Source organism: Leopardus geoffroyi, chromosome E2, assembly GCF_018350155.1.
Source record: "Leopardus geoffroyi isolate Oge1 chromosome E2, O.geoffroyi_Oge1_pat1.0, whole genome shotgun sequence".
In the NCBI taxonomy this organism is placed as follows: domain Eukaryota; kingdom Metazoa; phylum Chordata; class Mammalia; order Carnivora; family Felidae; genus Leopardus; species Leopardus geoffroyi.
This window is the reverse complement of record NC_059335.1, coordinates 5,702,130-5,773,799: the sequence shown is the minus strand read 5'-3', so window position 1 is coordinate 5,773,799 and position 71,670 is coordinate 5,702,130. Positions and strand designations below refer to the sequence as shown.

General features: G+C 43.4%; 5 protein-coding genes and 1 long non-coding RNA gene across 6 annotated transcripts in view; 1 reads left to right on the top strand and 5 right to left on the bottom strand.

Moving 5' to 3' along the window:
• The window catches only part of LOC123578478 (protein FAM90A27P-like), a 4,849-nt gene extending 997 nt beyond the window's left edge, over positions 1-3,852 (top strand). Inside the window, exons 3-6 of the mRNA XM_045441350.1 lie at positions 714-891; positions 1,341-1,443; positions 1,835-2,103; positions 2,995-3,852. Of these exons, the coding sequence (XP_045297306.1) occupies positions 714-891; positions 1,341-1,443; positions 1,835-2,103; positions 2,995-3,486 (1,042 nt within the window). The 3' untranslated portion in view covers positions 3,487-3,852. The remainder of the gene's footprint in view (positions 1-713; positions 892-1,340; positions 1,444-1,834; positions 2,104-2,994) is intronic.
• Positions 3,853-21,832: 17,980 nt separating this feature from the next.
• Positions 21,833-22,765, bottom strand: LOC123578477 (vomeronasal type-1 receptor 4-like). The gene has a single exon (XM_045441349.1). The coding sequence runs from the start codon at positions 22,763-22,765 to the stop codon at positions 21,833-21,835; it is 933 nt and encodes a 310-aa protein (XP_045297305.1).
• A 15,139-nt stretch (positions 22,766-37,904) lies between these two features.
• LOC123578476 (vomeronasal type-1 receptor 4-like) lies at positions 37,905-38,905 on the bottom strand. Its single transcript, XM_045441348.1, is given in 3 exon segments — positions 37,905-38,198; positions 38,200-38,781; positions 38,897-38,905. Coding segments are annotated over 3 exon segments (885 nt in total).
• Positions 38,906-41,414: 2,509 nt separating this feature from the next.
• LOC123577989 (endogenous retrovirus group K member 113 Env polyprotein) lies at positions 41,415-49,067 on the bottom strand. The gene is made up of 2 exons (XM_045440444.1): positions 49,020-49,067; positions 41,415-43,830 (listed from the first exon to the last, which is right to left on the bottom strand). Exon 2 carries the CDS (start codon positions 43,827-43,829, stop codon positions 41,841-41,843), a length of 1,989 nt encoding a protein of 662 aa, XP_045296400.1. The 5' UTR covers position 43,830; positions 49,020-49,067; the 3' UTR covers positions 41,415-41,840.
• Positions 47,150-48,976, bottom strand: LOC123578475 (endogenous retrovirus group K member 9 Gag polyprotein). The gene has a single exon (XM_045441347.1). It carries the CDS (start codon positions 48,974-48,976, stop codon positions 47,150-47,152), a length of 1,827 nt encoding a protein of 608 aa, XP_045297303.1.
• Positions 49,068-51,319: 2,252 nt separating the features above from the next.
• On the bottom strand, positions 51,320-59,181 carry LOC123578036. Its single transcript, XR_006702208.1, has 3 exons — positions 58,959-59,181; positions 58,630-58,710; positions 51,320-51,375 (listed from the first exon to the last, which is right to left on the bottom strand). It is a non-coding gene; the product is annotated as an uncharacterized LOC123578036 (long non-coding RNA).
• Positions 59,182-71,670: the final 12,489 nt, after the last annotated feature.

Genomic DNA, 71,670 nt, shown 5'->3' with positions numbered 1-71,670 from the left:
TGTGGGGGAGGGGCTTCTGACTTGTGTGTCCCTCACCGTCGCACAGGCTTTTCTCTGTGAGCTTGCACGTGGATGTGAGCTGGCACGGGCGTCCACAGGTTGCGTGTCCCCGTGTGACTTTGTGCACGCCTCTGTTGAGAACTGGCATGTGGTTACGGGGGTCACGTATGACATTTCACAGGTGTTCATTAGCGTCACATCAAATCTCTGCAAACCTTTGTCAGAGGAAATGGCAGGTTTTCTCAGGAAGATGTTGTTCTATGAAAATTGTGAGTTTTCTGGAAATGTGTAGGGGCAAAAACTCAATAGTGTTGGCCTGCTTATCGGTTTTGATAAATATGGGTAGATGCTTTAAGCTTGGAGGAAGCAGCTGGACAAAAACCCGGCACACAGGCCTGAGCGACACTGAGGTTTTCGGGGAGGACCTGTACAGACATTCGTGGCTGCCAATCTCATTTCACCATGTTCATTCCAAGTGGCCTTTTCTCAGGCAGTGTCCTATTCTGGGAGTACGTAATGATGGAAAACAGGTCACAAAATGGCACACAATGGGACCTCAGTTCATGAGAAGACCCCATCACTGGGGGGTCACTCAGTGATCAGCGAGTCCCCCACCCATTCCATGCAGAGAGGTAAAAGGCTACGAGGGACTTCTGTCTCCGTGTCTGCATCTTTTTTTTTTTTTTTTTTTTTTGTCCTTTGCTTGTGAATAGGAAATCCAACAATCAGGTCCTGAAGGAGAATGACCAGAGGCCCAAGGACATGGGGCAGATGGCACGTCATTACATACACCAGCGGCCCATAAGACTCCCCATGACTCCGAACCTGAAGAAGCTCCAGAAGGGACCGGTGGGGCAGAGGAATCCCCCACCACAAGAGGAGAATACCAGGGTAAGCGGAGGCGTGGCTGTTTCAAGAGCCAGAGGACCGGCATGGACCCCAAAGAGTGGGTTTCAACAGAAACCTGTGTGTCTCTGTCCTCAGGGATTCTTGCTTACCCAAGGCTGGCCGGGTTTGTGAGGGCCTCACCTGGCGGATGGGCCCATTCGGATCCTCGGAGGAGCAAACTGACTCCCTCTTCAGGGTCACGTTCAGCTTGGTGGCTGTGCCACACTCAAATCCAGTTCATAGTCATGACCTTTAGCCACGAAATTCCTTCCTCTCAGGTCACTTTCTGTGAAATGGGCCCGGGGCAGGACCATAGCCTCTCGGATTTCCTGGCCAGGGGCCCTGGGCCTATGTCCTTCCCCCCACTCAACTCCAAATGCCTGTCCTGTTAACCCTTCATTTCTGCCCTGATTTCCGCGGGCTCACCGAGGACCCTCTCCCTCCATCCACAGGTGAAGTGCGAGAACTGCGGAGCCTTTGGGCACCTGGCCAGCAGCAGAAGGTGCCCCATGAAGTGCTGGGGTGGGGCCCTTGCCCCCCAGCCCTTGGGCTCCAGTAAGAATCAAAACCCGGATCCCAGGAGGCCTCAGGACTGCCACCCCCCAGGGTCCTTCCACGCGACTGGCAGCGGGAAGGAACCAGGACAGAGGTGAGGACTCGCAGGGTCAGAATGATTGGGGCAACGGAGCCCCGAGGACGGGGAGCCCCTCCCCCTGCTGTCCCCGTGCAGCTGTGTCAGGCACGGACCGCAGAGAAGTAGGCAAGCGGTGCCCGGGGTTGACCTCAGGGCTCCCTCGAGTCCTCGGGATTTCCAAGGAGTCGGGCCGGGAATAACTATCTTGGGGTGTTGCACGCGGCAGAGGCGCAGGGAGTCTACGCGAGAGTATTTCATCCTGAAGCCACGGCGGGGAAGGGGATGCTTCCTGGAAGCGGGGGCTGCGCTGAGGTCCCGGAAGGAGCTGCCTTGGCAAAGTCCACAGGGGCTTCGGGGCCTCCGCCGCCCCTAAACCAGGCCGACGACTGGGCTCCGGGGTCTTCTTGGTTCCCAGTCAGTGGTGGCGACCGGGGTCGGGGGCATCCGACACTTCCCGTGATTTGTTCCGCAGGCAAGAAGAGCGGAAAGAGAAAGACCCGCCCCGGAAATTACCCGGGAGACCCCAGCGGAAGCCGCAGAGCGCCTGCAGGGAACCCGCGGACTCGGGCGCCCACCTGCGGGTGAGTCTTGCTCGCTCCTGCTTCTGAGCTCTGTCTCCATCTGTGACTTGCTGGGGGGTGCAGGGCCATGTTCACTTCCGGGCTGGACTGTAGGAGCCGCACAGGCGTCCTAGGAGTTTTCAAATCCCAGCTTCTTTATTTTCAAAATGTATTTTTTCCCGATTTTGTGCAAGTCAGCCAGCAAACGCTGGTGGGGGCGTTTCTGTGCACAGGTGAAGGGTTCTGTCGGATGCCTTCTGTGATCCTATGTCAGGACGAGGCCTCTTTTATTTATTCTTATCTTTTTCATAATTCAGACTTTTTAAAAAGTTATTGATTTATTTCCTTATTTATTTATTTTGAGACAAAGAGAGAGAGCAAACATGAGTGGGGAAGGGGCAAAGAGAGAGAGAGCGAGAGACAGAGAATCCCAAGCAGGTTCTGCACCACAAGTGCAGAGCCGAAGGCGGGGCTTGAACCCATGAACCGGGAGATCGTGACCTGAGCTGAAGTTGGCCGCTTGACCGACTGAGCCACCCAGGGGCCCAAGATGAGGCTTCTTGTAAACTTTTGTAAATACCCAAATTACCCTTGAAAAGGATGGTTGCCATTTATACTCTGCACATTGTGTGTTCCCTGGATCTTAACAACAAAGACAAGGGAAGTTTCAATTGTCATATCTGATAAGCAGCAAAAACCAGATGGGCCTTGTAATTGTTTCCCCCCACCACCTCTGAGGAGCGGATCTCTGCAAATGTGCAGTGACTACGAGCACGTCGTTTTCGGTGACACTTAGTGTTGCATGAGTTGTCTGTTTAAATTGGGTTGCTCCTTTTTTTCTCCCTGACGTAGAGAGAATCCCAACTTGTCCTGACTCCTGAGGTGTCTAATATGAGGTTCCTTCTCCCACAGCGCCCCACCAGGCCGTTGCCCGTCCAAACCAATACGAAGCCATCTGTCCTGGGCCCTGTCCCCACGTGTCAGCCACCTGCTAGGACAGCTGACATGCGGTCGTCCTGCCCTACACGGCCCCTCTATAAAGCCCCTGAAGTGCGTGCTTGTGAACCAGCCCGAAGATGCGGGGCGGACTTGCCCTGCGAAGATCCAAAGAGCTCCTGCCGGGACCAGGCTCTCATTTCCAAGTCGACAGCCGGCTGGCCTGAGGTTTCCTCCCGTGATGTTCCCCCGTCGGCCAGGAAGACACTGGCGCTGGGTCCTGTGTGTCACCGCCAGGCACAAGCCAAGCATCCTCCTGTGGACTCAAAGCCCCGCCCACAGCCTGCCACGGGAACACATGGCCAGAGCTCCAAAGTCAGCATCCAGGCACAGGGGAAGAGGTCTCCCCAGGTCCCCGTGCAGCCTTCCCAGAACCCTCCAAAGAAAGCAAGATTCAACTTCTTCTAACCCCCCTCCCAGGTGGGTCTCAGTGACCTGGTCTGGGGGTTGTCCCGGTCGCAGCTTCCCCCCAGTATCCAAACAGATACCTCAAGTGACCGGGAAGATACCAGTCCTAATGCCCAGTCTTGAACGCCAGGCTCCGCCTGACTCACCTGGTCTGAGCCCCGTTCAGACCTGTGCTGTCCCCTAACCCTGACCACCCAGGCATGTTCCAGGCCAGCAGGGGCGAGGATGGGACATGAGATGGGACAGGGCGTGGGCAGAGCTCCAGGTTTTCCACTGTTCCTGTCTCCCTCTGGAGAAGTCTCCACCCGCTGGTCAGAGCCCTCCCATCTCAGAGGCCTCGGAGAGACAGGTTCCCGGTGTTCCACTGAGAGGACCTTCTGGTCTCTTCCCCTGCTGAGAAGGACTGAGTGTGGCCAATGTCCCACCCCGGAAGTGGCTGGAAGGTGGGAAAAGAGGCAGGAACAGCTGTGTCCCGTGAGTCGGCATTTCTGCCGGTGGTGCCTGTGCACCTGCTGGGGCTCCAGGTGACACTGTGGGTCACCGGACAGACATCACCTTTACATTTTGTACATTTAAGTCATGGTGGGAATGGAGCGTATGAAATTGTCACGGGTAGTCCTTTGTAAATCAGATGTTATTTAAGAAACTAAGTCAACAAGGGGAAGCTATGTTGTACCCTAACATGAATAGGAAGCTATTAATTCATCGTGTGGGTGGATAAATGACTAGTATTTGGGTAACTGGGGAAAAGGCCTCTCTGTGATGGTGGAGAAGGCCTGAACCCTCCGGAAGAGTGCCCTCTCCTGGTTATCGAGATTTTGACTTTGAAGGAATTTCAGTGGAAATTCTCGTTGCCTTGGGGAAATGGGAATATTCTTTTAACCTTGCACATTTTGTTATTAAAAATGGTTGCAATGTTATGTTTGACTACTTTCTTCCAATATGAATAAAATTGTCTGAAATGGAACGTGTATTACAACTTTTGTCATTTTTCCTTACACCTCAGGTCAGTTTCTTTTTATTCATCCAATTTCACCTGAGTAATGAGGACCTTGGTGTGAACCCCATAGTGTCTCACAAGGGAGAAGTCAGGGACTTTTAAAGACAAAAGGGAATGCACAGTCTAATCCAAGGACCTGTAACTTGTAGCAAATACAAACTCTCAGGCACAAGCTAGCCCTGCTGAACCAGGATCTGGGGTTTCTCAGTAACAATCCCAGGCGTTCCAAATGCAGGTTGAAGAGTGAAAATGGAATGGTTCTGAATTGACACATCAGAATCACCTGGTAAGTTTTAACTACCATAATGACTGGTTCGCTCCTGGGGATATTCATTTGCTGGGTCGGATTTGAAATGTGGCATGAGATAATAGAAAAATATGTAGAGATGGCTCAGTGGTTAAGTGGCTGATTCTTGATTTCAGCTCAGGTCATGATCCCACGGTTGTGGGTTTGAGCCCCGCATTGGCCTGTGCAATGAGCCTAGAGCCTGTTTGGGATTCTCTCTCTCTCTCTCTCTCTCTCTCTCTCTCTTTCTGCCCCTTCCCCACTTGTGTGAGCATGATCTTTCAAGTAAATTAATAAACTTGGAAAATATGTGTATATATAGACTATACACATATATATACATACACAGACATATATATATATGGATATGGAACCTGCCCCAGGTTCCTGACACAGGGCTCCTAAAGTCCCTGTAATATCCTTGTGAGTGATAAGAGCATTATCACCAATAGGCGCTAATAGGTGACTCTGGGTGGGCTCCTGGATGGGGCTGGTCTCCAGAAAGAGCAAGCCGCCGCCTTCCTTCAGCCCCACCCCCACCTCCCTTCTCCCCCATAGGGCGGAGCTAGAAATGGAGTTAATGATCCATTTTGCTCACGTGAGGAAGCCTCCATAAAATCCTAAAGGTGGAGCATTTGGAGAGCTTCCAGGCTGGCGCACACACCCATACCAGGAAGGCGACGCATCCCAGCTCTTTAATAGAGTGATAAATGTAAGTGTTTCCCTAAGTTCTGTGAGCTGCTCTAGCAAATTAATCAAACTCAAGGAGGGGTTGTTGGAACCTCTGGTCTGTCGCCCATTGCTCTGAACCCCGGGTGATAACAGGCATTCGAAGTATGTATGTGTGTGTGGGGTGGCCTTTGGGGCTGAGCCCTCACCCTGGAACCTGCTGCTGTCTCCGGTAGATGGTGGCAGAATTGAGCTGAATTCTTGGACACCCAGCTGGTGTCGGAGGCTTGCTTGTTGGTCTCGGAAAACTGCCCACCTGTGGGGCCCAGAAATGTCACAAGTGAAGTGCTCTGTGTGGCCTTAGTGGAGATGGAGGAGATAGAAACTGTTTCCTTATCTGTGTGGATGTTGGGTGTTTGGGTGTTAAACCCACTGTGGTTATTTGTAACGCGCAACTAAGGCCAGGAAGCTGGAGGGAGAGGGCAAAGATAACACATCATTAACCTCTCTTCTCTTTTAATTCTGGGGAAAGCTCTGTCTTGAATCAACAACAGCAAATGGCTCTCATGACCTAAAATTGCCAGGAGGCAATAATTAAGCAAAAGCATTAATCTAGGATCAAAGAATTGCAATGCAGGGGATACAGACTTGGGTGGCAACCCCCATAGTGTCTCACAAGGAAGAAGTCAGGGACTTTTAAAGATAAAAGGGAACGCACGAATACATTGTTTACAAAGAATTTTGATTGGTATTGGCGGCAAAAATCCAATCCTGGTTGAACGTAACTGGTTGCTAAAGCTCTCGCTGAGCCAAAGTCAGTTACTGTAGGAACTCAAAGGCGTGTTCATCCACAGTCCTGGAGATATTTGCGGGTTGGCCTCACTCAAAGTTCCTGGTTCCACCTGGTGAGGACAGGCATAAGACCTGCCTCCTGAATGGCCTCCCAGCTCCACGTGAAAACCCCTGGACATAAGGGGCACCATGTCCATTCGACTTTCACATTTTCAGCAGAGTGGGATTTCACTGGGGGAGCAAACGCGATGTCCCCCTTTTCCCTGTGAGATTGTGTCTCAGGAGAGCTTCTCTGTCTTGCTAGGACTCTGTCCCTAACAGGCAATGTGATAGGACTGTCCAGGCAGCCCCCTGGTCGAGGGCCCCAAACCCGTGAAAAGACAGGGGGAGATCAAAAGACTCAGCATCAGCACCGGTTCTTCACCTTGGGGCTACCCAGGTTGCTGCAATGGGGTTTCTTGGAAACCGAAATCACACTCCCAGGATTCCCATCAGGGACTGCAGGATAACCACACGATACAGACATAAGCTTCCAAATCTCAGTGAGTCCCCAGGCTCGTCTGTCCCCGGGCCTGCTCAGCACGTTGGAGAAAGCTAAGAGCAGTTGGAAACGTGAGCCCTACTATCACCAGATGCTTTGATAAGTGGAAATTCAGGATCCTCAAAAGAAATTCTCACTGTTGATTCAGGAACCTGTGTTTCTTGTTAGTGTCCTGGGTGTGTTTGAGGCAGGTGATCTAGAGACAAGTACTAACAAACACAGGGAAATCTCGACTCAAAGACTCACCTGCTTTGCATTTGGTGTTCATGGTGTAATCTCCGGCATTAGATACTCTTTCCCTCTATTACCCAGCTGGTTGATTGGACCAACCCGGGAGTGAATACCTTTGAAAGGAGATATTTGTCCCCCATTTTTTTATTTAAAAGAATTTATTTGTACATGTAACTATCTTTTCCGTTTTATGAATTCTTTATCTTTTCTGCCAAAAACTTGTGGATCTTCCTAGATCCACACATGCTTAAACTTAAAAAAAAAAAAAATTTAGTGAAAATAAGTGGTTTCATTTTCCTTATTTTCTTTATTTACATTCAAGTCAGTTAACATACACCGTAGTCTTAACTTGAGGAGTAGAACCCAGTGATTCACCTTTAACATATGACGCCCATGGACCAACAGGAAATGTGTCTTCCTTATTGCCTGTTATCTATTTAATCCACTCCTCCACCCATCCCCCATCCAGCAACCCTGAGTTTGTTCTCTGTATTTAAGAGTCTCTTATGGTTTTGTCTCCCTCTCTGTTTTTGTCTTATTTTTCCTTCCTGTACCCTTTGTTCATCTGTTGAGTTTCTCAATTTCCACATAGGGCGTGAAATCACATGGTACCTGTCTTTGTCTGACTTTTTTTGCTTACCATAATATATTCTAGTTCATCCAGGTTGTTGCAAATGGCAAGTTTTCATTCTTTTTCATCACCAATTAGTATTCCAGTGTGTGTGTGTGTGTGTGTGTGTGTGTGTGTGTATGCATACATACATACATACCACATCTTTATTCATTCATCAGCTGATGGACGTTTGAGCTCTTTCCATACTTTGGCTAATGTTGACAGTGCTGCTATAAACATTGGAGTACATGTGCCCCTTTGAATCAGCATTTTTGTAGCCCTTTGGATGAATTCCTTGTGGTGCAATTTCTGGGTCGTAGGGTAGTTCTCTTTTTAATTTTTTGAGGAACTTCCATACTGCTTTCCAGACTGGCTGAACCAGTTTGCATTTCCACCAACAGTACCAAAGGGTTCCCCTTTTGTCACATCCTTGCTAACATGTTGTTTGCTGAGTTATTAATTTTAGCCATTGTGACATGGATGAGGTGGTATTTCATTGTGGTTTTGATTTGTATTTCCCTGATAATGATGGTGAGCATCTTTTCATGTGTCTGTTAGCCATCTGGATGTCTTTTTTTGGAAAAGTGTCTATTCACGTGTTCTGCCCATTTCTTCACTGGATCATTTGTTTTTTGGGTGTTGACTTTGGTAAGTTATTCATACATGTAACTATTTAAAACCTATACATTTGTGGGGCATCTGGGTGGCTCAGTAGGTTGAGTGTCCAACCTTAGCTCAGGTCATGATCTCGCAGTTCGTGGGTTCAAGCCCCTTGTCAGGCTTTGTGTTGACATCCCAGAACCCAGATCTTGCTTCAGACTCTATATCTCCATCTCTTTCTGTTCCTTCCCTGCTTGCACACATGTGCTCTTTCTCTGTTTATAAATAGGTAAATAATAAAAATTCAAACATACATTTGATACTGGATTTCTTTTCCATAGTATGCCTAAACACTGTATGAAGGACAGTAATATTTGTAATATGATGACAACATCCTTCTTGCTGCTAGCATTTGGTCCATGTTGGGAGCCGAACTAAGTGGTTTTTTATACACGTTAGGTCATTCTGTCTTCCTGACAGCCCTGATTCCTAGTGTAGACGTACAGGTGCCAATGGAAAGAGAGAGGATACACCAGGTGTTGGTTTGCCAACTTGAGAGCTTCCCAGGTAAGATCTAAAACCAGCCCCCTGCACAGAGGGCCAGGAGGGACCAAAGAAAGAGGCAGGTCACCCTAGATGGGTAGGTGGCCAGTGTAAGAGGCAACGCACACATATGTACCTACTGTACTGAGTGTTCTTGGTATCATACACACAACATGCCCTACTTTTCACATATGGGAGAAGTCGGGTTAGTGGAAAATGTACATTTCAAATTTTAATCTTCACAAGATTGTATTGGGATCTTGTTACAATGCTGAGTCTGTTTCAGGAAGTCTGGGGTGGGCCCTGAGATTCCACACTTTAACAAGTGACAAGGTCCAGTGATGTCAAAGTTTCGGGTCTATGGATCACCCCTTGAATGGCAAGGAGCTAGAACATTAAAAAAATATTCCTTGGATAACTTTCAACATCAAGAAATTGATGGTTTGTTCCTGGGTTTCATGCTACAAAAAAAAATTACACAAATAAAAAGGTCTCAAGTAATAATTTGACACTTACACATTAGATGTCATTTAACTGTTAATATTATGAACATTTTTTATATTACTAATTGTATTATCATTACACTAATGTATAAAACCACACATTCATGAGACACCTTAATTCCCATTTTATGAGAATATTGTATAAAATACCTAGTGAACTTTTGGGACTGAGTTTGAACCTAGTTTATTGAGCCTAGAATTTACTGGGAGAGGTTTAACAATTGAGAGAAACAGTAAAAATGAGATAAGGTAGCAACAGATAATAGTTTTAAAGTGTTTGGTATAAATTTGGTAACCATATACTATTGAAAAATTGATAGAATGGAAAACATTCATCACAGGAAATATTTAATTTCCTATGCTCAATATATATTTCCAATTTTGAATATTTTTAAAAGTCCTTGTAGAGCTGTTATTAACTCTTGGTTTTTGAAAATATCTCAGTAAAGCTATTGTTTTTTGGTGATCTAGATTTTAGCATTTGGGGACAATCAAGATGCCAGTATTCTGATTCTTACTGAAATGGATGAAGTAGTGATTCCTGCAGATGAGACAAAATGCTTTTAGGCAGAGAAAATAGAAAATTTCTGGGGTGGGGTATATTTACCATGATGGTGTAAAATGCTGAGGATATATCTTTGAGGTGTGTAAGTTTCTATTGCACATATTTAAAATCTGGGATTTCAGGAGTGCCTGGGTGGCTCGGTAGGTCAAGTATCCAACTTTGACTCGGGTCATGATCTCGCAGTTTGTGAGTTCGAGCCACATGTTAGGCTCTGTGCTGACAGCTCAGAGCCTGGAGCCTGTTTTGTATTCTGTGTCTCCTTCTCTCTCTGCCCCTCTCCTGCTCACACTCTCTGCCTCAAAAATAAATATTAAAAAAAGTAAAAATAATACACAATTTGGGATTTCAGATTTTTTTCAAATCCCCAAGACTTAAAACTCCAGACCTATGCGGGCGCCTGGATGGCTCAGTTGGTTAAGCGGCTGACTTCTGCCCGGGTCATGACCTCCCGGTCTGTGAATTTGAGCCCTGAGTTGGGCTCTGTGTTGACAGCTCAGAGCCTGGAGCTGCTTAGGATTCTGTGTCTCCCTCTCTCTCTGCCTCTCCTCTGCTTGCTCATGATCGCTCGCTCGCTCGCTCTCTCTCTCCCTCCATCTCCTAAATAAACATTCAAGTCCAGACCTATGTAAACTTATTTTGTATACTTTTTTTTTAAATTTTTTTTTCAATGTTTGTTTATTTTTTGGGGGACAGAGAGAGACAGAGCATGAACGGGGGAGGGGCAGAGAGAAAGGGAGACACAGAATCGGAAACAGGCTCCAGGCTCTGAGCCATCAGCCCAGAGCCTGTCGCGGGGCTCGAACTCACGGACCGCGAGATCGTGACCTGGCTGAAGTCGGACGCCCAACCGACTGCGCCACCCAGGCGCCCCTTATTTTGTATACTTTTGATGAGTGATACTTCTTTTTAGGACCAACCTAAAGAAAAAATTCCCTAGGGATCTTCATATATGAATAGCCGATCCATAATCTGGATGACCATTTTGGGGAACTCCTGGACCATTTCCTTTAGGACAACCTCAGTAATTCCTAGGGTGGGGTGAAATAATGAAGTCATGGGAAGACCGTTGATGTCGCTCGCCAGAACTGCCTGAGGTCTGTGATCGTAGCACTGCACGTACTTTTTAGGACCCAGCCTTCTCCTGGAGCCTAACAAGGCAGCCACCCAGGGGGTGGTGCTCCCTTCACTTATGAGCACGCAGCAAGTGAAACTAGTGGGTTTCTTAAAAAAAAAAAAAACATTTTAACCTGCAGTGTCCCCACCCTGTAACTTCAATGTTAAAGTCATCAAGGAAAATATTTTAACAAGAGCGATTGTAATCTCAACCACATTACAATACAAGCCCTCATCTCTCTATTCACCCTGTTTTCAATCCAACACCTGGTGGCTGGGAATGATTGCTGGTTTCCTTTCAGCTGAGCCCAATCTTGTGTCCCCCTTGCTTAAAGCTTGACTCTAAAATGGACTTTTCTGTGTCCTTTTATTTCTGAAGTTTTGGAGTTTTATACATATGTGACAAATGTGAATCTGCATCAGAAATGGCCGTTTACTTTTCTTCTTTAAATGGCCCGATAGTAAACATTTTCGTCTTTGTAAGCCGCGCTGTCTCTGTGCAACCGCTCCATCCTGACCCGGTTGGATCAGTTGCGTGTAGTCAAATGGCGTCACTGATGTCCATGAAACCAGCTGTCGTGGTCCTGGACAAGAGCCGGAAACAGCCCCTCTCGAACCTGCGTGACCTGGGTTGTCCTCGCACAGGCCCCCCATCTCTGTGATGTCCTGAGGATCCATTTCCTAGATCGGGAGGGGAAACCTCAAGATGTTTGACCACCTGACTAACCTCAGTGGGCTCGCTGGCCCCCAGGCTGGGCTGCGCAAGAATCACTTGGAAAGGCTCATGGTCAGGCACGACTTAGAGCCTCTGGAGCCCACAGACCTTTAGGGGCCCCTCTGGCATCCCCCAGGTGCCAGGACTCCTGCCCGAGCCTGAGCCTGCAGCCACGAGGCAGCTTTTTAGCCCGCCTGGAGCCCTCGCCCAAGCTGCGGACCAGATGGAAACAGTAAGGCTTTTTGCGGCAAACAAACACAAACAGAAAACAGATGGTGGAGCGATTGAACGAAACTCCAGGCCCCATCTGTCCACAAAGGCAGCTGAAGGGCCGGCAAGCATTGTCAGAGGCAACTTTTGCAGAATCTGCCTCAAATAAAAAATTACAACCGGGGGAAGACTTCCTGTAGGAAGAAGACGCTGCTTTGCCATAGGGGGGAGAGAGAGAGAGAGAGAGAGAGAGCACGCTGTGGGGCATGAAATTGCTTGCTGCTGTCCCCACAGCCCACTCGCGTCGTGGCCCAGAACTGCCAGCCCGCACCCCTATTCCTACTGCTGATGCCAGGACGAGTGATTAGAACGTCCTCTCGAGGAACTGTGTGTGATCTTTTGGGCCCATGTGCCTCAAGGGGCAGGGGAAGGGCTCCCCTTTGTTTGACGGGGATCCTGATGGGACGTGGGCAGCTTCCCCGGCTGGAGAGGATGCCGGGTGCCCCACCTGGCCCTGTGCATCTCTTCCGTCTGACTATTCCCGAGTTCTCTGCTCTAACAATGAACACCTAATCTAGTGTGTGAGCTATTTTCCTGAGCTCTGTCAGCAGCTCTAGCAAGTTCATCAAACCCGGGGGGTGGGGGGTGGCGTTTGGAACCTCGGATCCATGACCCGTTGGTCAGAAGCACAGTTAGGATTGTGGAGGAAGGAGCAGCTGGAACATGGTGACCGGATCCATAGGAGGTTTACCATCTCCTGTGATAGGATGTCTAGGGGCTGCCGTTCAGATGTGACAGGTGTTTAGGAAGTCGTCCGGGACCCAGCCACCTCCTCTCTGCACACTCTGCCCCATCACCACACAGCTCCCTGAGCGGCAGGACAGCTGTGGCGTTAAGTGCTGTGATGGGCAGTTTTATGTGTCAGCCTGCCCGGTGCATGGGGTGTCCCCATATTGAGTTAAACATCATTCTGTGTGTCTGTGAGGGTGTGTGATGAGATTGACATTTGAATCCATGTATTAAAGCCGATTCCCCTCTCCAATTCCTCGAGGGCCTGAACAGAACAAGTATGTTGAGTAAAGGAAACCTGTTCTCTGTGCCTTTGAGCCAGGACGCAGGTTTTCTCTTGCATTTGGACTTGGAGACGTAGCGTCTCCAGATTACCAACGACAAATTTGAGGATCTTTATTAAAAATTTTTTTAATGTTGGGGCACCTGGGTGGCTCAGTCGGTTAAGCATCTGACTTCAGCTCAGGTCATGGTCTCATGGTTCGTGGGTTCGAGCCCCGTGTCGGGCTCTGTGCTGACAGCTCAGAGCCTGGAGCCTGTTTCAGATTCTGTGTCTCCCTCTCTCTCTGCCCTTCCCCCGTTCATGCTCTCTCTCTGTCTCAGAAATAAAATTTTTTAATTTTTTTAACTATTTTCATTTAGTTTTGAGAGACTGCACAAGTGGGGGAGGTGCAGAGAGAGAGGGACAGAGGATCTGAAGCGAGCTCTGTGCTGACAGCAGCGAGAAAGTTGTGGGGCTCGAACTCACGAACTGCGAGATTATAACCTGACCTGAAGTCAGACACTCAACCGACTGAGCCACCCAGGCCCCCACATTTTGGAATTTCTCAGCCTCCATTAATCCCATGGGCCAATGCTTTAAAATATATCTCCCCTTCCCGTATAGAACCATATCATCAAGATACACAATTGATGGCATGTATGTGGTTTTATTAATGTGAATGGGAATGTGTGAGTTACAGAGGAAGATGTGAGGGTATATGCCTGTTTCCGAATACGTTTTTTGCATATACATGTGTTGTCATTTATGTAGAAATGTGTTTGTATTCGGGTGTGTGTGTGCGGTAAGGGTTGTCCACAGTTATGCCTCTAATCCCCAACTTGAATCTCAAGTCTAATCCCCGACTTGAATATGGGGAGTACTAGATAGTGGACATCAAATTGTATGTTTATTTTTTAGGAAAAAAACCCCAAAGAATTAATTTGAGTTCCTTTTATGTTTCTTAATTTAAAAAAGCGATCACAGGTGATTACTGCACATTCAGCAAAAAATAGGTGCAGAAAAATGTAACCACCCAATGCCATTAAAATGAGTAAGCAGCACGGGCTTATCCCAGACTTCTAGAATCTGCCCATTGACTCATCTGATCTGTGTGCTTTTATTTGTAGGAGATCGTTTTATATTTTTCTGATGGATGTTGTTCGGCCTTTGTATCCCTACTAGAGGTTGGGGGGAGAGATCAATGTTATAAATTATGCTAAAGAATTTCCAACTCCCCTACACTTCCAAATTAATAGTGAACAACAACCAAAAAACCAAAAACGTCCAGTGGTTTCTAATGCAAATTATTGTCATGGTGTTCTTCCTTTTACTTGTATCTCTTTGAAAATCCTTCCCAGGAACTTTGGCTAAATATCTCTATTCATAATTTAATGATGCTGCAGGCCAGGTGTCTGAAAATGGGGAACCCTTCTTTTTGGGGTAGAAAAATTTCTCGGGGGATCAGAAAATCGGATGAGATAGCAGAGTTTCATTCCCAGTCCCACAGGTATTTCCTGCTCCCTCCATGGGACATCCTGTCTGCCTCCAGGGAGAAAGGATGAGTTTTTCCTAAACACTGCAACAGTCTTTGGAAATAACTACAAACTTGTAATTGATTCTCAGTAATTAACAAGTGTGGGGGGGGGAAGTTTTCAAAAATATTCTCTGATCCTGATACCTGGACACAGAAAAAGTGAAGCAAAGGGCTTAACATTTGCTGAAAGGATTCTGTCTTTCAGGATAGAATCTGTGGTACGTGAGTCCCTTTCAGTATTTGGTTGTCCATTCCTGGAGGCCCTTTATGAGCTCCACATTCATTAGCTAAAAACCACCCAACTACAGGAGCACAAGTGAACAGATGATTAAAGATCCTTCAGAACCGCTGGTCTGCATCCCCTTCCTACTCCCCTCTCCTCCATTAGGTTTACCCACCATGGTCCACACTCAGGAAGGCGACTCCTTATCTATATTCACCAGTATTCAATCACTTATGTGAGTGAGTCCTGGGTGTTGCACACACATGTGGGATGCCAGTCACAGAGCCCTGTTCACAGTGCCCCTTGACTAACACACGTGTGAGCCCAGAGGAGATGCTCAGTAAGAACCACTCTGGTGAATAAATGCATGTTGTTCCCCCAACAAAGTGAGACTCCTAGTGGTGCTTCCTGCAAGTCACTGGTGGGGTTTGAAGTGTTGGGGTTTGGAGCCGCCAGCCCAGAAAAGGCTCTTGAGACGTCTTTGATACAAAAAGGTGGTTTTATTAAAGCACAGGGGCAGGACCTGTAGCAGGAATTGCTGCACTGGGGCTGTGAAGAGTGACTGGAGATATGCCTTCAGGTTGGGAGGGGGTTGGGGTCCTGGGGGTTTCCAGGACCTTGAGGGGCTAGCTACTGTTAGGAAAAGTCGTTTATTACTGTGTAGTAAAACCTGAGTCATGAGACCCCTCAAATGTGTAATACAGGGTCATAAGCTTGGAGTATGATTGCCAGCCTATATCTTTTGGGGGTAGAGCTAAGGGAAGTTTCCAAAGGAATTTTGATTAATTATAGGAGACTTATGGGATCCTGGGGGGGCCAGGCTAAGATTGCCTTTGCCCTTAGCAAAGTGTCCTCATGGAGGAGTTGAGTTCCCAGCAGAAGGTCACTCTGCCTGTCTCAAGGACTTGTTCATGGGTTGTAAGTTGTAAGGAAACTTTTCATTTGCCTTTGTTTCCCACATCATTAACTTCTCATCTTCCAAAAGGGCAGCAAAGAAAGTGCTCTTTCCAGGGAATGACAGGTGGTCTTCATGGAGAACCATCCATGAGTTTCTGTTTTGAGATATGATGTTGGATGTAAATGGCTGTCAGTTTGAAACTTTCTCGGGATCTTCCCTGGTGAAATCTGAAACAAGCCCTTGTACAGAGGGCAGGGAGAGTTGAAGAAAGGGGCAGACCACTCAGGGCGGTAGGTGGCAGTTTTAAGAAGCAAAGGGTGCTTTTATACCAGACTTGTCTTGAACAGCAACAAGACGAATGGATCCCCTCACCCCTGAAATTCAAGTCACTGTGTGTTCAGGAGGGAGGGTTGTTGTAATAGAAAGTTTCCACAAGACTCTCCTTCCTGTGCCTGAAGGGGGCATATCATTTACACCAAAGAGAGTTCTCTGTCAGTTGTTTTCGATATTACTGAGACGTTGTTGGGGCAGTCTGGTTTTGTTCTTGAATATTACGCTTCTATTTGCCAAGGATTTGGGCACCCTTTAAAGTTGTTAGTCATGGAGTTCAAGAGGGAATTTAAAGAGGGAATTTCAGTTTGGGGAGCCAAAGAGCCTCTCTAGTTCAGGCATCAGTTTTGGCAAAAGCTAAGTAGCAAGATAATTGACTTCCAAAGGCAGTGTAGCTAGTAGTATTGAGAGGGAGTCCATAAAACAAAGCCCCAAGGGGGGCCCTCAGGTGGAGGATGCCTCCCTTTGCCAGAGGTTCTGGATCATAAAATAATCAGTCCGGGGTGCTTGGGTGGCTCAGTTGATTAAGCATCTCACTTTGGCTCAGATCATGATCTCATTGCTAGTGAGTTAGAGCCCTGTGTTAGGCTCTATGCTGACAGGTGGGAGCCTGAAGCCTGCATCAGATTCTGTGTCTCCATCTTTCTCTCTCCCTCCCCCCGCCACTTGTGCTTCATCTCTCTTTCTCTCAAAAATAAATAAACATTAAGGGGAAAATTTTTAAAAAATGAGTCCACTATTTACAGTAATAGGTATTTACCCAAAGGATACAAAAATACAGATTTCAAGGGGCACATGTACCACGATGTTTATGGCAGCGCCATCAATGATAGCAAAATTATGGAAAGAGCCCAAATGTCTGTTGACTGATGAATGGATAAAAAAGGTGTGGTATATGTATGCAATAGAATATTATTTAGCCATCAAAAAGAATGAGATCTTGCCATTTGCAATGATGTGGATGGAAAGTAGAGTGTACTGTGCTAAGTGAAATAAGTCAGAGAAAGACAAATACCATATTATTTATTCATACGTGGAATTTAAGAAACAAAACAAATGAACATATTGGGGGGGAGGGGAAAATAAACCAAAAGAGAATTAAAAAAATTTTTTTTTAATGTTTATTCGTTTTTGAAAGACAGAGACAGAACACAAGCAGGGGTGTGGTGGAGAGAAAGAGGGGGACACAGAATCTGAAGCAAGCTCCAGGCTCTGTGCTGACAGCACAGAGGTGCTCGAACTCACGAACCATGAAATCATGACCTGAGCCAAAGTCGGGCGCTCAACCAACTGAGCCACCGAGACGCCCCCAAAAGAGACTCTTTTTTTTTTTTAATTTAATTTTATTTATTTTGGGGACACAGAGAGACACAGCATGAACGGGGGAGGGGCAGAGAGAGAGGGAGACACAGAATCGGAAACAGGCTCCAGGCTCTGAGCCATCAGCCCAGAGCCCGACGCGGGGCTCGAACTCACGGACCGCGAGATCGTGACCTGGCTGAAGTCGGACGCTTAACCGACTGCGCCACCCAGGCGCCCCAAAACAGACTCTTAATGATAGAGACCAAACTGAAGGTTGATGGAGGGTAAGTGGGTGGGGGATGGGCTAAATGGATGATGGGTCCTAAGGATGACATGTGTTTGGATGAGCACTGGGTATTGTATGTAAGTGATGAATCACTGAAACCCACTCCTGAAACCAATATTGCACTGTATGTTCACCAGAATTTAAATAAAAATGTGAAAAAAACAAACATTGGGAGAAAAAAAAAAAAAAAGAATCCGCCCACTTCCCCTAACTTCTGGAAGAGTAGGGCAGTATAAACTGACCTCATTGTTCCAAAAAGCCTTAAAGTGAAAACAGGACTCAGAGTTTCACCAGGGCTTTATTCACCACAGTCACGGACGGAAGACTCAATCCCTATCTGGGCTATTGGGACAGAAGCGCTTGGTGTTCACAACAAACACCCTCTCTCTACTGTGGAAAAGAGGACGTGGCATGTGAAGATGTTCACGATATGTTCTGACCCCCCCCAGGTGCCAAGATACAGTCGAGTTTTGGGGATCATCCCAGGCTGTATGGGGTGGGGAAGCAGAAGCATATACCATGTGCGCTTCTGCTGAAGAGTCTCTCGTATAAAGAGCTAGAAGATCTGGAGTAGCCCCATCAGCTCCACCCTAAGTTCATAGTGGCTTTCTTTTCCCTTCACTGTGAGTTCTGCCCTAATAGGACCAGCTTAGTTCACTTCGTTTATGGGGCTCCCCTGCCCCCGACATGAGCCAAGGGGTTTAAGTCTTGTGTGGGTCAGGGGTGGCAGCAAGATCATGTTCCCCACCAGGGCAGACAAGGGGACTGATGTAGTTGGATGGGGGTCTCCTTTTCACTCTGGGGCCTGGGCTGCCTGCTACCTCTTGTTTCTCTGAGCACCTAACAGCACACGGGATCAGAAGCTGCTTTCCCTCTGTCCCCACTCCTCTAGTTTTGCTTGACCTCTCAGACCTCCATGCTTTCTCTCCTGCACTTAGCACATCCTCCCTCTGGGTGCCGCTCAGGATGGTGACTTGGGCAACAGAACTACACAAGTTTGAGATCCTTTCCCTCCTCAGAATTCCCAAGCATCTCCAGCTTTTTCCTTAAGCTTGCAAAATTGGAGGGAGGGGTCTGGGGTTCCAAGGGACTGAGTGACCACCCTTGCCAGTAAGCGAGGCACTACCAGATGCGGCTCTTTTTTATTCCTCGTAGCCTGGGGGCTGCTTGCAGCTCAGCCACATGAAGTGATTGTGCAGCAAAACCTTGGATGCCAAGTAACTTGTTCTGTGAGTGTTCTGCTAGATAAGCAAACCTTTCTAATCCACTTCAACTTGATAAACAAGTGATGTCTTGCACACAAGTAGCTGGTGATGCTGGGTGTCACATGATCACAACTGAGCCAATAGTGCGCTCTCTCTCTCTCTCTCTCTCTGTGGGATTGTGGGTGATCATCTCCCTTGCCTGGATGCTTGGTCTCAGGCTGTGGTGTTTGGCAGAAGTCAGTGATTTTTCAGAATGTTGGAAGGTGCCCACGACTGGCACTAGTGTATTTTTTGTCACTCCAAAGCACTTAAGGACAGTCCTTTGCTTTTCTATACAAGATGAGCTTAGGAATGCTTTGCTGCATTCTAGGTCAGGCTGCCTGCAGATACAGACCCTTTCCTCTGATGCCTTATTGCCAGTTACATTAAATGCAGCATATGAAAAGCTTATTAATACTGTAGTGCAGTGAACATCTGTGCAAGTGTATACAATAGCCCCCCTGCAGAGAAAGATTCTATTGTGCTAATAGACAACCCTCCTCCCTCTTGTCTCCCTCACACCAGCCATGAAGGTTTGCAAGGGTAAGTGTAGGTTGATTTGTTTATTTTTCTTTATATTTTATGTTTATTTATTTTATTTTTTTTATTTTTTGTTTTATTTTTTTAACGTTTATTTATTTTTGAGACAGAGACAGAGCACGAATGGGGGAGGGGCAGAGAGAGAGGAAGACAGAATCGGAAGCAGGCTCCAGGCTCTGAGCCATCAGCCCAGAGCCCGACAAGGGGCTTGAACTCACGGACCGTGAGATCGTGACCTGAGCTGAAGTCGGAGGCTTAACCGACTGAGCCACCCAGGCGCCCCTGTTTTCTTTATTTTGTATTACAGTATTGTAATAATCATTAATATGAATATTTTTGGGTTGTGGAACCAATCATCTGAATTGTCATTATTTTTTATGGGGAAGTTCACTTGATATACAAATGCTTTGGATTACAAGCATGTTTCGGGAATGAATTATGCTCGCAAACCAAGGTTTTACTGTATTTTGATTCACTCCAAGTTTTACCTCAAGTTTGGGGGCTCCTTGGCCTTCCCTCCTGCCAGGTGGTAAATGGACAAACAAAGCTCTTACAGGCTGCTTGGTTCAGTCCTGCCGCTCACCCTCCAGCCTCATCACCGTGGAGGATGTGGAGACTCTTCTGCAACTTTACCCACAACGGTGAAGAGCGCTAGCTACCGGTTTCAGGAGACTTTCTCCCGTCCCCTAACCAGCCCCACAAAGGGCCTTGTCATTTTCTCTTCCAGAAAATCTCTCTCCCTCTACTGTCATTGCCCTTAGCAAAACTGTCAAGAAGCATGGAGAGTTTTCCATTTTATCCTATTTGCCAACCAACAAGTTACCTGTCAGTTTCATGGATGCTGGCAGAGGGCATGAGTCTCTGGGTAGGAGATACAAGGCTTATCATTGCAAAGAAATGTTAAAAAGCTGGGAAGATGTAAACATGTTAGTCTTGAAATGTCGTTATGTTTTCCAGGTAGAAGTTAAAGATACTAAATAACTTGGCACTTTGACTAGTTTTTAAGTCTGTTGTGGGGCACCTGGGTGGCTCAGTCAGTTAAGCATCCAACTCCTGGTTTTGGTTCAGGTCATGATCTTGTGGTTCATGGGTCTGAGACCCGCATCAGGGTCTGGGCTGATGGTGCGGAACCTGCTTGGGACTCTCTTTTCCTCTCTCTCTGCCTTTCCCGCATCTCTCTCTCAAAATAAATAAATAAACTTAGAAAAAAAACCCCTAAAAGTTTGTTGTAATATCCGGGTTAAAAACGAAGAGATCATGAATATTACAATCTCTAAAGAAAAAGGATAAATTGTACAATAATTTAAAAATTAACACAAAAGGGGCACCTGGTTGTGGCTCAGTTGGTTAAGCGTCCACATCTTGATTTCAGCTCAGGTCATGGTCTCATGAGATTGAGCCCCACATCAGGCTCTGAGTTGACAGAGCCTGTTTGGGATTCTCTCTCTCCCTCTCTCTCTGCTCCTCCCCCACTGTTTCTCACACACTCTCTCTCTCAAAACTAAATAAATGTAAAAAAAAAAAAATGAAAACACGAGAGAAGTAAGCTAGAATAAGAAAGTAAAACATGTCGTTGGGAGCCCACAACATATATGTAAAGCAAATCATAAAAATATGCATCATATCAAATTGTTCTTGTTAAAATCAAACATTGTTGTATATACAATTGGACATGTATTAAGAGATAGAGCTAAAACATAAGGAATATAGTAGAAAACCGAAAAGCATGCGACTTCACCCAATTAATCAACCAGCGTGGTGAGGTAAGTATCAGATTAAAAAGAATTTAAAGAAAAGGCAGTTTGCAGTTATTGGACTAAGAATTATTTTAATGTTCCTGAATGTGCAATTATCCAATATTATTTGATGGAGAAGATATTAATCTGGCAACATATATGTAGAAATATACCACAGTCTTCCCTTATCCACTCGGGATATGTTCCAGATTCCAGATCCAGTGGATGCTTGAAACTGCAGATAGTACTGAACCGTATACATACGATATTTTTTCCACACATACGTATCTCATATCTATGATGCAGTTTAACTTATGAGTCAGACGTGGTAAGAGATTAATAATGAGTAATAATAAAAATTATAACAATATACTGTAATAATACTGTGAATCTGGTCTCTCTCTCTCCCTCTCTCTCAAAATATTGTGCTGTCCTCACACTTCTTATGATGATGTGAGACAATAAAATGCCTACGTGATGAGATGAAGTGAGGGGAATGAGGTAGGCTTGTGATTTAGCACTAGGCTGCTATGGAGCTTCTGACCATAAATCAGAAGGAGGATTGTCTGCTCGTGGGCTGCCGTTGACCACATGGAACACAAACTGCAGAGGGTGAGACCTTGGATAAGGAGGTGCTACTGTATTTTAACTTGATAACTATACCACATTTCGTTTATAATTGCTCTGGATGTTGTTTATTTAGGAGAAGCTCAGTTTGTCTCGTTTACCCCTCTCTCATAATATGAATATTTCATAAATGTGCTTGCACATTGAAAGGGGTTAATAAATAACCACTGTGAATAGGCATATAACTTACATATTTATGGTAAGTTTAGGGAGTTTTGTTTCCTTATCCAGGCAGAGTAGAGGGTGGACACTCTGGGGTCATAGCTCATGAAAATGTAGGGGCTGAGAGTAGGAAAACACACAGTGAGTAGTGTAGAAGTGTTCCTCAGCCACAGACTGGAGTTGTTAAAAACTGACAAACAAATGTGGAAGATAGAGGACAGCATCCATAAAGAAAGGAAGAAGCACGCCAGCACAAGGATGCTTCGGGTGGCCCTGCTCTCAGGGGAGGATCTGGGGGAGAGATTGTTCCTATGAATGTATTGGACCCGCTGCTTGTGCCTGTGCAGGATGAAAACCATGGAGCCACTGGCCCAGAGCATGAGCCCCAAACAGAAACCATCATAGGATAATAGCAATGGCACATAGAATAACTCTGTGATTTTGTCGTCAGATACCGCATAACAGTAGTCCTGATCTATTTTCCTTGTGATGTTTATGTTATTCCTTTTGTCAGTTAGATGAAAAGGAACCACAATACTTCGCACTATATTCAAGACCCAGCAGAAGATGTTGGAGGTGCCCACGTACTTGGGAGCTTTTATTTTAAGCTGTGCCCACCTGGAGTCCCCAGGACTGATCATGATCACCTGGAAGACAGTCAAGAGGCAGGTGGTTCCAATGGCCACATCCCTGCCCACTCTGTGAACAAAGAAAACAAGTCTGCATCCAAAATCATCGAGAAAATGTGTCAACCCAAAAGATGCCATTGTTTGAGGGATTCCTTTAGAAAAAATAACTAAGAGGTTGGCTACAGTCAGATACTTAAGAATCAAGTCTGTGCACCTAAGCTTGTATCCTGTCAAATAAAGGAAGAGATAATAGTAAAAAACAGAGAAATTCCCCAGAAGTCCAACTGTAGTTTGTAAGAAAAAGATCATTGCCATCGTCAAATCCCTGGTGGTCATTCTGTAAAATCCCAGGGAGTGAAATTCTTCTTCTGAGCCAGGTTCCTGCATGGGAACAGGAGGTGTGAGGCACGTGTGTCACATTGGTTAAAATCCAATGTGCTCCACTTAACTTGAGTTCCCACTTAAAAATAATTATTTAGAATATTTACTTTTTAACAAGTTTCCAAGGGCTGAACTTAGAACACTAGAAGAGCTTTTTACGTAACATAGATCATTGCTATAAAGGCTGTGTATGTAGTACATTCTGTATTCTTCATACGTTGTTGAGAGTCAGTATTTTCATGGAAAAGATAAGGAGGCAGAGAAAGTTTGGTGATTTGTCGAATTCAAATGTTTTGACATTTGAATGGGAATGGGGAGATTAGAACCTGACTGGGCTGGTATGATGGCAGTGCCTTTAAACACAGTGCTGTTTTAACAAAGCTAATTAGATGTATTCTTCAAAATACAGGTGTATAGGGGCACCTGGGAGGCTTAGTCGCTTGAGCATCCAACTTTTGATTTTGGCTCAGGTTGTGATCTGAGGATACCTGCACTGAGTGTGGAACCTGCTTGGGATTCATTCTCATTCTCTCTCTCTCTCTCTCTTTCAATCTCTCATTGAATAAATATTTAAAAAAAAATACAGGTCTATAGGTATGCCTGGATGGCTCAGTTGTAAGAGCATGTGACTCTTGATCTGGGAGTTGTGAGTTAGAGCCCACATCAGGTGTACAGATTACTTAAATAAATAAACTTTAAAAAACATTCAAAATACAGGCATATATTCAGACATTCTCATACCTTGTGATCTTATTTTAGATAAGTAGTATTTTTTCTAACATTTTTTCATTTATGTTTAAAGATTTCTTGTGTTGACCACTAACAATAATGAATATTTAAATATCTCAATCAAATGTAGACTCACTGACTGTAGTATAATTCTAGGGACCTGCTCCATGACAAATTGTGTTTAAAGAAAAGAGTGTGTCGTTAGCTTTCTAGCATATTGGCAATTGATCCACTATTTTTCTTTTATGACACCTACCATAGAAATCATTGAATGCCATGTCATGCCCTAAATAGTGAGACTTGAAATGCCAATATGTGATAAGCTGGTATAGAATAGAAACTCAGTATTACTAATTTCAAATCTTAAGCTGCTCTGTTTACCACCACTTAAGAAAAGGTATTAGCAATAAGATAAGGTTTGTGAAAAATCAAAATGTAAGACTTACACAAGAGAATTTCTTAGCTTGAAAGTGTGTGTATTATATAAATTGAGATTGTAGAGTTTGGGGTTAATATAAGAATAGTTTTAAACCAGAGAATACATCACAAGATATTTCCCGGGTAATAGTTGCTGTCTGAAACCCATTTTGTAACGTTACTATTTCAATTGCTTCCCCCTTAATTTGAAGAGGGACAACAGTCTCACCAAACTCAATAGACCAAGGATATATTCAGTAGGAAACAATTCTTGTCTCCATAGCTCTTCATACACCCAGAATTAGAGAAATCATTCCTATATCAGAAATTGCCTTTTGGATGCACTGGTTTTACACTAGTTTAGAGGATTCCTGTAGATTTATTTTAATCCTTATTACAAGCATGCAGATGTTAGAGTCACACTGCTACAAATCCTGAAAATGTAGTCTATGATTCCTGTACACAGTCCTTAAGTACTTTAAAGTCTGTTTTCCTTATCACTTGGATTAAACACCAGTATTCACTGTCAGTTAGGATTACACTAAATCAGGTCAGGAGCCATCAGGTCTAGGAACCCATCTCCATTTACTAGCTCAGCTCATGCCTCAGAATTATTCCTCCTTCCTGTGCGCCCTTGGCACTCAACCAGAAGACTCTCTCTTTCTGAGACCGTCACTTTCCAAGACTCCTGGTACCCCACTGTGCTTGCAGACTCTGCCTCTCAGACTGATAAAGAAAATACTCACTTGACTCCCTCCAGCCGCCAGGATGGTGGGCTCAGTGTGCTGGTCACGACAATCAGGATTTGTGTGATAGGGAGGGAGGCAGCCAGACCGTAAGATATGGGTTTGCAGTTCTATGATCTCACCTCCCTGCAGAATTATCTTTTCACCTGTAGCCACAGTGAGAGGACAGGCTTGGGGAACTGAGAATATTTGTGACAGACTTTTTCCCCCAGTTGCTAATTGCTGAAAATAATGACAAGTTTCTAGTTATCAGCTCCTAAAAGACCTTTGCAAGTGTTAAGAGGGCTTTTTCTTTTCCTTAATGCCTGGAAGCAGACAGGGTCTCATAGGGAGGGAGCAGGAAATACTAAGGTCTGACAACACGTGTGGGACTGGCAGTAAGGCTGAGGTGTCTCATGGGCTTCTCTGCTCCCCTGAGTTGTTCATCCCAGAAGTGAGCCTTAACAATTTTCAGGCCAGTGTTCTGTTTCATCATTTAAATTACGAGAACATAAACCAGACAATGTACCTCAGAAGGATTTTTAAAGCAGTTAAAAAATGTGGTTAAAAAAAGAACATAATAATCATTTATATTAGAAAACATTGGACTCTTTTCCCCCCAGAAGTCAGTGTCAATTAATTTGGTAGTTTAGGTGATATGGGATTTTTTTTCTTCCATAGAAGAAGTCTATAAAAACTTCCAATAGGAAGTCTAAACAGAACAATATCCATGGAACGTTAGAGATTTATAGGTGTCTGTTAGAAGACAAGCACTAAAATCAGATGGTTATTCAGGCTGATTGTATAATTTTTAAACTATGAAATAAGTTGATACTACTTCAAGACCGCTAGTGGTGGAACTTCTACAATTAATCCATTGCTTTTTTTTTTTTTTTTTTTGCCTAAGAAACAAATCCAGTATTTAACACTATTACACTATCCAGTTTCCCCAATTTACAAATCAGGGATTAGAGACATAATGATGATAACCCCTACACACACATACACTTTTACAATTGTAAATTTACACACATACATATCAACACACTCAAATATACACTTCTTAAACACATTCACACTCGCATGTACTTTCGGTGACAAACTCATGATCAGCCACAGTCACATTCCTAATGTGACTATGACACACAGCCCTAATAATCCCCAATAAGTCTTAAAAAGGGGTTCACGTGTAGAACAGTGGTAGCTCCAGAACTCTAGATACCTGCAAAGGGGACATATCTTGCTCATTTTACATCCTTCCATCCCTGTGATGTTATTTACTAACTGTAACATTTCAAAGATGCTGTGATAAGGCCACTTCAGGTTGAGGCACACAGTGGTAAAGTTGGGGTGTTGGGGATGTGCTGCTCTGCGTGTGTGACAGAGAACGAGAATGTGGGATAGAGTGACCTACAACAAGGGCACAGGATGGGGGTATACATATGGTTTAGAGAGCATGGGGATGTGGGGAGACAGAAATTGAGGAGCAGAGGAAAGGGGTTTAAAAGATACAGCAGTGGTTGATTCATAGAGCAGTTAAAGTGTAGGTTTCGCTAAGTGAGGGGCAAATTGTGCGGAGAAGTTAAGGGTAGGAAGATACTGTGTGTGCTGGGTGAATAAGTGGTTTGGGGTCCCGGGAAAGAAGGGCTTAATGGGAATGGGCAGGTAATGGGAGAAGGTGGTTAAGGAGAGTGGGTAAAAGGGACTTTACATCTTTGAGAGGTTAAAGACTGATGGGTGAGAGGGTATTACAAGTAGGGCATGCAGGTCCTGGGGGTGGTTAATGAGCCTAAACAGTGGCGAAGAGTAGAAGGGGAGGTAGAGCTGTGGGCCATGGTAATGAAGAGTGAGGCAAAATGGCGGAAGAGTGATGAACGGAGATTGGGAGGATACTTCCACCATGTGCTAAACAGCCCAGGGAAAGGGGTGGGGATTTCATGGTTGAGATGGTGTGTGAGGCTGTTGGGTGAGAGAAGAAAGCTGGGTGATTGGGGCCCAGGGCTGCTAGGTTCCAGGAGCACCGAGTTCAGTGGAAACAGACTGGGATCTCTAGAACAGAGGACTGATTTATGTCTAGGGAAAGGCAGCAACTGGAGGGCTAACAGAAGAAGGGTGATGGCTGGTGAAGAAAGCTCGTCTGTGATATCTGGAATGCAGTAGGGCAGGAGGGGTGGAGATTTGAGTTCAGAGCACAATAGAGGAGTTTTGAAGGATCATATGGTGGTGAGGTCCTATGGAGTTTTAGGGGACGTTCAAGGTCAAGTGAGTGGGAGTGGGGAAAGCCAAAGGGTGGGGACAGATGCAGCCTGGAGTGATGGAGGTCACAGGGGAAGACTGGATATCGCTAATTCACTCACCACATTCATTAATTCCCTCATTTACATTTGACTCACAACTTAATCTTGGAAAGATTCTAGGTTTAATTCACAAGGCAAAAAAACTTAGGCATAAAATACCTGAAATCGAATATGTAGTGGAGAACTGCATGCAGGAATTGGGGTGTACTACAAGCCACAGCCATTTTGCTCTTTTTTTAAAATATGTTTTTTTTTTTTAATTTTTTTTTCAACGTTTATTTATTTTTGGGACAGAGAGAGACAGAGCATGAACGGGGGAGGGGCAGAGAGAGAGGGAGACACAGAATCGGAAACAGGCTCCAGGCTCTGAGCCATCAGCCCAGAGCCCGACGCGGGGCTCGAACTCACGGACCGTGAGATCGTGACCTGGCTGAAGTCGGACGCTTAACCGACTGCGCCACCCAGGCGCCCCTAAAATATGTTTTTTAAGTTTATTTATTTATTTAGAGAAAGGGGGGCATGGCAGAGAGGGAGAAAAAGAATCCCAGTCTTTGGAGACTGCACTGACAGTGCAGAGCCTGATGAAGCAGGGCTCAAGCTCATGAACCATGAGATCATGAACTGAGCCAAAATCAAGAGTCAGATGCTTAACTGACTGAGTCACCCAGATGCCCTCATTTTGCTCCTTTAAGATGTGAAGCAAAGAGTGTGACCATGGCAGGTTGGCCAGGAGCCACCTTTAACCAGTATCAGGTACTCAGTGATGGAAAGTGGTGTCAGAATGTCCCTTATCTGGCTTGACCTATGTCTTGAAGACCTTGAGTACCTCACAGTTAATGGTGAAAATCCCTTTGTCCCACTGTTGCTAGAATATAATATGTGCTTTATTAAAATATGAGACAGAGCAAGGTAAAACTTAAATTTCTAAGTATTCTTTTTCCTTTTATTTTTTCCCCTTATTGGAAACCATTTGAAGAGTTGTACTATTTTTGCAGATTTACTGAAATTTATTTTAAACCTATGTTTTCATTGAGAAAAATCACTGGTCTCATAATGTGGCCAATACATCTCCACCCACTGTTGTAACTGGGAGGTTTATGTCATGTCTCATTACAAGAGGGACTTTGCAGGGGCGCCTGGGTGGCTCAGTCGGTTAAGTGGCCGACTTAGGCTCAGGTCATGATCTCACGGTCCGTGAGTTCGAGCCCCACATCGGGCTCTGTGCTGACAGCTCAGAGCCTGGAGCCTGCTTCAGATTCTGTGTCTCCCTCTCTCTGACCCTCCCCTGTTCATGCTTTGTCTCTCTCTGTCTCAAAAATAAATAAACGTTAAAAAAAAATTTACAAGAGGGACTTTGCAGATGTCCTTAAGGTTCTGCGTGTAGGTGATAAAGTGACCACAAAAAGGGTTTATCGAATGGGCACAATGTAACCAGATGAAGTCTTAGACCAAGGAGTAAGTTAGAGATGAGAGGCCTGAGGGTTTCTTCCCATGCTGTGACTCTCTTTGGAGACAGGTGACTAGGGGCACATAGAAACCATGAGGAGGAAATAATTTCTGCCAATAACCAAAGGATCTTGGAACCCGAATTCTTCCCTAGTGTTACACAGAAGAGCCCATGTGGGTTGCCCTCTGGATTTTTGATTTTTGAGCTTCTAAGCAGCGTACCCAGCCAAGCCTACAGAACTTCTGATTTATGAACTGTGAGACCATAAGTGGGTGTTATATTAGCCACTAAGTATGTGGCAATTTGTTAGGTTGGAAATACAAAATACGCATACCTCATTTTGTTATTCTTCACTTTGTTTTGCTTCAGTTGAAACTTTCTGGTAACCCCGCCTCCAGCAAATCTATCAGAACCATTGTTCTAACAGAAAGTTGCTCACTTTGTGTCTCTGTCACGTTTTGGTAATTCCTGCAATAGTCCAAACTTTTCCATTAATATATTTGTGATGGTGATCTGTGATTGGTGATCTTTGAAGTTACTATTGTAATTGCTTTGGGGTGCCACAAACCACAGCCACGTAAGATGACAAACTTAATCGATAAATGTTGTGTGTGTTCGGAGTGCTCCACTGGCCAGCTATGTCCCCGTTTCTCTCTCTCTCTCTCTCTCCCCAGACCTCCTTATTCCCTGAGACACAACAGCATTGAGATCAGGCGACTTAATATAAATTTATTTATTCAGAGAAAGGGGGGAGGAGCAGAGAGAGAGGGAGTGGCTTCCAACTGTAAGGAAGAGTCACATGCCTCTCAGCTTAAATCAAAAGCTAGAAATGATTAAGCGTAGTGAGAAGGCATGTCGAAGGCCAAGACAGGCTGAAAGCTGGGTCTGTCGTACCAAACAGCCAAACTGTGAATGCAAAGGAAAAGTTCTTGAAGGAAGTTAAAAGTGCTAGTCCAGTGAACACACAAATAAGAAGGCAAAAGAGCCTACGCTGATATGGAGAAATCTGTCATGGTCTGCAGAGAAGATCAAAACAGCCACAACATTCCCTTAAGCCAAAGCCTAATCCAGTGCAAGGCCCTGACTCCCTTCAGTTCTGTGAAGGCCATGAAAGAGGCATGGAGGTGGCAGATGAGCAGTCTGAAGCTAGCGGAGGTGGTTCAGGAAGCTGAAGGAAAGAAGCCATCTCCGTAACATCACAAGGTGAAGCAGCAAGTGCTGATGTAGAAGCTGCAACAAGTTGTCCAGAGCTCACTAAGATCTTTTGTGAATGTGGCTACACCAAACAACAGATTTCCAGTGTAGACAAAACAACCTTCTACTGGAAGAAGATGTCATGTGCGACTTTCATTGCTAGAGAGGAGAAGTCAATGCCTGGCTTCAAAGCCTCTGAGGACAGGCTGGCTCCTTTTAGAGGCTAATGCAGCTTCTGACTTTTTTTTTTTCAACGTTTATTTATTTGTTTTGGGACAGAGAGAGACAGAGCATGAACGGGGGAGGGGCAGAGAGAGAGGGAGACACAGAATCGGAAACAGGCTCCAGGCTCTGAGCCATCAGCCCAGAGCCTGACGCGGGGCTCGAACTCACGGACCGCGAGATCATGACCTGGCCTAAGTCGGACGCTTAACCGACTGCGCCACCCAGGCGCCCCTAAGTGGAAACCAGTGCTCAGTGACCATTCTGAAAATTCTAGAGTCCTTAAGAATTATGCTATATCTACTCTGCCTGTGCTCTCTAAATGGAACAGCAAAGCCAGGATGACAGCACATCTGTTTACGACACAGTTACTGAATATTTTAAGCCCACTGTTGAGACCTACTGCTCAGGAAAAAAAAAAAAAAAAAAAAAAGATTTCTTTCAAAATGTGACCACTTATTGACAACGCACCTGGTCACCCAAGGGCTCTGATGGGGACACACAATGAGATTATTGTTCTTTGCATGCCTGCTAACACAACATCCATTCTGCAACCCATGGATTGAGAAGCCATTTTGACTTTCCAGTCTTATTATTTAAGAAAGCAATTTTGGGGCACCTGGGTGGCTCAGTCAGTTAAGGGGCTGACTTCAGCTCAGGTCATGATCTTGTGGTCCGTGAGTTTGAGACCTGCATTGGGCTCTGTGCTGACAGCTCAGAGCCTGGAACCTATTTCAGATTCTGTGCCTCCCTCTCTCTGACCCTCCCCTGTTCATGCTCTGTCTCTCCCTGTCTCAAAAATAAAAAAACGTTAAAAAATTTTTTTTTAAAAAAAGAAAGCAATTTCATAAGCCTTTGACTGCCATAGATTGTGATTCCTCTGGTGAATCTGGGCAAAGTGAACTGAAAACTTTCTGGAATGAATTCACCATTCTAGATGCCATTAAGAACATTTTTGACTCAGGTGCACCTGGGTGGCTCAGTAGGTTAAGCATCCGACTCTTGATTTTGGATAAGATCATGATCTCACAGTTCACAAGATCAAGCCACACATTGAGCTCTGTGCTTACAGCACAGAGCCTGCTTGGGATTCTCTCTCTGTCCCTTCCTGACTCTCTCTCTCTCTCTGTCAAAATAAATAAAACATTTTTTTAAAAAGAACATTTCTGATTCATGAGAAGAGCTCAAAATATCAATATGAGCAGGAGTTTGGAAGAAGTTGATTCCAACCCTCATGGATGAAGTTGAAGGGTTCAAGACTTCAGGGAGGAACCTACTGCAGATGTGGTGGAAACAGCAAGAGAACCTGAATTAGAAGTTTGGGGGCACCTGGGTGGCTCAGTCGGTTAAGCGTCTGGCTTCAGCTCAGGTCATGATCTTGTGGTTCATGAGTTTGAGCCCTGCGTCAGGGTCTGTTCTGACAGCTTGGAGCCTGGAGCCTGCTTTGGATTCTGTGTCTTCCTCTCTTTCTGCCCCTCCCCTGCTTGTGTGTGTGCGTGCATGCTCTCTTTTTGTCTCTCTCTCAAAAATAAATAAACGTTAAAAAAAAAAAGTGGAACTTGAAGATGGAACTGAATTGTTGCAATCACATGATAAAATTTTAATGGATGAAAAGTTGCTTTTTATGGATAAGCAATAAAAGTAGTTTCTTGAGTTGGGATCTACTCCTGGTGATGATGCTGTGGAAGATTGTTGAAATGACCACAAAATCTTTAGAATATTAAATAGACTTAGGAGATAAAGCAGCAGCAAGGCTTGGGTGGATGGACTCCAGTTTTGAAAGTAGTTCTGCTGGGTGAAATGATATGGAACAGCACCACGTGCTACAGAGAAATTGTTCGTGAAAAGAAGAGTCAATCCATGTGGCAAACTTCACTGTTCTCTTATTTTAAGAAATTGTCACAGCCACTCCTCTGCAATCACCACTCTGACAAGTCAGCAGCCAAATCAACATGGAGGCAAGACCCTGTCCACCAGCAAAAAGATCACAACTCAATGAAAGCTCAGATGATGGTTAGCACGTTGTAGCAATAAAGTATTTTAAAATTAAGGTATATATACTTTTGTTAGACATAATGCTATTGCATACTCAATAGACTACAGTGTCACGTAAACATTTATATGCACTAGGAAACCAAAACATTTACTTGACTTGCTTTATTGTGATACTCACTTTGTCAGGGTTGTCTAGAGCAAAACCCACAATATTTCTGGTATGCCTGTACATGTAGAAATAAATGTAATTATAAAATAGTTATAGAACGAAGTAAAAGAAATCCCATGTTAATTATCCCGCATCCAGTTTTAGCTGTTTGTCTTGTATCCTCCTTTTTTTTTTAATATATGAAATTTATTGTCAAATTGGTTTACATGCAACACCCAGTGCTCATCCCAAAAGATGCCCTCTTCAATACCCATCACCCACCCTCCCCTCCCTCCCACCCCCCATCAGCCCTCAGTTTGTTCTCAGTTTTTAAGAGTCTCTTATGCTTTGGCTCTCTCCCACTCTAACCTCTCTCTTTTTTTTTTTTTCCTTCCCCTCCCCCATGGGTCCCTGTTAAGTTTCTCAGGATCCACATAAGAGTGAAAACATATGGTATCTGTCTTTCTCTGTATGGCTTATTTCACTTAGCATAACACTCTCCAGTTCCATCCATGTTGCTACAAAGGGCCATATTTCATTCTTTCTCATTGCCAGGTAGTACTCCATTGTATATATAAACCATAATTTCTTTATCCATTCATCAGTTGATGGACATTTAGGCTCTTTCCATACTTTGGCTATTGTTGAGAGTGGTGCTATAAACATTGGGGTACAAGTGCCCCTATGCATCAGTACTCCTGTATCCCTTGGGTAAATTCCTAGCAGTGTTACTGCTGGGTCATAGGGTAGGTCTATTTTCGATTTTTTGAGGAACCTCCACACTGTTTTCCAGAGCGGCTGCACCAGTTTGCATTCCCACCAAGAGTGCAAGAGGGTTCCTGTTTCTCCACATCCTCTCCAGCATCTATAGTCTCCTGATTTGTTCATTTTGACCACTCTGACTGGCATGAGATGATATCTCGGTGTGGTTTTGATTTGTGTTTCCCTGATGAGGAGTGACGTTGAGCATCTTTTCATGTGCCTATTGGCCATCCGGATGTCTTCTTTAGAGAAGTGTCTATTCGTGTTTTCTGCCCATTTCTTCACTGGGTTATTTGTTTTTCAGGTGTGGAGTTTGGTGAGCTCTTTATAGATTTTGGATACTAGGCCTTTGTCCGATATGTCATTTGCAAATATCTTTTCCATTCTATTGGTTGCTTTTTAGTTTTGTTGATTATTTCCTTTGCTGTGAAGAAGATTTTTATCTCCATGAAGTCCCAATAGTTCATTTTTGCTTCTAATTCCCTTGCCTTTGGGGATGTGTCGAGTAAGAGATTGTTGTGGCTGAGGTCAGAGAGGTCTTTTCCTGTTTTCTCTTCTAGGGTTTTGATGGTTTCCTGTCTCTCAGGTCCTTTATCCATTTTGAGTTTATTTTTGTGAATGGTGTGAGAAAGTAGTCTAGTTTCAACCTTCTGCATGTTGCTGTCCAGTTCTCCCAGCACCATTTGTTAAAGAGACTGTCTTTTTTTCCATTGGATATTCTTTCCTGCTTTGTCAAAGATTAGTTGGCCCTACGTTTGTGGGTCTAGTTCTGGGGTTTCTATTCTATTCCATTGGTCTATGTGTCTGTTTTTGTGCCAATTGTATCCTCCTTCTTATGGAATTTTAGACTATGCCCCAAATTGTATGAAAAATATACACACACAGCATTAACATTCTTTTTTTCTTGGTTCAATATTTCCATAAATATTATCATATTACACTTATTCAATAATTTTTCCTTCCTCAATCAGTGACCTAGGAAGGAGATATTCTTATACCAAATCCTCTGAAATGCTACATCATATTCCATGTTGATTACCAATGAACCATCTTTTTGAAACACCTCCTATTTATACATGTCCAGGGCTAAATATGTCTGTCACCTGCTGTCATACACATTATGACAAATAGATCATTAATCATATTGATCTGTGCACATGTGGGTTATACATATGGTTCTGAGACATGGGATTCCTTCACCATCATGAGCACACTTTCACTATTGACGGGGAATTGCTAATAGGTCCTTGCACTTGGATATAAAACATAATGTCCCACCAACTGTGACTTCATATGCCACACCATATATTTTTTATTTCCTTTTCTGTTCTGGGGCTTCCTGTACCTCTTCCCCAGCGTGGCAGGGCCTCAGAAAGAGTGGAGGCTTCCCAGGAAAAAGGGACTGGAGAGAGGAATTCTTACATTGAAATGTGGGGATCTTCTACCCTGCAGACCCAGGTGTATATCCAGAGCAATGCTGTGATTCTGGCCCCTGGGTTCCCACTGAGTCCCAGGGACTTACTCCTCACATGCTAGTGCTCCAAGTAGTCCCCACCCAAATGCCACACATTAGATTATGTGTCCAAAAGACTCCCAGCACATCCCTGCTCCATACTGGCCACGAAAGCCAGTAGAGGAAGCTGGTCCCTCCAAAGACCTCAGCCTATGAACCACTTACCTAGAATGCACTTGGCCTCAAGAGCACAGGTCTGAGTCAGAGCCCAGACACTCCTAAGACCAGAATCTGTAGCACAAAACTGTTCTTTCCACCAACTCGATACCATCCCCTCCATGGGTGCTTCATTGTTCCTCCCCTATTTTAATTCTCTTCCTTCCCATGGATGTATGGGGAGATAGGTAAGATAAATCCATTTTTGGTGGGTGCCCAAAGACAGAGGTGCATACCTGAATCGAGTGCTTCCTGTAAATCACCTGCCTGAAATCTAACATCAAGGTCCTGGAACTGGACACCCAGAACCATCTTGCATGGTATAAATGAATAGGGCTCCCCATAGACCCTATTCTAAGTTGGCCCTTCACAGATGCCTCTAGATTACCTGGTACTTCTAGCATAACTGTTGGGTCACAAACTCATGAGCTTCTGGGTGAAATCTGAAACTGGCAGTCCACAGAGGGTAGACAGACACTGAAGAAAGAGGCAGGCCACTCAGTTTGGTAGGTGGCAGCTTCAATGAGCAAAGGAACTTAAGAGGCTTGTCTTGGGTGGCCACAAGATGAGTAGATCTTCATACCCATCTGCCAGAATCTTAGAAGTTTATGGAGTGGTTTTAGCAGGATTTAGTCACGTGCACTGCACAGATGGTCTCAACAACCTCTTACTCTCAAGGCTATGTCATTGGAACAGCTCCCACTAGGCACAGTGGGCAGAGTATACGTTCCAAGGGAAGGAGAGGGAATGAGGAGCCTGTTGCCTAGGGCAAGCTCTTAAGTCAAGCGGTGGTCACATCTTCTTGAGGACCTCTTCCACCAATAACACAAAGTTCAGCCCTAAACTCAAATTCCCTCAAATCTTTACCCAAGAATGAATGCTTCTGGCTGTCTAGGATCTGCAGGACATAACAGAAGAAGCATTTTAAAAACTTAAAAAAACATTTTTTAATGTTTTTATTTATTTTTGAGACAGAGGGAGACAGACCGTGAGCGGGGGAGGGGCAGAGAGAGAGGGAGTCACAGAATCTGAAGCAGGCTCCAGGCTCTGAGCTGTCAGCACAGAGTGAGACGTAGGGCTCGAACTCACAGACTATGAGATCATGACCTGAGCTGAAGTCCAATGCTTAACCGACTGAGCCATCCAGAAGCACCTAGTTATTTTAAATGTTTGTTTATTTTTGAGAGAGAAAAAAGAGAGAGAGAGAGAGAGAGCAGGGGAGGGGCAGAGAGCCAGGGACAGAGGATCTGAAGCAGGCTCTGTGCTGACAGCAGATAGCCTGATGTGGGGCTTGAACTCACTAACTGTGAGATCATGACCTGAGCTGAAGTCAGATGCTCAACCAACTGAGCCACTCAGGTGTCCCAAGTTACAGTTATTTTAAATACTTGATATGAAAAAATTAATTTAGAAAGAATAAGAAAATATAACAGGTATAATGAAGATTGGACACGAACTTGTTGAATCCATTCTTAAATATATGCACTTTTGTATTAGCCGTAAAGGCTACTTCTAAATAAGTAAAAAAAAAAAAATTAGTGTATTCATTTGGGTATTTTTCCAAGAGAGATACCTCAAATTTAAGGATTCATATAAAAAAAATGAAAAATGTGTTTCATGTAAATTTAAACAACTGATGTCTGTATACACATATCAAATAAAATAGAATTTAATGTTAAAGCAGTTTGCTATTATTTTTCATTAATTTATAATTTTCCAATGTTTTGGATGCAAAACAAACATAATTTGATCTTAAATGTATACTTGTGCATTTATAAACACAACAATCATGAATACACATATGTATATACATTCAAATACAAATACACAGATGGAAATACACACAAGCATATCGTTTAGTGTGTAATATGTTGTACATATCTTTAAGTGTACCGTGAGTTTAAGATATGTTTCTCATTTCTTTGATAGAAAATTTTATATATATATATATATATGCATATATATATATATATATATATATATATATCAGGCAAAACAAATTCTTTGTTTCTAATATTGAAAACTTCAGTTCCTCCTATTAGCTTTATGATATAAATATAGCAGAAACCAGTATTAAAATAATTTGTAAAATTGTAGAAATGTCTATTTTCTTCCTTTCAATAGCCACAGGCCAAAAATTACACATCAATAAAGTGGATTCATGGTTTACCCCTCCAAATGGCCATTCCCCCATCACTTCTTGAGTAATGGAAGACACTGCCCTAACCTTATTCTTTACCTCTGGGTCATGGGATTGCACCTTGGGAACGTATTTCTGCCAACATGCCCAACTGGCATCTTCACATCATAGAAAGAAACTACCTTATGCAGATTCCCAAATCCATAAAATTTTATCCCAAGTGGAACGCATTTTTAATAAGCAACACTTTGCACAATATTTTTAAAAAATCTGCAAAATTATATCTCATTTGTCTGACTTCAGTTTAAATGGCTACTTCCCCATGAAAATGTTTTAAATATACTCCTCTCCTTTCATAACGTCTTATTTCAAATGACTAGGGTCTCTGTGAAGATGTAATGTAAAATTCATTACTTATCCCTCAATGGCTGTACTATCTGAAATTGAATTTACCCACCAATTTCACTTACTGCTCTTCAGTTTTCAGTTTCTTGAATGACAATCTGTATTGGTGCTCCTGTTTTAGGGAACTTTTCCCACAATCTTATTAGCACTCAATGTCTGGAAAATTTGTGTCAGGTTGAAAGCTGTATCCTTTTTGTTTTTTTAAAAGTCTTATTTTGAGAGAGCACATGAGTGAGGGACAGGCAGAGAGAAAGAATCCCAAGTAGGCTCCCGAATGTCAGCACACAGCACAACACAAGGCTCGATCTCACAAACCATGAGATCATGATCTGAGCTGAAACCAAGAGTTGGATGCTTAACCAACTGAGTCATCCAGATGCCCTGAAAGTTGTATTCTTAATGACTTCTTTATAATCTCCAAATTGTTTCTGGAATAATCACTTTATAGAAGCTGAACTCCTCCACAGCAAACATTAATAAATTTCAATTACATAGGACCACCTGGGTTGCTCAGTCATTTAAGTGTCCGACTTTGGCTTAGGTCATGAACTCACAGTTCATGAGTTCAAGCCCCACATCGGGCTCTGTGCTGACAGCTCAGAGCCTGGAGCCTGCTTCGGATTCTGTGTCTCCCTCTCTCTCTCTCTGTTCCGCCCCCACTGGAGCTCTGCCTGTCTCTCTCTCTCTCTCTCAAAAATAAATAAAGATTAAAATTTCAAAAATAAATAAGTAAATAAATAAATAAATTTCAATTACATAAATATTAACATGATTATATTTCATTTACAGTTGCCATTCACATTATTTACTTAGGAGCAGAAGGTTGGTCATTCTTGTTTGCTACTCTTGTGACTATTTCATAGCTGTGTTTCTACACTGAAGGGGATTGTGAATAAACAAATAACCATTTGACTAAACATACAGTTTACATATTTGTGACAAGTTTAAGTGATTTGTGTTCCTTTATAAGGAAAGCAGAGGGTAGACACTCTGGGGTCATAACTCATGAGCATGCAGGGGCTGACCATAGGGAAACATGCAGCGATTAGTGTAGAAGTGTTTCTCAGCCACAGGCTGGGGTTGTTAAACACTACCACACAAATGTGCAAGAATGACAGTGCCCACAAGGACACAGAGGTGCTCACCAGGACAAGGATGCTTTGGGTGGCTCTCGTCTCAGGGGAGGATCTGGTGGAAAGATTGTTCCTAAGAATGTATTGGACCTGCTGCTTGTGCCTGCTTGCGCAGGATGAAGGCCATGGAGCCACTGGCCCAGATTGTGAGCCCCAAACAGAAACCATCATGGGATAATCCTGATGCTACATACAGTGACTGTACTATATAGCTACTACTTATGCAATAACAGTAGCCATAATCTCTTTTCCTTGTTATGTTTGTGTTGCTCCTTTTTCTGGTCATAAAGAAAAGAACCATAATATTTAGCATCATGTTCAGGACCCAGCAGAGGATGTTGGAGGTGCCCAGGTGCTTCAGAGCTTTCACTTTAAGCCCTGCCCACCTGGAGTCCACAGGACTGATCATGATCACCTGGAAAACAGTCAAGAGGCAGATGGTTCCAATGGCCACATTCCTGCCCACTTTGTGAACATAGAAAACAAGTTTGCATTCAAAATCGCTAAGGGAATGTTCCACGTCCAAACCTACCATGTTTGGGGGATTCCTTTGGAAAAAAATAACTAAGAGATTGGCCACAATCAGGTGCTTGAGAATCAGATCTGTGGACATTGCCCTGCATTCTCTCAAGTGAAGGAAAAGATAATGGCAAAGAAGAGAGAAATTCCCCAGAACCCCAACTATCGTCTGTAATAGATCAATCTCATTGCCAAATCCCTGTTGGCCTTTCTCCCAGTTCCCAGGGAGCAATAGTCATCTTCTGAGCCAGAGATTCCTGTGTGGGGACGTGAGGCATGATTACATGTGTCATGTCAGCTTGAATTCAATATTTTCTTCTTACTTTAGCTCCCACTTAGAAATAATTGTTTACAATTAACACATTTTAACAGGTTTTCATGTATTGACTGTTAATGTTAGGTACTTTCTACAGAGTATGATTAATACTAGAAAAGGTGTGTATGTACATCCTGGATTCTTCACAACTTCATGAGAGTGTCAGTATGAGCATTATCATGGACAAAATAAGGAGCACTGAGATGGAGAAAGGTTAGTGATTTGTCAAATTCAAAGTTTTTATGGGAATGGGGACATTTGAACCTGACTGGGCTGGTATAATGGCAGTGCCTTTAAGCACAATGCTGTTCTAACAAAGCTAGTTAGATGTATTCTTCAAAATACAGGTGTATATTTAGATGTTTTTGTAAATATAATTTTATACTTGGCATTTTTATATTTTTGTAACAAGTTTCCATTTATGTGTAAATTTTTATTATATAGGCTAAGACCTATTATGAATAAGGTTATAAATATCTTCATAAAATCTAGGTGCACTGATTGTAGTATAATTGTATACAGACCTGCTCCATAACAAGTTATATTGAAAGAATGCACTACTGGCTGTGTGGATTGGCCACAGAAACACTAATTTGCTTTTATATCAGCAATGAAATGACACCTATCACAAAAATCACTTAATGCTCTATTATGCTCTGAGCTATGGAACTTGAAACACCAATATGTGATAAAGTACTATAGAGTAGAAACTCAGTATCACTAATTTCAAGTTCCAAACCAATGTGTTTAGTAACATAGCTTAAGAAAACACATTGACGGGGCATATGGGTGGCTCAGTTGGTTAAGCATCCGACTCTTGATTTTGGCTCAGGTCATGATCCCAGGGTTGTGAGATTGAGCCCCACATCAGGCTCTGTGCTGACAATGTGGATCCTGCTTGAGATTCTCTCTCTGCCTCCCTTCCTCTGCCCCTCCTCTACTTATACACTCTCTCTCTCTCTCAAATAAATTAATTTTAAAAAAGAAAACACATTGGAAATAAGGCAAGCTTTGTTAAACATGTTTACCTATGACACATATATCAAATGAAATCTCTAAGATGTGAAAACTTGTACATTTTATAAATTGAAATTTCAGAGCTTGTGATTGATATGATAATATTTAAAAAAATTTTTTTTAATGTTTTTATTTTATTTTTGAGACAGAGAGAGACAGAGCATGAGCAGGGGAGGGGCAGAGAGAGAGAGGGAGACACAGAATCCGAAGCAGACTTCAGGCTCTGAGCTGTCAGCACAGAACTCAACACGGGGCTCGAACTCACAGACCATGAGATCATGACCCGAGCTGACGTCGGACGCTTAACCGACTGAGCCACCCAGGTGCCCCGATATGATAAAATTTTAAAATGGAGAATTGCTCACAAGATAGTTTTGTGTCTAATGGTCATCTGAAATCCATTTTGTAATATTGTCATTTCTTTAAGTGCTCCTCCCCTAATTCAAAGATGGAAAAATGGTCTTACTAACATCAACAGATCATGGATATTTTCAATAGGAAAAAATTAATGTCTCTACTAATCATGTCACACACCCTGAGTTAGAGAAACATTTCTCCTCCAGCCATTGTCATTCATATGCACTGCTTCTGCAAAGGATTTGATAATTCTGTAGATTTTTTTCTAGCGTTTATTAACCATGGGGGTGTTATAGGCACCTGTAGTAATCCTGACCCACACTAGTAAGGTAGCCTGACTGCAGATCTATTTTAGAACTACAGCCATGATTCACATTAAAAGTCACATTTCATTATCACTTGGATTAAACACCAACTGTCACTGTCAGGGTTATACTAAATCACATCAGGAACCATTAGGGATTGGTGAAAGTCTAGGACCCTGTCTCTCTTTACCAATTCAACTCAAGCATCAGAATTATTCCTCCTTCCTGTGTGGCTTTGGCACTGGACCAGGCTGAAACCCAGAAGCGTCATTTTGTTTCCTCAATATGATCACTTACCTAGACTCCTGATACCCCTCTTTGCTTGCAGACTCTGCCCCCTTAGACTGAAATAGAAATATTCACTGGAGTCTCTCTGGCTGCCAGGACAGGGGGGTTAACACGATGGTCACCACAGCTAGTATCATGTGAGAGAGAGGTTAAGCTGCCAGACCACTAGACACGGACTTGCGGTTCTGTGATGTTGCTTCCCTATGGAACTGCAATTTTCTCTTCACCTGTATCCACAGTGAGAGTACAGGTTTGGGGGTGACAAACTTTTTTTCCCAATTATTAATTGCTGAAAACAACAGCAGGTTTCTAGTTATCATCTCCAAAGAGACCTTTGCAAGTATTTGGAGGGCTCTTTCTTCTCCTTGATCCCTGGAGGCAGACAGGGTCTCATAGGGAGGAAGGAGGAAATACTGAAGTCTGACACGTGTGGGACTAGCCATGAAACACGTGTGTCTTGTCGCGACCGGCGCGACAAACACCGAGATCAGGGTCCTAAGGGTAGGGGAATGTAAGAAAGAAAAGAGAAGCCAGTTTGGGAACAGGAGGGTCCCCTGGGCTGATGGCCCAAGTGACGACTTTATTGTTGCGGTACACAATCTTTTATATCAAGACTCTTATGGGTCAGGCCATTCTAAGAATAAACAGGTTTCGCATGATCGCTGCCAACCAAAACATTTAGTTCCGTGTACATTGTGAACTTTCTAAACGGGTCACCGCAAGACCCTGTTGATAGATTGCTAGCGAAGCACAGTTCCCATGTTTGTTCCTATTTGACCCGGGGTAGAAAGGGGTAACCTTATTGCCAACACCCACAGACCACAGGCTTCAGGAATTAGATTTCTCAGCCTTGGCAAGGCTTTTGTATGCCTTTGTAAGTGGTGGAACGGGAAGGGGAACCACCGGGTTGGCTGAGTCAACAGGGAGCCGTTGCTCAACCCGGTCTTAGCCTGGCACCGGGGTCCAGCCTCCCGCATTTCCCCCTATTGTTTGTAATTGTAACATGTGCATCCTGGCTTGGTATGTGGTAAAGGCAGTGAGACCCCATCTCCAGAAACAACACAGCAAGACAAGTATAACAGATATTACGGAAACAATTCCAATAAAGATCCAAAAGGAATGCTGAAGAATATTAAATGGATTAAACCCATTAAGTTGGTGCAGTATGGTTCCAGCGAGACTTCCAGGGTCAGGGAAACTGAGTGAACTACTTGCAATAGCATTTATCTCTTCTTGTAGCTGTAAGAGGTCTAAGCTAGTGTTAGCGTCATGCCAAATCCCTTGCAAATGACGACGTACTTGTCCCCATGTCATATTGGTATATTCTAAAGGGGTAACACAGATATGCTTATATGCATCATGACAAATTAAAGAAAGTCTGGTATGCAAAACAGCAAACTGATCACCAAGATATATCAATGCTTCTTGTAGTGCCTCCAATTGGGCTTCCAATTTACGGTCTATTCGTTCTTGAGTGGCAAACACCTTGGATACATTATGAGCCAATTCATTTACATGGGATGCTGTTTGGGCACTTTCATGTAAGGATATTACAGATACAGTTGCAGAGGCAATTACAGTCACTGCTGCTATAAGTCCAGCAATCAAGAGTCCAAGAAACCGTCTGGTCCTGCGCAGCCGTTTACTGATTTCTAAGGCCAGTTGCATCCCATAATTAGGATACCAAGGTCCTGTAACATTTACTGGCAACATCCAATAGGGAGGTTGTAAGACCAAATAAACCTTCATTTCACTTCTAGAGGGCCCATCTACTGGTAAACAATTGGTCAAAACACAAGCAGGACACGTCAGCCGGTATAACTGATGACCATCTTCTTTCACTGGAGTAATGGTCCCATCTCCAACAATCAAATGGTAGGGAGGAGGAACACAGGCACGCAATTGTAGAGCTGGAGAAAGATAATATTCTGGAAAACTAAAGCTGTCATTAGTATATATTTTATCAAAGGCAGCATATAACTTCCAAAGATCAGAATGAATTCTTCCTTCAGGGGATTGCAAAATGGTTTGTGGGATAACCTTGTGGTATTCCTGTACCTCGTTAGGAGGTGGGCCCATATCTCTTAAAGGAGCCACTAAAGGTCTCCTTGTTTCCCTTTGTACTTCCAAAATAGCCATAGGTGTTTCTTGAAAGAATGAATGCCAGGCCTTTCGGGAATAATCTGTAATGGTATAGTTTATGCCTTTAGGAGTCATCCTTAATGAAGAGGATTGGGCACATTTACCCCAAGGTGAGTCCCCAGTAAGGCCTTGACCAACTGAGGGACATATAGGAAGATTCTGAGGGGGATCACGCGGTCCAAAAAACATCCATTCTCCTAATAATTCTCTCTTTTGCCAATAAGCGGCAACGGAGCGGGCCACCCATTCAGAATTATGCTCGCCATTTTGCCACATAGTATAAGTAATAGATCGCCCTACTGGTTTCGTACCCAAACGCCCATAAGCAAGTTTGTACGGCGTAGACTCCCTTTGCAGGCAGATGGGTACTCCTGCAGAGAGTGCCGTCCAATTTATAGAGGCCGACACAGTGGGCAGAAACCCTGTATCTTCCCCTCCCACAAAGGTGAGATTGGTGTATACTTTGGGTGTGGGGTCTCTCCATGTTACAGGTTGTACTGTAGGAGGACCTACCATGTATGCCCAATAGAGGGCAGACTCCCCGGCTGTAGTAAGAATGCACAGGCATGCCAAGAAGACATGTGTGGCTGTTACCTCTCTACCTGAGGCCATCACGACATCAGTGGCCTGGGTCACCAGGTTCTTTATCTGTCCCCAGGTGGGTGTACCCGCCTTATGACTCCGCCGTCGTCGCTTTTGGGGGGGTTCCGTCACTGTCAATTTGGCCATTTTTCGGCGCAACCGTAATATCTCTGAGGAGCTGAAGCGGGACCCAGCGCGGCGCTTCCTCATCCTGTGGAAAAACACAAGCATACCCTCGCCCTTTTCGAAGGACTGGGTCTGGGCCTCGCCAAATGCCTTCCGGCATATCTTTCCATCTAGCCATCAAGAGAGGTTCTTGATTCCTTCCCCAGCGACGCTCTGTGGCAGTCATCCCTGCCTCATTGACATTTAAAAAATTTAAAACATGCAGCACAAGAGTGAGGTGTACATGTGGGGAATACTTTATCTTTCCCTTTAATATTTCCCCCTCTTTAAGTTTTTGCAAATATTGTTTTAAGGTCAGGTGAGCTCGCTCAACAATGGCTTGTCCTGTGGAATTGTAAGCAATGCCAGTTGTATGCTCAGTTTGGAGTCGGTGGCAAAATTCTGTAAAAGATTTAGAAGTATAAGCACCACCATGGTCAGTTTTTATTTTATGAGGTTTGCGCATTGTTGCAAAGGCAGAAAATAGGTGATTTTGTACATCAACAAATGCTTCTCCCAAGTGGGCTGAAGCATGTATATAGCCTGAGCAAGTATCTACAGACACATGTAGACATTGCAATTTCCCAAAAGGTAAATATTGGGTGACGTCCATTTGCCACAAGTCATTGGGCCGAAGACCCCGAGGATTAATGGCATAGACCGGCTGCGGGAAGAATTGTGGACAGATGCCGCATTGTTTAACAATTTGTCTGGCCGCTTCACGAGATATTTTGAATTCTCGTCGAAGGGCTGCCGCGTTCTGATGAAAATTATCATGACTCCTTTTGGCTGTTTCCAAAGGAGTGGTAATGGGCAGAATTTGCAATAAATGGGTTGCTGCATCGGCTATCCGATTCCCAGCAACTAGGGGACCAGGTAGATCGGTGTGAGCTCGAATGTGAGAGATATAAATTGGATTGTGCCGTAGATTAAGAAGTTTTTGTATAGCATGAAATAGATGATAAAGTTCCTCATCCGCTGTCAGTATAAAGGCAGTGGGAAGTTGCAACACGGCTTTGACAATGTATTGACTGTCAGAATAGACATTTATAGATTCCAGGTAAGTTTTTAGGGCTACCTGTACAGCATAAAGCTCGGCCCTTTGGACAGATTTAGTCGTATAATTTAAAGTGATTAAATTTTTATGTTGGGAAGTGACATAATACACTGCAATCTTACCCTCTTTACTAGCATCCACAAAAATGGAGGCAGCATCTTCAATCGGCTGACAAACAATAGGATTATAGGGCAAAATATCTATAAGATTAAAACCTTGTATTAAAGAATCAGAAGGTAGATGAAATTTAATTTGGCCTGTAAAATTAGCCAAGGCAAGTTGCCATTCGATGGACTGGGCAAAAGCAGCGTCCACCAGCTTCTGTGTCAGAAAGGCACATGCAATAAATTCTGGATCGTGTCCAAAGAGCCGAACAGCTCGGGATCTTCCTCTAATGATGAGAAGACAAACCATAGATAGTAAAGGATTAATGACATGCAGAGAGTGTAAGGCTAAATGTAGCCATTCAAGTGGACCATGAGATTGCCACAGAATTGCAAAGGGGATGACCTGAGGCTTTAATATTATCAGATACAAAGGCTGAGAAGGGTCAATTCTAGTGACTTGGGCCTGCTGAATGGCCTGTTCTATATGTCTCATAGCTTCTTTAGCTTCTTGAGTGAGACTTCGAGGGGATGCTGGAGAACTATCTCCTTTTAGAATATTAAACAAAGGCAGTAATTGTTCTGTGGTGACCCCTAATGTATTTCTAATCCAATTTATATCTCCTAATAATTTCTGAAAATCATTTAGAGTAGTCAAATGTCCGGTTCTAATTGATACTTTCTGAGGTCGAACAGTTGATTTGGAGATGAGATACCCTAGGTATTCAAAAGGGGCTTCCTTTTGAACTTTCTCAGGGGCAACAATCAAATTATATGCTTTAAGGCATCTTTGAAGAGAAATAAAAGCCTCCTGTAATAATTCCTCAGTTTCAGCAGCCAAAAGTAAGTCGTCCATATAATGGATGCAATATACATGGGGGAAGCTCTGTCTAAAAGGAGCAATTGCTCTGGCCACAAATTCTTGACATAAAGTTGGACTGTTAGCCATGCCTTGTGGTAAGACCTTCCATTGATACCGCTTAGCAGGTTCCTGTAAGTTAGTGGAAGGCAGGGAGAATGCAAAATGTTCTCCGTCACCAGGGGCCAACGGAATAGTAAAAAAACAATCTTTTAAGTCCAAAACTAGTAATTGATATTGTAAAGGAATGGCCGATGGGGAAGGGAGGCCGGGTTGCAAAGTCCCCATGGGCTTCATGACAGCATTAATTGCTCTCAAATCCTGCAGCAACCTCCATTTATTTGACTTTTTTCTAATCACAAAGATTGGGGTGTTCCAGGGACTGGTGGAGAGAACTAAATGACCTAATTGTAGTTGTTCCTCTATGAGGTGAGCAGCAGCCTCCCTCTTAATGGTAGGTAAGGGCCATTGGTCAACCCACACTGGAGTGGAAGTCATCCAATGGAGAGGCATAGCTTGGGGAGTTTCCAATGGCCCTAAGAAAAACCCAGGCTGAAATGGTCTCTCTTAGGTTTGGGGATATATGGCTCAGGGTTCCCTTGCAACTCTTTCCCCAAGCCTTTCCTGTCAACATAGCCCATTTCCTTCATAAGGTGCATAACGAGATTAGTCTGTTTTTGAATCGGGACTGCCTTAGTCTCCAGAGTCAAATCCATTGCCGTTAATATGTCCCTGCCCCAAAGATTAAGATCTATATTCAAAACAAAAGGCTGAAAACTTCCGGTCATACCATCAGGCAGTCTCCAATGTAAGTAATCAGAGCTTTGCAACGGAGCAGAGGCGTAACCAACACCTTTAATTGGAATATTAGTCACTTGAGTAGGCCATGTGACAGGCCAATTTTTTTGAGCGATAACTGAGACATCTGCACCTGTATCCACTAGTCCCTCAAAAGGGACTCCTTGGATATGCAATGTAAGCATGGGCTTTTCTACAGAGATCACTTTAGCCCAAGAAAGATCTGTGGAGCCAAACCCCTGATTTCCTCGGTAAGGTTTAACAGCCTTATTGTTGGAGGATATCCGGGGTATCAAGATCAATTGTGCTATGGGAGTCTTGGGCTCAAGCACCAAAGTTCCCATAGTTAAGCTGGCCAAAATTTTTATTTCTCCAGTGTAGTCTTCATCAATAACTCCAGGATAGATCATCAATCCCTTAAGAGTCCAGCTAGATCTTCCCAATAATAACCCCCAAGTGTTCCTGGGCAGAGGTCCCCATATTCCTGTGGGGATGGCTTTAGGGGGCTGCCATCCTTCGAGGTAAATGGATTGAGCTGGAGAAAGATCTAGTCCTGCACTGGCGGGGGTACCGCGGTGTAGCTGGCTGATACCTGGGAGGTCTCCAGTGTTGAACACAATGGGTGAGAAGGTGCCTGTGGGAACATTGCCGCAATTGTTTGAGGGGCCTGCGGCTGGCCCCTCTTCCAGTCTCCCTGAAGAGGATTGCCATTACAATCAGTTTTAGAGCGGCATTCATTGACCCAGTGATACCCCCGTCTACATCTGGGACAAATAGTTGCCGGCTTATTATTAATGTTAGGGCCACTGGGCAAACTGGGGGTAGTTGGAATTATTTTTTTACTATGACATTGGGCCTTCATATGGCCCTTTTGGCCACATTTGAAACACACTATTCCACCCAACTTCCCTGGATTAGTTTTTACGTTTTTACCCTGAAGCTGGGCATGCACCTGTAAGGGGTCCATTCCCTTTAAGGCGGCTGCCAAGGTAATGCCCTGAATATAAGATGGTCCAATGTCAGCACATAGTCTAATATAATCCTCCAAGGTACCCTGATTTTTCCAAGGACGAATGGCTGCCTGACATGCAGAATTAGCATTTTCATAAGCCAATTGTTTTGCAATAATGGTACCTGCCTCCCCATCAGTAACTATACGACTGACTGCAGTCAAAAGGCGCCCAACGAAATCCTGGTACTTCTCATCTGGCCCTTGCCTAATTTTAGACAATTCCTCAGTTCTGCCACCTGTGGAGGGGAGTTTTTTCCAAGCTGCAATGGCACAGGTATTAATTTGATTATACGCGATTTCAGGGTAATCCAGTTGGAGGCCCACATCATAATATTGTCCTGTACCTGTGAGCATGTTGAAATCCACTGGTATGTTAGTTCTTTTATTATACATAGCCTGTTTTTCAGCATTCTCTGCAAATTCTGCTTTCCACAAGAGGTTATCTCCCACACTCAAACAAGCCTGAGCAATGACCTTCCAATCTCCTGGGCACAACGCCTCCCTGCTCAAATTATCAAGCATAGACAGGGTAAAGGGAGCTGTTGGACCATACTGGGCTGCAGAGGATTTCAAATCCTTCAGCAACTTAAAACTTAGGGCGGAGTACACTCTCTGTCCCCCCTGCTGAGTAACAGGGTAAGCGTGAAAGGCAGAGGTGTCTTCCCCATGCTGTTGCGCTTGGTACAGAGTCCGCTGCAAAGGAGTAGCTCCCATAACGGGGTAAGGTTCAGTGGACTGTTGATTCTGAGTAATAGGGAAAGCCAGCCGAGGTAAGCCTCTATCTTGTGCCTGAGAAGAAGGTCTTTTTAAAGGTACCTTCTGAACCAGAGGGGCCAAGAAGGCAGGCTTCCTCTGGTCTTCCAAATACGGCCCATCATCCCCCTGATCCCCAAAAGGGGAGTTGCCATCATTTTCTGGATCCTGTACAGATAACTGTTCTAGGAGGGGGAGAGGAGATAAAGGTGAAGGCACCCGTGACTGTCCCGAAAGAGCATTGAAAGTAGTTTTTGGAGGGAGAGGAGCATCTGAAGTCATTAGGGGTTGGGCTACTTCCGAGCTAAGAGAAATTATTTCAATAGAATCCTGAGGATCAAGGACCTCCTTAATACAGGTCCAAGTAGACCACAAAGTCCCTGGAACAGCAGCCCCACGAATCTTCATTTGATTCTTAAGTTCCTGACCAACTCGCTGCCAATCCTTTAAATCAACTGTACCCCCGTCTGGAAACCATGGGCAATAATCGCGCACCATGTCAAAAAATTCCCTAAGGGCTGACTGAGAAACCTTAATTCCCTTCTCCTTCATAAGAGCCTGTAAGGCAGTTACAAAATATCCATGCTCCGCAGACTGTTTCTGTCCCATAGTTTTACTCCCGACGTCTGTGCTGCTAGCACAGTTCCCCTACCTGAATTAGGCGCCGCGCGATCTGCTTTCGCTTTCCTTCTTGTTGTCTCAGGTCCCCGTTCGGGCGCCACTTGTCGCAACCGGCGCGACAAGCACCCAGATCAGGGTCCTAAGGGTAGGGGAATGTAAGAAAGAAAAGAGAAGCCAGTTTGGGAACAGGAGGGTCCCCTGGGCTGATGGCCCAAGTGACGACTTTACTGTTGCGGTACACAATCTTTTATATCAAGACTCTTATGGGTCAGGCCATTCTAAGAATAAACAGGTTTCGCATGATCGCTGCCAACCAAAACATTTAGTTCCGTGTACATTGTGAACTTTCTAAACGGGTCACCGCAAGACCCTGTTGATAGATTGCTAGCGAAGCACAGTTCCCATGTTTGTTCCTATTTGACCCGGGGTAGAAAGGGGTAACCTTATTGCCAACACCCACAGACCACAGGCTTCAGGAATTAGATTTCTCAGCCTTGGCAAGGCTTTTGTATGCCTTTGTAAGTGGTGGAACGGGAAGGGGAACCACCGGGTTGGCTGAGTCAACAGGGAGCCGTTGCTCAACCCGGTCTTAGCGTGGCACCGGGGTCCGGCCTCCCACAGTGTCTCACTGAATTCTCTGTTCCCTTGAAAAGTTTTTCGTCCCCAAATAAATTATTTCTAGTCTTCGGGCCAGATATATTGCAAAATATAGTGTACCAATATTCACCATGTCTCCCACCCATGTAATATAGGAAATCTAAACAGAGTAATAACTGTAGAGGGGCACCTGGGAGGCTCAGTTGGTTAAGCGTCCCACCCTTGATCTCAGGGTCCTGAGTTCAAGCCCTGCATTGAGCTCCATGATGGGTGTGAAGCCTACTTATTTTAATAATAATAATAATGATAATAATAATAATAATAATAATAATAATAACAACAACAACAACCATAGAAACACACAAGTTCATGAGCCTCTCACCAATGAAAGCATGCTTTTTTTTAGACAGGATTAGATAATTAAAATTTATTTAACATTTATTTATTTTTGAAAAACAGAGAGAGATAGAGCACTACTGGGGGAGGGGCAGAGAGAGAGACACACACAGAATCCGAAGCAGGCTCCAGGCTGCAAGGTGTCAGCACAGAGCCCGACGCAGGGCTCGAACTCATGAACCGTGAGATCATTACCTGAGATGAAGCTGGATGCTTAACCAACTGAACCACCCAGGCGCCCCTGGGATCAGATAATTTAAAGAGATAATTTTACAATCCTTTAATTAGCATATAAGCAAATATTATTTCCTTAATCCAAGAGCATTGAATGGTTACGTTGGTCCTCAAGCTTTATTATCTTTTTAATTTTTTAAATATTTATTTATTTTTGAGAGACAGAAAGACAGAGCATGAATGGGAGTAGGACAGTGAGAATAAGACACAGAATCTGAAGCAGGCTCCAGGCTCTGAGCTGTCAGCACAGAGCCAGACGCAGGGCTGAAATTCATGAACCATGAGATCATGACCTGGGCTGAAGTCGGATGCAAAACTGAGCCACGCAGGCGCCCCTCAAATCTTATTTATTTATTTTATTTACTTATTTTTTAACGTTTTATTTATTTATTTATTTATTTATTTATTTATTTATTTATTTATTGAGAGACAGAGCATGAACGGGGGAGGGGAGAGAGAGAGGGAGACGCAGAATCCGAAGCAGGCTCCAGGCTTTGAGCTGTCAGCACAGAGCCCAAGGCGGGGCTCAGACCCACAAACCGCGAGATCATGACCTGAGCTGAACCGACTGAGCCGCCCAGGTGCCCCTATTTTTTTTTAATGTTTTTTGCTGAATGTTTACTAATGAGCCTAATTGCTTTCATAATTGATTTTAAAAATATGAGTCCAAATTAATCCTTTTGTTTTTCCTTCAAACAAATCCACAATATGATCTAGTTCCTCTATCTAAAGCCCCTACTTTCCAAGTGTGGGATTAGAACCCTGATGGTGCTCAGTTTCTCTCGTCTACATGTGCTTTCCAGCCTTCCACACAGATGCAAACGCACACATGTGTTCACACACAGACAAATGCAGTCGCATGCGCTCACTTCCTTGAACACATATACACTCACACTTTCTGTAACAAACTCTCACTCATCCCAAACTCACTATATATAAACACACACACTGTATATACACATATGCACAGTGTGTCATACACACTATGACACACACAAGCTCACACAGCTCACTCATATTCATAAAGTAACAGTCACACCATCAACACAGATATTCGTATCTCAGAAAGGTATTCACATGTGAAAGAATCATGATATGTTCCGACCTTCTGGAGGTACAGGAAGGGAGGCCATGTTTTACTCTTTCCATCTCTGAACAACCTACAAAGATATTCAGAATGTGCAACATTAGAAATTGCTGTGAGCATTACTACTTCATGTCAAGGTGCATAGCAGGAAAGGTGAAATGTTGGGGGAGTGGCTCTGTGTGTGTGTGTGTGTGTGTGTGTGTGTGTGTGTGTGTGTGTGAAAGAGAGAGCACACACAGGTATTTTAATTTTTTTTAATGTTTATTCATTTTTGAGAGAGAGAAAGAGAGCATGAGCAGGGGAGGGGCAGAGAGAGAGACACACACAGAATCCGAAGCAGGCTCCAGGCTCCAAGCTGTCAGCACAGAGCCCCAAGTGGGGTTCGAACTCATGAACCATGAGATCATGACTGGAGCTGAAGTCAGATGCTTAACTGACTGAGCCACCCAGGCGCCCCAAGAGTGCATACAAGGTAAAATGAAGACGCAGGGAAAAGGCATACAGGTAGGGTGCAGACAGTATGGGGAGTGAAGAGAGGGAGAGCTCAGGGGTGCCGGGAAATATCATCAAAAAAGTGAAATGTGATCACTGATTGCCCCATGAGCTGGCCCCCAGGCACTCAGAGGCTCCTCACCTGCTCCCCCGTCCTTGGAATGTGGGTTCCACTTGCCTTTCCCACTCCCAGAGGCTGCTCCAAGGACATAGCCTTGAGATGGTGACATGGTGTGGAGAACACCTATATGGTGTGCATGAGCCCAGTTAAGTCTTCTCTCTCTATCAACTTTAAGACTGGACAGGCAGGTATAGAGATCTGCTCACTGTGCCATTGCCCAAGACAAGCCTCCTATGTAAGTTCCCTTTACTTATTAAACTGCCACCTACCAATGTGGAGTGGCCTGCCTCTTTTCTTCCTCTCTCCCTGACCTCCATGTATAGAGGCCAGTTTCTAAGAACATCTGGGAAGCTGCAGAGAAGGGTACAAACCAACCATAGGGAGAGAGAGGAAAGAGGGGTAAAAGGAACAAGTGGGTTCAAGTAACTGAGAAGCTAAACAGAGGGATTTATTGGTACAAGGGGTCTAGAGTGAAAGGAAGTTAAGCGTACTAGAGAACTTGTGGACTTGGTGGATGGATGATGGAGAAGGTCATGGGGATGAAGGGGCTACTAAGGATGGAATAATAATGGCGGAAGGTGGTTAAAATGCAGGAGTAGGTAAAAGGTACGTTATAGTTATTGTCTGTGAGAAGTCAAATAATATGACAAATGAAGGGGTATATCCATTGGGGCCTTCAGTTCATAGGAGTAGTTGATGAAAGTAGAGACGCAGGGTGGAGGGAGAGATGGAACTTGAGGGTTGGGAGTGGGTACAGAGAGGCAAAATGGGAGCAGAGTGCTGCTGGAAGCTGGGAAGGATGGTGGGAATCTTGAGCTAAAGGGCCCAGGAGAAGTGGGTAGGGATTGTAGGGCAGGCACAATGCATGGAAGTCATGGGGAAAATGAGGCAATCCAATGGTTAAGGGCTGAGGAGGCCTAGGGCCACAGGGGACATGGGAAATGGTCTGAGATCATTGGAACAGGAGGGTAAATTTAGGGACAGGAAGAAGGAGGGAATGGAGGCTGGTGCATTCAAGGGGGATGGAAAGTAAAGAGCATTTGTGTGTGGTTGTTGAAACGTGGGGATAGAACTTTTGAAGATTTTGAGGTTATAAAGCTCACAAGATGGAGATAGGAGTTAGTTGTAAACAATCTAGGAGTGTTGGAATGGTGGGGGTGTCTATGGTAGTTTTAGGGGAGGGCTGCAGTTCATGAGGGTGGAGGTCACTGAGGAAGAGCTAGGTGCAAAATGCAGGCTGTCATAATGAAAGTCACAAGGGCAATTTGGAAGTCAACAATTCAGTGCCATTCATTATTTCCCTCGTAGAGGACTGAGTCACAACTTAATCATAAATAGATTCTAATTTCAGCTCATGAGGCCAAAAAAGTGCCTATATAAAATACCCCTAAAATACTTTTTAAGATTTTATTTTTATTTTTAGGCAATCTTTACACCGAGTGTGGGGCTCAAACTCACAACCCCGAGATCAAGAGTTGCATGCTCTACTGATAGAGCCAGCCAGGTGCCCCCTACCCCCAAACCACCAAAATACTTTAAATTGAACATAGAGTAGATGTCTGCATGTGGGACTTGGGGTGCACAATGGCCCAGCCATCTTGTTCTTCTTTCAGAATAACAAGTATATGGGATGTGAGCTACGTGGCAGGAGGGGCTGTTAACTGGTACTGGGTGTTCAGTGAAAGAAAGAGGTGCCTGGATATCCTCCACCCAACTTGGCCTAGGTCTTGAGGTTTTGTGCTGAAATAGGGCATAATGAAAACCTCTTTAATGTTTCCAAAGTATAATACATATCTTATTCACAAAGTCAGACATAGTGAGAGAGATCTTTTTTTTTTTTTTTTTCAACGTTTATTTATTTTTGGGACAGAGAGAGACAGAGCATGAATGGGGGAGGGGCAGAGAGAGAGGGAGACACAGAATCGGAAACAGGCTCCAGGCTCTGAGCCATCAGCCCAGAGCCTGACGCGGGGCTCGAACTCCCGGACCGCGAGATCGTGACCTGGCTGAAGTCGGACGCTTAACCAACTGCGCCACCCAGGCGCCCCAGTGAGAGAGATCTTAAATAAATTATTTCTCTCCAGTTTTATTGAGGTCTCACAAACCAAAATGTTTATATTTTGAGTGGACAACATAATGTTTTGGTAGATGTATACACTGTGAAGTGATTAATGAAATAAAATTAATTAACAAATCAATCACCACACACAGTTACCTTTTGTGTGTGTGTGTGTGTGTGTGTGTGTGTGTAGGGAGAACACTAAAGATCTACTCTCTTAGCAGAGTTTAAATATAAATATATATTTAAATATATCGAGTTTAACTCTTTAGGGTTCCACAAATAAGGGATATCATGCAGTGCTTCTCTTTGTGTATCTGCCTTATTTTACTGAGCATAATGTTCTACAGGTTCATCCATGTTGTTTCTGGATTTAACATCAAAAGGAACAAAAGCAAAAATAAATACTTTTACTTCAAAGTAAAAAGCTCCTTCACAGCAGAGGAAACCATCAACAAAATGAAAAGGCGACCTACTGAATGGAAGAAAATATTTGCAAACTGTATATCTGATAAGAGATTAGTATCAAAAAAATATAAGGAACACATATAACTCAATAGCAAAAAACAACAACTACTACAACAAACACCAACAAGAACAACAAAAAGAAACAAACAAGCAATCTGATTTAAAAAGAGACAGAGGATCTGAATAGATATTTTTCCAAAGAAGACATACAGATGGGCAACAGGTACACGAAAGGTGCTCAGGATTATAAATCATCAGGAAAATGCAAATTAAAACCACAATGAGATATCACCTCCCACCCATTAGAATGGCTATTAGTAAAAAGATGAAAAATAACAAGTGTTGATGAGGATGCACAGAAAAGGAAACCCTTGTGCACTGTTGGTGGGAATGTAAACTGGTGCAGCCACTATGGTATGGTGGTTCCTCAAAAAATTAAAACTGAAGCTACCATATCCTGCAGTTCCACCTCTGGGTATTTATCCAAAGGAAACAAAAATACTAACTCAAGAAGATATATGCACTCCTGTGTTCCCTGCAGCATTATTTACACTAGCAAAGACATGTAAACAACCTAAGGGTCCATCAATGAATGAATGGATAAAGAAGATGTAGTATATTTGTGAATATTATTTGGCCATAAAAAAGAAAGAAACCTTGCCATTTGTGACAAAATGGATGGACCTTGAGGGAATTATGCTAAGTGAAATAAGTCAGACAAAGACAAACACCATATAATCTCATTTATATCTGGAATCTAAAACAAACATACTAACTAACAAACAAAACCTGAACTCATAAATCCAGAGAATAGATCAGTGATTGCCAGAGACAAGGGTGAAATGGGAGAAGGTGGTTGAAAGGTACAGACTTCCATCTATAAAATAAATAAGTCCCAAAGATATCATATAGAGCATATAAACAAAAACAAATTGAGTGAAAGTTAATCTAGTGTTGGATTGCCATCATATTGTCCAGGTAGAGACAGATGTATTAAATAACTACATTCTGACTAGTTTTTTTAAATGTTTATTTATTTTTGAGAGAGAGAGAGAGAGCACAAGTTGGGGAGGGGCAGAGAGAGAGAAAATGACAGAAGTTCTAAAGCAGGCTCTGACTAGTTTTTTAAAGTACACTATAATTTCTAGGTTAAAAACTAAGAAATACTGAATGTATGACTTCCAAGATAAGAGAGGTACAATGTAGAATTATTTAAAATTAATGCAGAAGAAGTTAGAACTGGCAAACTAAGAATGGACTATAGTCATAATGAAGAACATAGTATAAATCGATAAATGCAATCTGAAATATATTTAATATGATACTGAACATAAGAGACTAATCTCATTCAAGTCAAACACATTTTACTATATACAGCTGAGTATTTTTCAAGAGATAAAGTTAAATATAAGGATTAAAATAGAAAAAAGAAAAACATACTCTATATAATTTTCCCAGTAATTACACATACTCCAGAAAAGGGGGGACAAAATATAGAGTTATTTTAAAAAATGGATACAGGGGCACCTGGGTGGCTCAGTTGGTTGAGCATCTGACTCTAGTTTTTGGCTTAGGTCATGATCTCAGTTGTGGGATGGAGCCCCACCTCCAGCTCCACACCGAGCTTGGAGCCTGCTTAAGATTCTCTGTCTCCCTCTCCCTCCACCCCTCTCCCTCACTCACGCACTCACTCTCTCTCTCTAAAATAATGTTTAAAACATGATACAGAATAAGTTAATGGAGGAAGGATAAGAAAATAGAACAGGTGTAATAAGCATATAAAAAGTTGATAAATCCAATTCTGGATATATGCACTCTTATACTAACCATAAAAGGCTAATTACAACTAATAAAGTCAAACATTTTCTTACTATATTCAATTGGTTTCATTTTCCAGAGATATAGGTAAGACATAAGGATTAAAATAGAAAAATTAAAAATGTATTCTATATAACTTCTACCAATTAAACCACTAGGATGGAGAGATCAGATAATACACAATTTACAGCTAAAACATATTATTATAATGAGTATTATATTTATTCCTCAATTTAGTTTTCCAATATTACTGACAGAAAAAATGACTTATATGAGCATATATGTGCATACATACACATATACAAACTCATACACATATATATATACACACAAATATAAACATAGATATGTTGTATCTATCCGTCTACATACTGCTTGTGGTTCTAATGTATGGTAAATATTTCTGTGTTTCACATGAGCTAAAAAAGTATGCATTTCTCTATTTTTTGTGGCAAAGAGGTCAATATATATCCATTAGATCAAACTAATTCTTCTGTTTTTCAAATTATGAATCATTAATATTTACATCAACTTTATAAGTACAGAGACAGCTACATTAAAATATTTCCTAAAGTTAAGGAAATGTCCATTTTCATCTTTTGACAACCTCACTCAAAAACCCCAAATAAGCAAAATGGATTCATGACTTATTCTTCCAATGGCTACTCCCCCACTACTCAAGTTCAGTGAAAGTCCCCTAAATAAAGTTATTTCCTTACCCAAGAAAGTGCACCATGGAGACTGTTTCTTGCCAACATGCCTTCATGGCATCTTTGCATAATAGATCAAGATCAAACCTCCACAGACCCCCAAATCTATGCATTTTTATCCCAGACAACATGTGTTTTTTTAAGAGTCAACACTCAGTTGAATATTTTTTTAAAAACCAGCAAACCTTATTTTGTGTTTTCCTTGTCCTAGACCAGGTCAGTGTGGCCCTTCTATAAGAAAATGCTTAAGTCTCCCTTCTAAACATCAGACTTCCAATGATTAACACCTCTAGAAGAGTGTGACATACCAAACTCATACTTGGCCTGTGATGCCTCCATTCTCTGAAAACGAATTTACTCTTCAGCTTAACTCCGGGTTATCCATTATTCTGTGGAAGTTTTTGTTGTCTTCAGTATATTAAATGACCATGTCAAGTGGTGTCCCTAGTTTAGGGAATTTGTCATAGAATCCCATGACTAGTTAATTTTGCAGAAAATTTATTATGTCACATTGAAAGTTACATGCTCAATGACTTCATAATCTCCAGATTGTTTCAGGAACTGCTGTTTTTTGTTTTTTTTTTTTTTTTGTTTAATTTTTTTTTTCAACGTTTATTTATTTTTGGGACAGAGAGAGACAGAGCATGAACGGGGGAGGGGCAGAGAGAGAGGGAGACACAGAATCGGAAACAGGCTCCGGGCTCTGAGCCATCAGCCCAGAGCCTGACGCGGGGCTCGAACTCACGGACCGCGAGATCGTGACCTGGCTGAAGTCGGACGCTTAACCGACTGCGCCACCCAGGCGCCCCAGGAACTGCTGTTTTAATAGTACATGGGTTTCAAACTCCCTCACTTCAAATATTAAGACATTTATATTATATAGTATTTATATGATAATCATATAATAGTTCATTTATAATTGCATTTCACTTATTCATTTCACAGCAGAAGCCTAGTCTGTGTTGTTTATCACCCTCTTGTAATATGACGGTTTCAGGATTGTGGTTAAACCATCAAATGAATTAATGAATAAAAAAACTAATTGTTGTGGATATGCATATTATTTACACATTTATGATAAATTTAAGCAATTTTGTATTTCTTTTCTTGACAAAGCAGAACTGGGACAATCTAGAGTCATGGCTCATGAGGATGTAGGGACTTACAGTTGGAAAACATGCGGTGATTAGTGTAGTGGTGTTCATCAGCCACCAACTGGGATTGTCAAAAATCACTGAACAATTGTGAAAGATGAAGGAGAGAATGCACAAAAATACGAAGGTGATGACGAGGATAAGGATGCTTTGGGTGGCTGTAGACTCAGGGGAGGATCTGGTGGAAAGATTGTTGCTGTGAATGTATTGGACTTGCTGTTTGTGCCTGTGCAGGATTAAGACCATGGAGCCGTTGGCCCAGATCATGAGCCCCAAACAGAAACCATCATGGAATAATACTGATGCTAAATGCAGTAACTGTGCTATGTAGTCAGGACCTCTAGAATAACAATAGTCATAACTCTTTGCCTTTGTGACATTTTGGTGGCTCCACTTGCCAGTTATATACATAGGAATGATAATACTAAACATAATGTTCAGGATCCAACAGAGGATGTTGGAGCTGCCCAGGTACTTGGAAGCTTTCACTTTTAGCCCTCCCCACCTGGAATCCCTGGGACTGATGATGATCATCTGGAAGAGGCTCAAGAGGCAGACAGTGCCAATGGACACATTCCTGCACACTCTGTGAACACAGAAAACAAATTTGCATCTAATATCATTGAGGAATTCTTTTAGTCCCCAAACTGCCATCATGTGGGGGACTCCTTTAGAGAGAATGACCAAGGAGTTGGCTATAGTCAAGTGCTTGAGAATCAAATCTGTGGACCTGAACCCCCATCCCGTTAGATAAAGTAAGAGATAATGGTAAAGAAGATAAAAATTCCCCAGAAGTCCAACTATAGTTTGTAATAAGAAGATCATTACCATTACCAAATCAATGGTGGTCATTCTTCAAAATCCCAAGGAGTGAAATTCTTCTTCTGAGCCAGGTTCCTGCATGGGAACAGGAGGTGTGAGGCACATGTCATGTTGGCTGGAATTCAATGTTCTCCACTAATTTTAGTTCATACTTAGAAATAACTACTCAATGTTTCTTATTACACATTTTTAAGAGTTGAATACATCACCTTTGAAAAGCTCTCACAAAATACAAGTCACTCCAATGAGGCCATACCTATAATAAATTCTGTTTATTATCATATTAATATTATCATATTAATATTATCATAACTCCATGAGACAGGCAATAGCGTTATTTCTATTGGAAAAATAGGGAGGGCTTGGACAGATAAAGTTTAATGATTTCTCTAAATGTAAGCCATATTATGGGCAAAGGGTGGACTTGGCTTGGCTGGTAAAAAGACAATGCGTTAAAAGAATTTTTTAATGTTTATTTTTGAGAGAGAGAGAGAGCGAGTGGGGGAGAGGCAGAGAGAGAGGGAGACACAGAATCTGAAACAGGCTCCAGGCTCCAAACCATCAGCACAGAGCCTGACCCGGGGCTCAAACCCATGAGCCATGAGATCATGACCTGAGACCAAGTAGGACGCTTAACCAACTGAGCCACCCAGGCCCCCAAAAACAGTGCATTTAAACACTAAACTATTCTGGGGCACCTGGGTGGCTCAGTTGGTTGAACGTCAGACTTCAGCTGAGTTCAGGACCTTCAGGTTCAGGAGTTCCAGCTCTGCGTTGTTGGCTTCACTGCTGTCAGCACACAGCCTGCTTCTGATCCTCTGTCCACCACTCTCTGACCCTCCCAACCACCCCCAGGTCTCTTTTTCTCTCAAAAATAAACATTTAAAATAACCCACTAAACTATTCTAACATGACTACTTAGCTGTGTTCCTGAAGAATACAGATGTTTATTCATTTTCATACTTTGTCTTCTTATTTTAGATTGGTTTTACTTTGTTTTACAATTTTGTGTGACAAGTTTCCGTTTATGTGTATAGGCCGTTACAAAATACAAATATAGATTTAGATTTCATAATAAAATATTGGTACATTAATTATAGTATAATTCTGTCAGGGACTGCATTATGACAAATTATCTTTTTTTTTTTTTAAGATTTTTTTTTTCCCAACGTTTATTTATTTTTGGGACAGAGAGAGACAGAGCATGAACGGGGGAGGGGCAGAGAGAGAGGGAGACACAGAATCGGAAACAGGCTCCAGGCTCTGAGCTGTCAGCACAGAGCCCGACGCGGGGCTTGAACTCACGGACCGCGAGATCGTGACCTGGCTGAAGTCGGACGCTTAACCGACTGCGCCACCCAGGCGCCCCGACAAATTATCTTTAAAGAAGGTACAATTGGCTCTATTCTGGGATGGCAACAGAAACACTAATATGCTTTTATGCTGGGTGCAATATGGCACCTATCACAGGAATCATTTAACACGATGTCAGTCCCTGAACTGTGGGACATGAACCACAGTATGTGATAAAATCATGTAAGGTAGAAACTAAACATTAGCATTTTCAAATCATAAACTAACCTGTTTATTAATACATGGGTAAAGTAAAAAGTGCTAACAATAAAGCAAGATTTATGAACTATTAAAATATAGACTCATTTCAAAACAGAATCTCAAGAATGTGATGTATATTTTATAAATTGAAATTAAAAAGTTTAAAATTCATGAGATAACTTTTTTTTTATTTGAGAGACAGAGTGTGTAAGCAGGGTAGGGACAGAGGGAGGAAGAGAATCTTAAGCGGGCTCCATGCTCAGCTCAGGAAGCTCAATCCCACAACCCATGATCTGATCTGAAATCAAGAGTCAGACACTCAAACTACTGAGCCACCCAGGTGCCATGCAATTTTAAATCAGATAGTACATCAACAGACACATTGGGCCTAAAGCCACTATCTGAAACCAATTGTTATTCTGTTACCATTTTATTTACTGCTGTTTCTCACTAAAATGAACATATCCTGGATATTCTCAATAGGAAACTATCACTGTCTCCATTAAACACTTAACACAGTCAGAGAAAGCCTTTCTACTCTTGCATTTATCATTTGGAAAGACCCTTTTTGCACAAGGTTAGAGGATTCCTGTGGTTTCATCCCACTTTTTTTTTTTTTTTTTTAACAATGCAGAAGTGTTACAGGCACCTCTGGCAATCCTGAGAATTTAGTCTATGATTCCTGTAACATAGCGGGAACAACAGATTGATTTTGGTAGTTCAGTCCTAAACACTAGGAACCAGGTTTCCTTATCACTTGATTAAATACCAATAGTCACTTTCAGTGAGGATTACACTAAACACATCAGGAGCCATCAGAGATTGGTAAATGTCTACAACCCCTTCTCTCTTTACTAGTTCAATTCAAGCCTCAGAGTTATGCTTCCTTCCCTTGTGTCTTTGGCTCTGGACCAGGTTGAAACACAGAAGAATCTTTTTTCCCAAGATGATCGCTTACCAGACTCCTGATACCATTCCTTGGTTGCAGACTCTACCTCTCAGACCAAAATAGAAAATACTCACCTGACTTCCTCTGGCTGTCAGCATGGAGGTCAGAGTGACAGTTGCAACAGCCAGCATATGGAATAGGGAGGCAGCCAGACCACTAGATATGTGTTTGTGGTTCTGTGACAACGCCTCCCTGTGGAACTGCATTGTCTCTTCACCTGTAGCTGCAGTGAGAAAACAGCCTTGGCGAACTGAGAATATTTGTGACAAACTTTTTTTTCATCAGTTGCCAATTACCAAAAAAGCAATTACAAGTTTGTAGGTATTATCTCCAAAGAGATCATTATGGAGTTTGGAAGAAGCTCTTCCTTTTATCCCTGGAGACAGACAGGGTTTCGGATGGAAGGAGCAAGAAATTCTGAGGTCTGACATGTGAGAAGCTGGCAGGGGAAGCTCATGTGTCTCACTGGATTCTCTGCTCTCCAGAAAAGTCTCCCCCCCCCACCCCCCACCGCCAAAAGTGAGTTCTGTCTTGATCTTCAAACCACTAAGCCACACCATCATTTAATTAACGGGAGAGTAGTGGAAACAGATGACATACTTGAGAAGGATTTTGAAACTGATAGATGTCAAGGAAGCACAGATGACAATTTTCACTGGAAATCTCTGGACAAGAAACAGCCCAATGACAACTGATTTGGAAGTCTAGGTGATGTGGAAAACTTATAACAATATGTACTCTCCCCATATTCACTCTTCCCTATCACTCCCAGTAGGGATATGAATTATAAATAGAACAAAATCCATTGAAAGATAGAGGTTTATGAACTTGCTAATAAAGCATGGCTTTATAGGCAGGATCAGATGATTTGTACAAATAATTCTTACAATTCCTTCAGCTATGAGATAAGCCAATGTCACTTCCTCAATTCTAGAACACTGAATGATTACCAGTCTCATGCCCTTATTTATTTTTTTTTCCTGAATTTTCATAAGGAGCCTTGTTTTCTTCTGTAATTAACAACAACAACAACAACAACAAACCTATGAGTTCTAATTAGTCCATTGCTTTTTCCTACAAACAAATGCCCACTATGATCCACATTCAGTATTTAATGCACCCCCAATTTCAAAGTCAGGGATTAATACCATAATGGTGGACAAGCTCTAGTACACACACGCACACACACACACACACACACACACACACACTCTAATTTATACCCTTACACACATATGCAAACACACATGTGCATGTACACCCACACAAATACAGTCACACACCCTCACATACTTAACCACACACACACTTACATAGACTTTGCTTTATATACTCAGACTCCTCCATGGCTCAACACATATCAATACATATTTGCATTTGTACACCCTATGACACGCAGTTGCACAAAGTCACACACCATCATCGCATGTGTATCTGTATAAGATGTTCAAAAATGGAAAATAGTTTCATCACACCACTAGATGCCCCAAAAAGGGCGTTTTTCACCTTTGTTACTCCTTCCATCCCTCCAATAACCTGTAAAGAGGGTATTTACGAAGCACAACATTTCAATTGTGCTGTGAGCACTGTCATTTCCATTCAAGGCACATAGCTGCAGAGCTGTGATATCAGGAGAGTGACCATGCATGTGTGCATGTGAGGGGATGGGAAGGGGAAGTGGGGAGAGAGGGGTAAAGTGAGAGCAAGGGAAGGGGTGTATAGGTAATGGTGCAGACAGCCCAGGACATGGAAGGAGAGGAAAGAGGTTACAAGACACAAGAAGGTAAAGTCACAGAGTTTTGAAGGGCAGGATTTAAGAGCACAAGGGGCAAATTGTGCCAGAAAGTTCAGGGAGCTGGAGATGCATGCTGGGTGGATGGCTTACAAATATGATGGAAATAAGTGGGTTAAAAGGGAAAAGATCATGAGAAAAAAGTGGTTATGATTCCAAACCAAAGACCCACCCAAAAGGGAGAACTACAGACCAATTTCCCTGATGAACATGGATGCAAAATCTTCCAGATACTAGCCAACCGGATGCAACAATACATTAAAAGAATTATTCAACACAAAAATTAAAAGAATTTTTTAATGTTTTTGAGAGAGAGAGAGAGCGAGTGGGGGAGAGGCAGAGAGAGAGGGAGACACAGAATCTGAAACAGGCTCCAGGCTCCAAACCATCAGCACAGAGCCTGACCCGGGGCTCAAACCCATGAGCCACAAGATCATGACCTGAGAATCAACATTATAAGTTAATGTGATTGAACTGCACGCAGCCTGTAGCCCACTAGAAACCAAAAGGCAATGTGCCTTGCTAGCGCCTTGCTTACAGCACGGGGTCACTCTCTCCCTCTGGACCTCCTGATGTGTCTCTCAGCCTATCACCTCAGTCTCTCTCAGACTTCAACAGCTTGAGCAGCAAGCTGAATATGCTTGAGGGAGGGAAGGAACTCAAAATTGTATAGCTGTGTTAGATCAGGTGCCACGCCTCATCTTACTAGATGGGAGGGAAGGCTAAGTGACAAGGACTATAGGGTCAACTATGGTTGCAAATAGGCAGGAATAAAGAAACCTCTAAACCAGGCCACCCTTCAGTTTCTGGGATGTGCAAGGAGGAAGCCAGATCAGACCTTAAGGTGAAAAGCATTAAAGAATGAAAAGTAGGGGTACCCCCCCCCCCACTGCCCTGGCCATCCCCACCCTCCATGTTAGCTTTTTCTTGCCCCTTGCATTTCCAAGCTCCTGTTCAGGGAATAACATAATCTTACTACAGCCTCTGACTCACACAGGTGTTAAATGTCCTCATCCGTGTTCACACAGGGAAAAAAAGGACCCAAACTCAACTGATAAGGTGTGGGTAAGGTCCACATGACAGAATGAAGCTACAATGATGATGCAGGTGCTAATTCCACATCCTCTTGCTGTGTCTACATCAGAATCTATAATAGGGATTGAGGCAGTATGTCCTTGTACTTTCTGGTCCCGTAGTGTGAGAGGCGATTATTGCCATCTGCTGAGAAGTTGAAACCGTGCCCCATAGGGTTAATGAGGTTGAAACTGGCAAAAAATTTTAAATCTTGTTTTTCAGGAAACAAGATTGTGCCTTTTCAGACCCAACTAACAAACCCACTAGCTGTCTCTACAGAAGCCTGGGCTCAAGGTCAACTGATATGGTTCCAGCCCATGAACAAGCAAGGTCCTGCATTGCTTACCTGAGATAATGAGCCCAAGACCCCATTCAGTTTGTACCAGCTCTCAGAGCATACCCATAGCCCTTCTCCTTGTCCTAAGATAACCTCCTGATGTCAGGGACTGAATTTTGCCCTATTCTGATGTTAAGTCTCCACCCCAAAGTGAACACAGAATGCATATGTTACATATATTTGTTCAGTGTGCACGCTTCATCTTTCCTCATGAATAGTCATACCTTTTCTGGCCCTTCTCATCAATATGTATGTAATCTCAACCCCTATGATTATATATACATTAAAAAAAAAAAAACACCTAATTTTTTCCACCTTGGAGGAAGGGTATTTGAGGCTTGCCCTCCTGTCTCCTTGTCTGGCTGCCTCTCAAACCCTTTCCTTGCTGAAAGCCTGGTGTCTCAGTGATTGGCTTTGCTGTGCATTGGGCAGATGGACTTGGGTTTGGTCTCAAAGTATTCAGGAGCTAAGCATGGAGCCTGCTGAAGATTCTCATTCTCTCTCTCTCTCTCTCTCTCTAGCTTGGTGCCTAGTTAAGCGTCCAACTCTTGGTTTCAGCTCAGGTCATGATCTCACAGTTCATGAGTTCGAGCCCTGTGTGGAGCCTGCTTGGGATTCCCTCCCCCCCCCCACTAAATAAATAAATAAATTAATTAATTAATTAATTAATTAATAATCTCCCCCTCCCTCTGCCTCTCTCCCCTGTTCACATTGTCTCTCTCTCAAATAATTTTTAGGGACGCCTTGGTGGCTCAGTCAGTTAAGCGTCCGACTTCGGCTCAGGTCATGATCTCACAGCTTGTGAGTTCAAGCCCCATATGGGACTCTGTGCTGACAGCTCAGAGCCTGGAGTCTGCTTTGGATTCTGTGTCTCCCTCTTTCTCTGCCCCTTCCCTGCTCATGCTCTCTCTCTCTCTTTCTCTCAAAAACAAATAAACGTTAAAAAAATATTTAAAAATAATAAAAAATAAAATAATTTTTAAATTTTTTTTTTCAACGTTTATTTATTTTTGGGACAGAGAGAGACAGAGCATGAACGGGGAGGGGCAGAGAGAGAGGGAGACACAGAATCGAAAACAGGCTCCAGGCTCTGAGCCATCAGCCCAGAGCCCGACGCGGGGCTCGAACTCCCGGACCGCGAGATCGTGACCTGGCTGAAGTCGGACGCTTAACCGACTGCGCCACCCAGGCGCCCCAATAATTTTTAAAAGTAAACAAAAACAAAGTGTTCAAGAGACACACTCCACTGTCATTTGCCCCCTGTGGGTAGGTCAGAATCTAGCATGATGTCTCTATCATCTGGTATCCAAATGCTCACCCTATAGATGGTCTTTTTGTTGGAAAGTAATAAGTCTCAGTATCAATAGCACTTAGTTGTCTGTATTACATCTCTGACACTAGGGAAGGCTGATAAAACCTGAAAATAATCAGAGTCCTGTCATCCAGTTAAAGTTTGTTGGAACTATATGGGCAGACTTATGACACTCGATTCTTCCAGTGACCAAAGAAAACTTGGTAATTTCGTCATTTGAAGCCTCTGGCAAAGGGAGACAGCCTCCATCTGAGGGCACCCCTTGGGGTCTTGGACTCAGAGCTGCCCTGTCACAACTAATAGTGATGTGGATTCCAAAAGAGGCTACTTGGTTGCTACAGATCTCTGATTAAAACTGAAGCCTGACCCGTAGAGAATGGACCTTCCTAGCCCAATATTTTCATTTTGGGGTTGATGAACTTAGTAGGCAGAGAATACCCAAGACTTTGCTTGCCAAATAGATATAGGGTGTGTGTGTGTGTGTGTGTGTGTGTGTGTGTGTGTGTGTGTATTTTTGGTGTGGTTTACAATTATAATTTACTCACACAATAGGATAATTCTCTAGTAATAAAAATGAATAAAATTCATTTGTACTCAACAACATGGATGAATCCCATAAACTTAACATTGAGTGAAAGAAGCCAGACACATGGAAATACATACTATTTAGGTATGGATCCTTAAGAAGGGGTCTGAGCACCAAATTCCACCATGGGGTATGGCAGTGGTGGGGGTGTGTTTGTGTGTGTGTGGGGGGGGTGTTCCCAACACCAACAAGTACTTCTCTGAGACACCAGCAGGGTGTCCTACAACTCAGCTTAATTCTGACACCCAAGCTGGCATCAGATTCCACAGGTTAAGGGCTCAGTCCCACAAGACCACCCTCCTCCCTCACCCTTCAGATGCCACTTGCAAGTACAGGTTGTCAACCTGTGCTTCTGACTGACCAGCTATAGACTGGAGGTTCCAATGACCCCCACCTCCTTGGGTTCAGTTAATTTGCTAGAGCGGCTCACAGAACTCAGAAGTTTACTTACATGTATTGGTTTATTTGGATATGGTATATTTAAAAGGAAACCTGACTTGCCCAAGCAAGTTCTCAGCTATCCAGGAAAATTTTGAAGCTGTGTTCGATGGACATTTTATGCCCCCCTCCAGTGCCTGAAGCAAAGCTTGCTGGCTCTGTAGGGTGCCTGGTTCACCAAGGGTCTTCTAAATATCTGTCCCTTGTTCACTGATGGGTCACAGGAGCTGATGTCCTCCGGGCTCTGCGGCTGTTTAGCTTCAGAGCCAGCCATGCAGAACTGAAAGCAGCGCAATCACTCCACTCAGGGGTCGGAACTCAGGGGTTTGAGTTGTTGCCCGTGTTTTAGCGATTTGGTCTTCCGTGTTGGAAACTATAGACTGTCTGATTAATGACACCTTCTTCGGGGCTGTGAATCAGAAATAAATCTCAGCTGTTGCCCTGTTGTCTGAGCCACTCATTTGGAAGCCCATGGTAAGGACCTATTGTCTGAGGAGACTGACCACTGTCAAGACGCTGATCAAACCCAGCTCTCTGTTGATGCATCGGCTACCATTGCATGCCAGAGTTGTGGCTGCAGGAAAAAGTTGACCCATTTGTTTCGTGGTTTGGAAGGCTCCCAGTCACTCCTGGTGGAATGACTTCACTGGACCTTTGACCCGCCTGTCCAGTTTATTGGTCATGCCTCACTACTGCTCACACATTCCTATAGATTGACTCCAGCCACACCACTGTGCCCCTTGAAACTAATCTGTGTCCCCTTTTAGACTTTCCTGTCCGTTTGCACCCTTGACCATGTTATGCTTTTTATCACAAAAACCACTAAAAAATGGGCTGACCCATTTTACTTCCTTTCTTCCAGCTGGTCCAATGTCTTGGTTACAAGGTAATTTGGTGATTAGATGTTAGTGTCAAAAAGGGATAATCAAAAAGGGATTATCAGTTTCTCTCAGCTGCCTCCAGGAAAAGGAGGGAAGGAGCAGTGGGGATTATATGGATCCGTTTTCCAAATTTGAATTCCACACTGACCATTCCTGGGCATAATGTGGCTTTCCTTCCTTCAGTGGTCACCCCAGGCCAGATGGGTTTGTATACCTCAAAGTGGGAACCCAGCCCAAAGGGAGTTATGGGACCCAAATGTAAGTCGGGTTACATTTTATACAGAAGAATGTGTCCCTCTTATAACCTGGCTCTTTGGGATGAAATGTCTGGGTAGAAATAAGAGATGATTGTGAAGAATAAAACTGTAGATCTTGAAATGGGATACATTGATTTCTGTAGGAAAAGGAAAAGCAAAAAACTGGCACCTGTTTTTACTTTTGTCTTGGTTTGTGTTTTAAGGAACATCTTAGCCCCAGGAGATACAAGGAGGGAGGAGGTTGATGATATTTTGTCTTTCCGAATCTCTGCCCCTAGGGCTTCCCTCCAGAAGCAAATAACCTCCATCCTGGTACAGCACTCTAAACCATTGCAAGTGTCTTAAATTTAATTTATAGCTGGTTCTGCCATCACACTTAAACTGAATATCTCCTGTGAGTAATCCTGGCAGAGGTGTCCATATCATCAGGAAAGAATCAGGTGAGTACAGTAAAACCTTGGTTTTTGAGCATAATTCGCTCTAGAAATAGGCTTGTAATCCAAAGCACTTGTATATGAAAACAAATTTAGGTACATTGGCAATAGAGATGATCTTCTTATCACAGACTTTAGTTGGAACCCTGGAGAATTTCTTTCTTATTTACCACTACCTTTGCTTCCTTGGATGTATGTTACGGTCTAGAGATCTGATTCTCAAGCACCTGATTTTAGCCAACTCCTTGTTTATTGTCTCTAAATGAGTCCTTCATACACTGGAAGCTTTTGGATTAAAGCTTTTTTTTTTTTTTTTTTTAGTAATTTTGAGTGTAAACTCTCTCAGTATTCAGGGTTGCCAGAGGTGTGTCCATTGGCACCATTGGCCTATTGAATGTCTTCCAGGCCATCACAATCAGCCCCAGGAACTCAGAGCAAACAGAGCTTAAAGTGTAAGGTCCCAAGTGCGTTGGCTCTTTGGTTGCCCTATTCTGGACTATACAAATGCTTGTAAGTATCATAATTCCTATGTATGTTTCTGGCAAATGGGGCAGCAAAAAATATCCCAAAAGCAAAAGAATCTGGCATATTGTTCTGGAATGGTTGGTAAGAAAATCACAGTTATTCCATGCAGAATTGTTATCTCTCTGGATGTTGCACATTTGTGACTTTACAAACTTCTCCAGAAGCTCCATGATGTTCAACCTATACAGACGCATATTCACAGGACCAACTTCTCTGCCAGGTCCTCCCCTGAGACCAGGGCCACCTGATATGTCCTTGTCTTAGTGAGCACCTTAGTATCCTATTACATCATCTCTTTCCTCTATTCAATTTATATGGTGGTTTTGGAGAATTCCAGTTGCTGGTTCCTGAACACCTCTGCTCTAATGCCTTCATGTTTCGCAACTGTTAGCCCCTTCAATAGTTGGCACACCCATTTATCCTGGTTCTGTTGTGTCTCCTTTACCTCTAGAAGTTATATAAAATCTCTTGGGGCGCCTGGGTGGCGCAGTCGGTTAAGCGTCCGACTTCAGCCAGGTCACGATCTCGCGGTCCATGAGTTCGAGCGCCGCGTCGGGCTCTGGGCTGGTGGCTCAGAGCCTGGAGCCTGTTTCCGATTCTGTGTTTCCCTCTCTCTCTGCCCCTCCCCCGTTCATGCTCTGTCTCTCTCTGTCCCAAAAATAAATAAACGTTGAAAAAATCTCTCAATCTTGGAGTATCTGAGCGGCTCAGCGGGTTAAGCATCCAACTCCTGATCTCAGCTCAGGTCTTGATCTCAGGGTCATGAGTTCAGACCCTCCACATTGGGCTCCATGCTGTGAAGATGTGAAGTGTACCTTAAAAAATAAAAAGAATAAAATCCCTCAATCTTGTTTGACAGATATAATTTTATGTTTTCTCCTCACAATTATAGTCACTTATTCAGTCATCCATCTCAGAGTTTTAAGTTCCAATAAGCTATCACATAACTGTGAGAATGTGAACAGTGAGAGTCTCTGCCCATATAAGAGCTATAATTTAGTAGGAGCAGCAGGCATTGAAAGAAATACTGTGCTCAATTCTTTAAAGAACCATATATATATATATATATATATATATAACATATTTTTCCATGTTATTAATTAATGTAATAGAGAATCTTAGAACCTACAGTATAAAGAATAATGCCCCCCCCCCAAAGATCTCTGCATTCTAATTCCTGGAACCTTTGACTATGTTCCCTTACAAAGCAAATGAGACTTTGCAGATGCGATTAAATTAAGGATCTTGAGATGCAGAGAATATCTTGGATTATCTGCATGGGACAAATCTCAAGGAGAGTTAGCCTCAGAGTGCTGGGATATGAGAAAGAGTTGAATAAAGAGCATCTTCGTCAGGGGCGCCTGGGTGGCGCAGTCGGTTAAGCGTCCGACTTCAGCCAGGTCACGATCTCGCAGTCCGTGAGTTCGAGCCCCGCGTAGGGCTCTGGGCTGATGGCTCAGAGCCTGGAGCCTGTTTCTGATTCTGTGTCTCCCTCTCTCTCTGCCCCTCCCCCGTTCATGCTCTGTCTCTCTCTGTCCCAAAAATAAATAAAAAAACGTTGAAGAGCATCTTCGTCAGTGGGAGCATCTTCATTCACAGCATGAATATATCAATTCTTAATGCTAATAATCTGCAAACCCAATGCAATACTAATAAAGGCTCACCAACGTATGTATATGTATGTGAGGGTGATACATGTTTTGTATCCGAAAATGTTGAGTCCCCCAAACTAGAGTTAAATGCATAGTAGTTACACCTAGACAAAATTTAGTTTGAGTATGTCATTGGGTTTCCCACTGCCTTCCTAGGTTCAGGGTGGGGCAGTTTTCCAGGGGAATTCAGACCCACTGTAAGATGCCTACTGGTCATCAGAAGCCCATAGTTTTCTCCTATTCTGTTTAATAGCTTTCCATCCAGGAAAACAAGTGTCAGTAGGCTCTGGCAGTAATTCGGGTGTTGCTAGGTGTTGCTAAAGTTGTTCTTAGGAGAAGAGAGGCTACCGGCCGTGGACATGATGGCTGCCTACTTGCACTCCCCCTGTAGCACGCTCCTGTGAAAATGGTTTCCTTTTTATTATGGAACACTTATAGGCACTTCATCCCTTAGCAGAGTGTTTCTCCAGTATGGGCCGAAACAGCATGAGAATTTCGTGTTTCAATATTATTTTATGTCCTTTATGGCCATCTCAATTAACACCTAGTAGCAAGGTAGTAACTTTATCTCAGATAGCATATGTAATGCCCAGGCATCCAAACATCCTCTGGTCCCATATCTTAGTGGCTGCCACTAGGTGGCACTCAAAGGCTTTTACCCTTAATTACAGTCTGCACTACTCGGCATTGCAATCCCTTCCAAAATCGTTTCTTAAAGCATCACAGGGGTCGAAAGATAGACATTGAGAGACACTACTTTTGCAAATCAGACATGACTTGTCTTTGTTAGGTCCTAATTTAAATATGGCCTTCTTTGAGATAGTTTCATGGATAGGAACTAGCAATATTCCTGGATATAGAGTATGCAATCTCCAAAATCCAAATAGACCACTCAAACATAGGGCTTCTTGTTTAGTTCTAGGGGTAGGTAAG

Coding starts and splice junctions, on each gene's coding strand:
- LOC123578475 (XM_045441347.1), bottom strand. CDS start 48,976: ATGGGACAGAAACAGTCTGCGGAGCATGGATATTTTGTAACTGCCTTA.
- LOC123577989 (XM_045440444.1), bottom strand. CDS start 43,829: ATGAGGAAGCGCCGCGCTGGGTCCCGCTTCAGCTCCTCAGAGATATTA.
- LOC123578477 (XM_045441349.1), bottom strand. CDS start 22,765: ATGACCACCAGGGATTTGACGATGGCAATGATCTTTTTCTTACAAACT.